The 72,089-nt window shown below is 46.2% G+C and overlaps 2 protein-coding genes across 2 annotated transcripts in view; both read right to left on the bottom strand.

Annotated features, from left to right (window-relative positions):
- Positions 1–5,378, bottom strand: part of Rps6ka2 (ribosomal protein S6 kinase A2) — a 279,066-nt gene extending 273,688 nt beyond the window's left edge. The window contains exons 1-2 of the mRNA XM_036168885.1: positions 4,881–5,378; positions 1,200–1,259 (exon numbers count right to left, since the gene is read on the bottom strand). Of these exons, the coding sequence (XP_036024778.1) occupies positions 1,200–1,259; positions 4,881–4,943 (123 nt within the window). The 5' untranslated portion in view covers positions 4,944–5,378. The remainder of the gene's footprint in view (positions 1–1,199; positions 1,260–4,880) is intronic.
- Positions 5,379–30,446: 25,068 nt separating this feature from the next.
- On the bottom strand, positions 30,447–51,611 carry Rnaset2 (ribonuclease T2). Its single transcript, XM_036169282.1, has 9 exons — positions 51,404–51,611; positions 49,548–49,608; positions 45,241–45,293; positions 44,275–44,332; positions 41,623–41,693; positions 39,987–40,100; positions 35,119–35,164; positions 32,581–32,655; positions 30,447–30,934 (listed from the first exon to the last, which is right to left on the bottom strand). Exons 1-9 carry the CDS (start codon positions 51,502–51,504, stop codon positions 30,734–30,736), a joined length of 780 nt encoding a protein of 259 aa, XP_036025175.1. The 5' UTR covers positions 51,505–51,611; the 3' UTR covers positions 30,447–30,733.
- Between the last annotated feature and the right edge of the window lie 20,478 nt (positions 51,612–72,089).

Here is a 72,089-nt window from a genome sequence, read left to right as displayed (position 1 = left end):
GGTTCACAGCCAAGCTGATATTCCATCCGAACTCAGTCAAATCCCTTCAAAGCTCTGGAGAGAGCTGAGCTCTAAAACCCTGGGTCAGAAGGGAAGGTAGCCAGCCAAAGGTGAGGCAGATTAATGACATTTTCCTAACTGACCAATAGGCTGCTTCACGCGATCCTGGGACCTGGAGGCACCGGGCAGAATTTGCATTGGCATGCATAGGTTAGCATGCATCAAAGGCAATTCTCAGTCTGTGAGCTGGCCGGCAATGCCCACCAATCTAGTTCTCCCACACTATGATAAAGTTGACAGAATTGTGGATGTGACGACATCCTGGTTCTCAGTGGCCCCTGGCAGAAGACACTGACAGTACTCCCTCAGGCCCGCTGGTTTTGTCAACCTTCCACTGCCTGAGACACCTTTGACAGAACTTCCTTTCTAGGTGTAGGATATAAAGTTGCTTATCTAGATTTCTTTGGCTCCAGCTTCAACTCCGCTTTAGAATTTAACCCCTACTGTCTAACATCTTCTGGGCCTCTCTGTCACCAGTGTAGCTGGGACACTGTCACTATGCTGAAGTCTAAGCCAGGTCCCAGCTGTCTGTTTGGATAACAGGCTCCTAGGAAGCACTGAAACCAAAAGACACCTAGCTAGTAGCAGCCTGGGATTTTCCTGATTTCAGTGTTTCCTTTCCACCTCCGGGCACCAGCCTCCAGAGATGCCCTGCTCCTCTCTTCTGCTTCCAGCCTCATTTTCCTGTCCTGTTCCTCACTGGCCTCGTGGTATTGCCCTCTTAACTCCCCTCATTTGGGCCTCACTTCTTCCATGCCTCCCCACAGACGACTCCACCTGCCAGGAGCCTGTAGCTTGCTTGCACACACACAAAGCTTTCAAGAGCTGTGTTACATAATTCCCAGCAGGCAGAGTCATTTCCTATGCTCCTGTGCCTCTGCCTGTTTTTCACACCTGCCTTAACTGTCAACAGCAAGCAGTGCTCTCCTAAGACCCAGACTCCCCTCAACTTGTATTTGTCCTCATTGTGTTAGACTCTTTCTTTTGAGGGACATACTAACCTAATACACAATGCATACGTGTGTATATGTATGTTTGCAGATAGACACACATCTTACTAAAATGACTTCCAGATTTCTCTCTAGTCTACCTTCCAGATTCAATCTCCCCCCAAACAAACAAACAAAAGATATAGTTACTTCTTCTGTGGCATCTTCTGGGGTGGGCTCTGTGTCCAGGCTGAGTTCCTCCTCCGTGGTCTGACAACAGAGACATAGGTTAATATGGTTAACATCTCAAAATTTGTATCAATAGCTTCATAGGTGTAGTCAGCACAGTTGAAACTAGCTTGGTAGGTGGTGGAGTCTGTATCATGGGTCTCCCTTGCACTAAATAGTCCCGGAACTGTGGAATGCTTGGTATTGGAGACAGGTGCTTTACATCCAGGCAGTGAGCATTCATGTCTAAAGTCACAGGCTGCTGAAACAATGATGTGTTTCAGCACAATCTGAAAGAGGAGACCTTTATACAGCCTTCAACCAGGCAGCAGCAGGAGACAAGCTCACATGGAGCTCAAGCATCAACATGGTGAGGGCAGACAGAGCCAGGCAGCAAAAGAGACCGTCATCATTCCTATGTGAATGGAACAAATCAGGCTCATGTTAACTCTGGAAGAATTGGATTTTGTAGTTTTGTTTTTTAGAGAGTGTCTAGTGGAAACTGTATCAGCCTAAAATGTGCTATATGAACATGTCTAGTCTCACAGCAGTCTTCCCACCTCTGCCTCCTAGGTTTTGGGATTACAGGTATGTGCCACCAAGCCCAGCTTGGAAGGATTAATTAAATCACAGACAGTATGTTCTGGGCTCACAGACGCCAAAACAACATCTGTGTAGCTCAGGGTTTAAACAGGAGGGCCAGGGCCACATCTTTGCTTACCATGCAGTAGCACAGACAACTGCTCAGATGACCTGTTTCCTCACCAGAAAGGTGACAGCCCCTACCACCTTAAGATTCAGAAAGAACTCAATGAAACATTCCTCCTACCTATCACTAACTCTCCTGTGCTCTGATGCTCTGGGTTAACTGCTGACATCACTATGATTGCTAAGCCAGCAGCCATGCTGGGTTAGAAATCACACTAACTTGACTCTGAGTCACCAGGCGGATGTGTAGTGTTTGAAAACCAAGATTTTGCTTTCTGTAATGCACTGTGACATCCCAGAAAGCTCACACTTGCTCCTGCAAAAAAAATAAGCTTAAAATGAGTCAGCTAAACCTCACAGATGGCTTCACACACTGGCTCTGTTGCTGCTGCTCACCATATCTCCAGAGCATGTCTGTGGCCACTGAAACCCTGCTGAGCACAGGCACCCTGGAGTCCTGCTTCTGATACATGCCTTTAGCCAGTGAGTACAGCTCACAGAACACCATTGCCCCCCTTCATACTAGAGTGTTCAGGGGCTCTCTAGAACCTCCAATTTTTAATTACCCTCTTTTCTTACCCCATTCATGGGTAAAATTTCATCAAAAATATCCAGAACCAATTCATAGTACCAACAATTAGTCTCCTTAGATGGGCAATGGGTTTCCTCTAGTCTAAGTGCTGGAGCATTGCTGGTTCTCAGAATCCTAGATTTCTTAGGCCTGTGGACACAAGAGCAACTGGGAAGAGGAAACAAGTGTAGCCATGTTAGGCTAGAAGAATCCAGGAGCAACGTGTTCTAAAGACAATCCTATCCATGCAAGGTCAGACTCCAGGTGTGTCCCACCCAGCTCTGCCCACCATCTTGATCTGTGAGTTATTTCAATAGCATAGGATATGAGACACGGGTAAAACAAGACAATAAAGTCAGCTTAGGTATACTGACCCAGGGAAGTCACACTTGAGGACATGGAATGTCCCTCAAGAGCTGGAAACTCCATGCTTTCAGTATTTCAGCTTTGATCCTTCTGTGGAAATGACTCTAGGTTTCCTTAGTTCCAGATTACTAACAATTGAATGCCCCATCCTAACTCTGAATACTCCACAGGTTTCCTGTGGAAAACTCACCAGAAAGCCTGAGGAAACATCTTTCAAGGCTGTTTAGCCCATCTGAATCTCCTCATTGTATCATACAGACTGACCACAGAAACTCACAATCCTCTCCCCTGCTGGACAGCAGGGCAGTGCAGGTGCGATCAACTCTGCTTTAAGATTTTAGATTTGCGAGTTTGCTTGGGTCATGACATATTTTCATAATACTATGAGTCTGCCTGTGACTACTTCAGAAATATTTTCAACACAAGCTGCTCTTAGAAGCCTCTCTCCTGGTGGTAGTGCCAGACTCAGAATTCTAGCAATGCTCAACATTTCCCCCATCCCCGCCTTTCCCCATCAGTCTAGTCCCCCCCCAAAAAGCTCTATGTTCAAGAAGCCAGGCGGAAAGACATCAGACCACAAAACGACGACAGCTACAGGAAATAAGAGAACGTCTGCTCTCATCTTTTGTTCATTCACTAGTTGAATTTTTAGAGGAATCAAGTATCTTTTTAAATATAGACTAGAGTTGTCACCTAGGCAATGAGTGGCTTTGCCTTCAACTGTAAGGCAGCGTCAAGCACCGGCAGAGTAATCAGCAGCAGAGGCAGAGCTGAGTGTACTCCTCGCCCCCCAAGGTAACTCCCTTGCACCAGTACTCAGACTGCTCTGGCTACACCATGCACCACACAGCATCTGTGAGAGGCTCTACTCTCTGTTAATACCAACACCTACTCTAAGCACTTAAAAAATTTACACTCGTTTATTTATTTGGTCTCTGTCTCTCTCTGTCTGCCTCTTTGCCCAGCCCCGTGTGTGTGTGTGTGTGTGTGTGTGTGTGTGTGTGTGTGTAGAAGTCAGAGGGCAACTTTCAGTGATGAGTCCTTCCCTATTATCACATGAGTTTAGGAAATCAGGTCATCAGGCTTGACAGCAAACACCTTCACCCACTAAGCAACCTCGAAAGCCCTATTCCGAGTATTTTTATGGGAGTCTAGCTGCTTAGAAAGTCTTCAAAGTAAAATACCAAATAAGCTGTCTTCTAAAACAAAATCACTCAGTTTAAAGATGTATTTACGTGACTGTCTCCATGTCACTCACTCTGATGTGAAAGCAGTTAGCATGGAATTTATAGCATAGGGTCAGATGAGGCACAAATTAAGCCTGAGGTTGTGGTATTTAGGAACCTATAAAAATGGACCATTTTGGTTGCTCTTGACACAGTACATGTCCATCTAAAGATGCAGTCTTAACAACTTAGGAAAACTTTCAGGAAAATCTCTGGTGATCATGGGGAACCCAAATGGAGCGAATGAAATCCCTGGCAACAGAGGCTTCCACATGCCTAGGCAACCGAGTCATCCGTGTCTTCCCCAGCCCAGACCCATCATATCAGCTTTTTCTCGGCTCTCATTTCTCCCTGAGTCCATGACTGTCAGGACAGCACTGCCTCTGCGTTCTGATCCTCCTAGCATAGCTGGTTGGCCTCTGCAGCAAATGGAGATCTAGACCATGATCTAGACCACTTGTTGAAAGCAGAGACAACGGGTGCCGACTAGTTGACAAAAGGTGTACTTCAGGGCACACAACCACGCTGCAAGAAGCGGCCGAAGGGTGGGTGTCAGCAGCAGTGCCAGCCTTCTGTTTGTTTCATGCATGCACTAACACCACACTCACTGCCATGGGCACGCCAAGATGCATGTCTATGTGGCCACACAAGTGAAACGTGGACCTAGAACGTCCATCTCTGCCATGCTAATAGTCACTTGACAATCGTGGATTTTTCTATTGAGTCAAAGTCCATTTGCTACAGTCCAGCGGGCTCTGTGAGAAAGTGCATGCTTCCCTCTCCCCTACTCACCTCGATCTCCATGGGTTCCACCTCGATCTTCTTCCATAGTTCCAGCAACTGTGCAATCGGCATTTTTTAAACTTTCCTTTTCTTCCAATCAAGTGTTAATAGTAAGAAAGAAAACAAACACAGGCACCAAGCGGCTGGTGGGGAGAATCGGCTGACAGGATGTCAGAGGCGGGAGGCACAGGCCAGGCTGGAGTGGAGAGTGGGGAAGAGCACACCAGAAGGACAGAAGGACGAGCTCCTGGGCCGTGGAGGGTCCTGAGGTCTTTAATGTGGCGGCTCAGCCTCCTCAGCAGGCTGCAGCACAGCTAGGCAGGGAGACTGCAGCTGCTTCTGAGTGACTGTGCCTGTGCGCCTGACAGAGTAAAGCTTTGCCTGCAGCCTCCAAGTGCTTCCCTGCCTCCCCGCTACGTTGCCACTCTGCTCCCTCCCCTCACTATTTTACCTTAATTGGCTCTAAATGAGGGTGAAAGTTGAGTCTGAGGATGCTGCTGCCATAGAAACTGCTTAGCAACGGAGGACCAGTGAGGGAGAAGGAGGGACTGAAGCTCAGGCTCTGCCCTTCCCCTCCTCTGCGACACTGCCTGGGACCCACACCACCACCCCTGTCAGGAGTTCTGCTGAGGCCGGAGGCCAGATGCAGCACAGACACCCCTCCACATCAGGGTTTCAGAAAGCCGCATTGGGGACTGTGCTGATGCCTGCAGTCGCGTGGTGCAGTGATTCCCTGCTGTCCCCAGTGAACAGCTCTGTTCGGGCAGGCAGGCGACATCCAGGAGGAAGGAGTACCCACAGGCTGAAGGGACTGGGCAGGCTGTGCACCTCAGAATCCAGTCTTTGACCACACTTCTGCCCTAAGCAGGAAGACAGGACTGGCTGTAGGAACCTTACAGGAGGCATCCCTGACCTCTCTGCAGGAGAGGGCAGAGACTGAACTGTTTGAACTAAGGCACGGCCTGTGGAAAGCAGGAAAAGTGTGTTTGGGGGCAGGGACAGCTGCTACTCTAAACATTGTGCATCAGGCACATTATCTCATTTGTTTTTTCCACCCAGCATGGGTATTTCAGTCCCATTTTACAGATGAGGAAGTCCCATGGCTCAAAGAGAAGTCAAGTACCCACAGACACACGGGTGAGATCAGGGTCAAGAAGCCCTGGCTTGTCTGCCTGAGGCTGAGAAACTCAGTTTCTCCGAGGAGGGAGTGTGTTTTAGGGTTCCCTGAGGGTGGGCCTTTGGTCTGTTCCATTTCTACCTTGGAATAAGAAACACATGCGGGAAATGATGCATTCATTTCTCCATGCTGAGCCTGGATTGATTTGGTTCCTCTCTTGGGAAATAGTGTTCAAGACGGACAAAGTTTAGCCTTGCTCTGCAAGCAAGCATCTTCATTTCTGTGTGCCCTTGTCTTTGAGAACAGCTAAGGCAATGGCTCCCTAGTACAGAACATTATCATGTCCTTTTCATCTTTATAAAATCACCAAGAAATGCAACTTATTACAGGAAGGAAAGAGGCCCAAATCTGGCATACTTCACATTTTGCAGCAGAATACTTCATCTGACATTAACAGAGGGGGTTGGGTGTGCATTGACAACAGGCACTTCATACTCATCTTTTTACAAAATGAGGCCAGTGGGGACCTTGAAAGTTAATTCTACTCAGGATAAGAAGAACGGCAATGTTGTTCATTTTACATCGGACACCCACTGACTGGCTGACAGAGCAGAGTGGGGCATCCTGTGTACTGACTGTAATAATGAAGTCATTTAAGGCACAATGTAAAAGGTCACAAGCTAACAACAGACAAAATGATGAGGTTTGTCTCTGTAATAAAGCCAGGAAAACCACTCACAAATGACTTCTGAAAAGATGTGAAAAGCATTTCATCTGACCACTTAAGACCTGAAACTCCCACAGGCAATGGAAGGAGACACAGAATGTTCTTGTTGTGTTTTTACAAAACCTCTCATTTCTAGAACATTCTACAGACACCCCAATACAGAAAGAAGGAAAGGAAATATTGGTCCTTCCCTTTGAGGGAGGAATGAGGATAAAGAAGTTTAGATCGGCCTCGGGGTGAGCCATGCTTCCTTAGAGACTGGAGTGATCCCAAGTTTCCAGGAGGCCCTGAGTTAAAGTTCTTGCCAGAACTGCCTGTCAGCAAACACAAAAGAATGATTACTTTCAGGGTGTGTTGGGTGTTGCCACAGATATGGCTCATAATTCAGCATTCCATCTCTTTCCCGTCTCTGCTACATGAGCTGAACCCCATCCCACCATCTTCTAGGTGAGGCCAAGAAGGCCGAAGAAACAGGAGAGAGGATCTGAGTGAGGCATGTGAGCCGGGCTCAGTCCACTGTCCACGGCTGCCTTTGGTTACTCCAAGCAGACAATCTGGGCACTCAGGAGTAGAGCAGACAGAGGCTGCTGTACAGGAGCAGGAGAGGACTGGAAAACAGATCACTTAGGACCTAAGAATGAAAAAAGTGGAGAAGGGAAGTTAGGAGAGAAAATCAAGGATCCAAGAAGATGTTAGCTCCATTTATAAGGCTTTCATTACCCAGACACGACAAATAAAAGGAGGAGTGGATTTTTCTGGGGGAAATAATTACACCTAAACACAAGAGAAAATAAAGATTGCAATAAAGAATGAAATTATTTTGGATGAGTGTTCAACTAAATCCCAAGAAAACTCAAATGACTTGTACAAGAGAGTGACACTTCCAAAATCCCATTGACTCTTGGGTAGACGTCAGTTTGCAGAAGAGAGAGGAACTAGATAGAGTACCCTCGCTGAGACGCTCTTCAGTGGATCCAGCTCTTCAGAGTAAAGGTGATGGGAAGCGCTGCTGGAGCCCCTAGCCACTGGATCATGGGGACATGAGACAGATAAACAGGCATCAAATGCTCCAGCCCCACAAACTCTCAGCACAAACGGGAATAAAAGCACCAATGTGCTCGCACCCCTCAAGTCTGAGAACATGTTTATTTGCTCACGGAAAGGAAGGCAATGAAGGGGAGCCTGCCCACCCCTTGACTTCCAATAACTAAGGAAGTAGGCTCTTCCCTGACATGGAGAGGCATCGGAGCCTGTGGTCGGCCCACTGCTGGCACTTAGAGCTGTCCTAGGTAGTTCAGCTTTCATCATGAAGCGACAGCATGCTGCAGGAGCTGAGGCAAAAAGCCTCCACTGAATCTAAGCCACCTGGTGTTGGAAATAATGAGACACTCTTGGCCTCCATTTTGTCCTTGATAGTCATTCTCAAATGACTCATGTTCTATCCTGTCATATTCCACCTTTCGGTTGAAGATAACAAAGAATTTGGTAAAAATAAGACAAATTGCTCATTTCTAGTGGTGTGGTCTCTTTTGCTAGTTCCATATTCTAGTGTTTCACAGAATTCTTTAAGAAAAAGGAAAAAAAAAAAAACTTAGAACCCAAAAGCAAGCTACTTCCTTGTATTAGCCAATTTCTGTGCCCTCAAGTTTATACATTAAAGTCTTGAAGTCCTGCTCCATCAGTTCATAACATGGAGTTAAAGGGCTGTGCAGAAGCCACAGTGGAATGGGGTCACTAACCCTAATAACTGGAAGCCTTCAAGAAGAATCTTTAAGCAGATGCAAACAGCAGATGGAGAATACCACATGGAGCTGAAGTCTTCCCACCAAAGGTCAAGGAACTACACATTCTCCAAGAAGCTAATGGAGACCTGGGGACCTCCAAAGAATACCACCATCCCGCCACACTTGAATCTTGGACTTCTGACCCCCACACTATGAGAAAGTACACTCCTAAGCTGGTGCTTTGTTACAGGAGCAGAGTGATGCCCCACGGGGGCGACTAGAGCAAACAGAACGATAAAACAGATACTGCAATACCACCACCCTACAGAATTCCATAGAAAGAAACATGAAGACCCTGCACTGCCCTCCCTTGCACAGGAGACATCCTGGCAGCTGGCAGCAGTGAGACCTCAGAGCAGCCTCCAGAGGCTTCCCGACCCACTTCAAGTATTGCCACTCTCTAGTGGCTTCAGGAGGGTGCAAAGGCATTGAATCCAGGCAGCCCTTACAGGATGCTGTCGGAGCCTCATTCCCCAGCACAGTGGCATCATGACATACTTTACAGAACAATCATGTTTATGAAAATTACAAGGAAAAAATTTTAAAGGCTGAGCAGAGTAAACAGCTTCTGTTTATTGTGAAAAGCAAATTATAAGCTCAGGGAAAATTTTAAAGAAGGGACTTGCCATCTTCCCAGCTGATCCTTCTATCTCATCAGTGAGAAGAACTATGGTAACCCAGTTGCCCAAATAGGACCCTTTGGTTTTTCCACCGGCTGGCAAGGCTGCCCTCCTCCAAGTAGCAGCATAGCTCTGGGCCAGCACTTTCAGTGATACCAGTGTGCACACATGGGGGCACAGAAGGACATGGGAATGATGCTGTGCTACCCATCTTTCTGCCTACATAGATTTTCCAGGAATAAGTGCAGGTTCATGACATACATACCACACCACTGACCAGCCTTCTGTTTAGAGTCCAACCTCACTGGTTCTAGAAAGATCAATATCAATGCTATACACTTTCCTGATGCAGTGCAATTGGCAGTGAATACCCATTAAGCAACTCCTAGGGCTTACTCAATTATCTCTAGCTAACATTATTTCAGCCTTCAGGATTCTGATCATCCAGCAATGCAGCTAGGACATGTGAACAGGCCATCATCAGGAAGACTGGGTTTCTGTAGTTCCCTGTGGCAGTGCCAAGAGATGCTACCCCATTCAGATATACATGGCTGTCAAGTTGCAGGAAAGCATGCATGACTTCAACACAAAATGAATAGAGTTGTAGAATTTACAAATGTGTTCTCTATTGGACCAATTCAAGTTTTCTTCAAAATAAAAATATTTATGCATAGATCTATGACCAAATGAGGAAATGCCAAAAAAAATAATTAAAAAAACCTGATAGAAGCTGTAAAGATAAAGTAGCTGAGAAGTGAAAAGTGTCATGAGCCAGGTCTGAACAACAGCACACCATGTTTTATTAATCCTTGCTGCGTTTTCATAATGGATAAGTGTCTTCATACAAAAGAAGCGCTCAGCAGTCACTAAGGACAGAACGGAATCTGGGGATGCAACTCAGCCGTAGAGCACTTAGCTAAAACTCACAGCCCCCCACAAAAAAATGACTGAAGAGGGCAAGAAACAAACACATGGAGTTGACTAAAGAGCATCAGGAGTGAATCGGAGACTGCTCTGTACTCACACAGCTCGTGGTGAATCGGAACAAACCTTCACTGTATTCACTGTAGTTGGTATTTACAATGGAAAATTAGACATGGGCACAAATGAGCCTTGGTAAATTCTCCAAAGCATAGCAGTTACACTCTCAGAACATGTGTAATCGCTGAACGAATGGTATTTATAGGAATCTTCCAAATAATCTGCGGAGTAAGTTATCTGCTCCTGGTAACAGCATCCGAGGACCCTATCAGGTTCGTGGACTACAGAGTAACATCAGGTTCGTGGACTACAGAGTAACACCGCTAGTGGAAGGAATCCTCCCTATGAAAGGAAACAGACGTCTCAAGTGGGGCCTGCTACTTGACTCTACAAGTGAGCAGGCTTGCCGGGCGGTGGTGGCACACACCTTTAATCCCAGCACTCGGGAGGCAGGTGGATCTCTGTGAGTTCAAGGCCAGCCTGGGCTACCAAGTGAGTTCCAGGAAAGGCGCAAAGCTACACAGAGAAACCCTGTCTTTAAAAAAAAAAAAAAAAAAGTGAGCAGGCTTGAGAGAAGTCAAGAACAGGAGACCTTCCAGTAGGAAATGTAAGTTGTGCCTCTGAGCCACACCCAAATGCAGGTCCCAGAAGTCCAACCCTGGCCCTTCTCTTAGCCATGCCTGCTTGTTTCTTTTTGATTTTTGACTAGTACATAAAACCATGGAATTGGTACACATATTATGGCCTTATACAGCTATGCCTTCGGTATTATTTAAACCCATTTAAACATATTTATTCTGAAATATTTACCATTTTTATGGCTAAAACCCGAAACCCTTTCCTTTGGCTTTTGTAGTCCTATAGTGCACTATTGTTTGGACTAGGTTTCTCACACTCTTGACTTTCATTTCTGCTGGTTTTAAAAAACAAAACGCATCAACCCATCATGGTGGTGCTCTAATCCCAGAACTCAGGAGGCAAAGGCAGAAGGATCAGAAATTTCAGGTCATCTTTGACCACATAGCAAGTTCAAGGACAGACTAGAATGCATGAGACCAGGCTTCAAAAAAGGGAAGAGAAAGAAAAACAAAAGATCGGTGCCTGCTTGTCTTGTCGGGAGACTAGGAACAGGGGCAACCTTGACGCAAGGCCTTGCAGGGAAACAGGTTTCTGTACTTGCTCTTTCTCTATGAAGTGTTCTGTGTGGGAAATGCTCAGAGCGGAGAGGTGACAGGAACAGCTGCATATCGGTGAGAAGAGATCACAGAGAGGCGACCACAGAACAATAAATTAGCAAAACCAGAAAACAGCAGCCAGGTAGAGAATGTGCTGTTGCCCAGCAGGACCACTAAGCAGGAATTGTAGTCTTTTTACAGAAAAGGTGCACCGGGATACATGCGGTAGAAGTTGATCACAGAAGCAGTGTGTCCAGGCCGTGGAAGGAACCAGAGAAGGATGGCAAGATCCTCACAAGAGTGTTTGGAAGGAACCGTCGGCCCAGCGTTCACACCAGTCCTGAGCCAAACAACTAGCGTGTCTGTGGTCACTGCACTTCACCTCTGTGAACTGTTTATTGACCTAAGTGTTGATAAAGTACTAGAGGACAAGCCACTCAGTGCTCACTAGAGCACCCAGTGCAGGGCTGAACACTCAGTAAATACTTAAGAATCAATGGAGGGGGCTTGTTCACGTGCGGTGTGGACATGCACACACCAAGGCATGCTGGTAGAAGTGAGACAACCTTCAGGTGTCAGCCCTTGTCTTTCCACCTTGTTTGAGATAGGGCTTGTCATCATAAAGCCAGGCTGGCCTGCAAGCTTCTAGAGGTTCTCTTGGCTCAGCCTCCTCCCATTTCGCTAGAGCAGTGCATTACGATTACAGACGCTTACATTATTACTGTGTCTAGTTTTTGTGTGGATCCTGGTGACCTGAAATCAAATTGTCAAAGTTAGCCATCCAACACTTTTACCCACAGAACCATCTCTCCAGTCCCATGAGAGAGTTCGTATGTGTCTGTGTGTTTGCACACATGTGTGAGGGCATTTCCTTAAAGAAAATAAAGGTTACAAGAATTTTCCAGAGTATAGCTCAGTGGGGGAGAGCACCTAGCTAGCATGTAAGCAGCCTGAGGCTTCATCCCGAGCACTACAAAAACTACAGTAGTCCACAATTCTCTACCCCCTTTGGATGAGTTTATCAATGTCCACACAAAAAAGCAGGTACTCAAGCTGTGCCTCCCTCCCTGTGCTGGGGCAGCTCTGTGTGTTCCTGATGTCTCACCAGGGGCAAGCGGACTCTGGGTTCAGTATCTGGACACATCTGCTAAACAAGGGAGGCTTGGAAGGGGGTGCTGGAGAGAAGGCATAGGGACGATGGTTAGGGCCTGGCAGAGACTCTCCCAGTGTGAATTCATCAATTTTTTATTTTCTCTAAGTGTCATAGGGGGAAAAAGTGGTTTATAAAAAATGCTGAGGGATTAATATTGAGCATAGTATTGACAATACTGGAAAAGGAATTATTGTAGCAGATTCTCTAATTCCCTGGAATATGACTACCTTATTACTTCAGGATAGTTTGATGTAACTTGGAATTTTTAGGATCATTTAGAGACTGAAATTAGATAGATTTCTTTAAGGAAAAAGAACTTTTCCTTTCTTTCAGAGAGTTAACAGGTGGCACTGAGGAAATCTTGGTAAAAACCACTTTTGGTTCCTCCCTAAGCCCCCAAAGGACCCTTCTATACAGCACAGTGGGAGGTCTGTGGCCACACACCCCAGACAGGGCAGATGTATCCGCGAGTATCTAAGAAGGCAGTTGTGGGCCAGGCAGCAGTGGTGCACACCTTTAATCCCAGCACTTGGGAGCAGAGCTAGGCGGATCTCTGTGAGGTTAAGGCCAGCCTGGTCTACAGAGTGAGATCCAAAACAGGTACCAAAACTACACAGAGAAACCCTGTCTCAAAAAAAAAAAAAAAAAAGAAAAAGAAAAGAAAAAAAAGGCAGTGTGGGATCCTATAAGGAAGAGTCAACGTTGAGGATGTTCTACATCAGGCATTCACATTTTCTGTCACCTCTTGTGCCAGGTTCCTCTGCCCTGGAGCAGGAGACGGGGTCTGAGAATAACCTATGTGGGCCCCACTGCTCCACATCACATAGGCAGGACACCTTCTAGGGCTTCTCAGGAGTCTGGGACAAGATGGACCCTTGCCCTCCTCTCAATGTGATTTAGAAGAAAATTAATGGAGGAGAAGGAAAATGGGGAAAGGGAGAAGGTGAGAGATGGATGGGGGAAGAAGGAGTACAGTGAGGAGAGAGCAGGAAAAGAGGAAGAAGCTGGACCAGGTGTGGTGTATCCACCTGGACCCCAGAACTTGGGAAGGCGGCAGAGGGAGCATGAGTTCAAGGTCAACCTCAGCCACACTCCCTAGGCAACATGGAGGCCCTGGAAAGATGAGTGACAGGAGGTATAATGATGGCTTCTCGTCACAGTGATAAACCACCATGACCAAAAGTGACTTATGGAAGAAAGAACTTATAATCCCAAAGGAGGAATCCATTGTGGTAGAAGCATGGAAGAAGGTGTAAGAAGCTGAGAGACCACATCTTCAACAACAAACATGAAGTAAAACTCCAACTACAGCAGGGTGAGGCTGTGCACTCTCAAGGCCCGCCCACCCCCCACCCCCACCCCCACGATGCGCTCCCTCCAGCAAGGCTCACCCACCTAAAGCTCCCAAACAGCGCCATCAAATAGAGACCAAGTATTCAAGCACGTGAACCTATGGAGTGGGACATTTCTCATTCAAACCACTGTATGAGGTGAGAGGGGGAGGGAAAATGGCCTACAGGGGTTGAGTTTCCTACCCACAAGGCAGCAAAGTGAGCTAGGTGTCCCTCCCTAGAAGAGAGAGGCCATCCTTGCCCGAAGGAGACTCCATACATAGAACTCCAACCTCATTCCCATGTGAGCAAACCTCAACCAAATTAACATATTCTTGTAACAAATCAGGAGACTCTGCCTATCATAATGGTGGAACTTCAGTCAACTGCAGGATGCCAACTGACCCAACCTTGCCCAACAAAGACAATGCCCAATGGTAGCCAACCAGACTGCTTCTGTCTGTCACTTCTGGTCCATGAAAACAAACAAACAAAAATACCTGTGCTTCTCTCCATGTAGCCCTTCCAAATCCTACTAACCTTGAGAAATGAACATGTGTCAATCATTCTTTGTCCAAATAAGCCATGCTAAAGTTAATTTGTTTCAAGTTTTCCTATTATAGTGAGCGTCTTCAATAACAAAATCACATGTGAAGTTGAGCAAATGTGACCACCCTTGAAAATCATGAAGGAAAAGTGGTTTTTTGTTTGTTTGTTTTTCCATTCTAGCTAGTTCTTCTCTAGCATGTAGTATCTAAACTGTACTTTAAATGGTATCTGCTTAAGTGAACATCTCCCTCTTCCCGGCTGTACTGGAAAATAGATCCACGTGGAACTATGATTGCTAGAGCAAAAGCATTCACACTCTCTGTCAGTGACTTCACTGTGCATCCACAGACCTGGACTTCTTTAACATAAAATACTGAAGACTTAGCTATTTAGAACAAGCCAAATAGCCTTCTGATTTGCTCATTTCATCCAGATCTTGGTTTCCCTTGAAAACAGCATTTTGTCTCTTGTCAATCTGTTTTCCTACCCACAGCTGGCTACCATCCTTTAGATATGCTGTGCCAGCTGAGATCACTTCCTCCTCAGTAAAAATAGATGTCTGCTGGTTGGAGCTAGTGGAAGTTCTCTGTGCCGTCACATGCTGAATGCCTGTCAGCACAAATCTTTTCTTTTTTTAAGGTGTGTGTGTGTGTGTGTGTGTGTGTGTGTGTGTGTGTGTGTGTGTGTGTTGTGATGTCAGAAGACTATTTTCAGAAATTGATTCTCCCCTTTCACCTTGACTTCTGGGAATCTAATTCAGATCATCAGGCTTGCAGAGCAAGTAGTCTTACCTGCTGAGCCATCTCACCAGCCCTTAAATGTTTTCTAACTGAACTTGGAAAAGCCAGAGGAAAGGGAAGTAATGGACATACAGGAATGCATTATTTTGACCTATAGAGTGTCTGTCACTGGTTACCTGGTAAACCATGTCTGAAAGAAATGGCTAGTAAGAGGCACTGAGATGATTGGCCTTCATTGGCCTTTGACTGGATTTACAATTCCTTGGGAGACACACCTCTGGTATGTCTGTGACAGCAACCTGGAGGTTTAACTAAGGATTTAACTGAACATAGGTGGCACCATTCCGGAGACTGGGGTTCCAGGCTGAATGAAAAGGTCAAGGGGGAAAAGGAGAAAGATGAAGGACTCCTGCATTCCCCTTTCTTGGCCTCCTGTTCAAATGAGGTGTCAGCCAAAAAGCCTTCCCCAGCAATGAACTTCATCTCCTCAAACTACAATCCAAAATAAACCCATTTAGCCCTAAGCTGCTTGTCAGTATTTGATCATAATCACGAGGAAAGTATACAGGCACCTGATGGAAGGAGATGACCAGAATTGTATCCACAGAGGCCACACGACACATATGAGCAGGGGGACTCAGTCTACAATGACCTTTCCTCTTTGGTATCATCTTTCCCCTTGCCTCAATAATACAAAGTCTACAAGCCTTGGGCACATGGCTATGAACTCGAACTATACTAGAGAAGAAAACCTGATTTATTTCCCAAATACACAAAGTTAATTAGGAGGGATGATTTAAATCATTATCATAAAATGTGAAGAGAGGAGGTGTTTGCTGTCAAGCCAGATGACCCGAGTTTGATCCCTGGGATCCAGTCCATAGTGAAAGGCAAGAACAAATACCTGCAAACTGTCTTCTGACCTCCATGGACATGCCACAATAGCTTCCTCTGCCCCTCTGTTCATGCACAAATAGAATAAATGTTAAATTTTTACAGTGTGAAACATAACAACAAAGAAGAAAATACAGGTAATTATCTATGTGATTTAAAGAATAACTTCTTCAGCACTCAAAACTAGAATTTCAAAAGACTAAATTAAAAGGTGTATCTACATAAAAAGTATCTTAACTAACAGCAAAGGGCAATAGCAGTTCCCTTCTGGTGTCTTCTATTGTGTTAGATTTGATAGACAGATAGGGCTGGAAAGATGACTTCGCAGTTACAGTGGGTACTGCTTTTGCAGAGGACCCAAGCTCAGGTCTCAATACCCATGTCAGACAGCTAACAACTACATGTGACTCCAGTTCCAGGGGACCTGACACCTCTTCTAGTCTCTACAGGTATTGCACTCATGTGCACAAACACACACACACATACACACATAATTAAAAATGGAAAATAAGCTGACAAATCATTATCATGAACATATGCATGAAATCTTCCTTTAGCAAGCTTAGGATAAATGCTTCTTCTACCTTTCTCCTTATTCAGAATAAATGACTGTTTTACAACATGAGTTCTAAGTACTAGGCATAGATTTTATTATGTGTCTCTAACACTTTTGATGTTTTCCATTATGTTTTAATGAACCATCTGTCTAAAACTTATTTTCGAAAGTTGAACCATTAGTAATTGGGCAAATTATATTCTTGCTAGTGCGAGTATTATGGTTTAGCTGTGGTCATCTAAGCTAACTGCTCTGAGAAACTGGGATGCAATTATGGGCTAAGCAGAGACACAAGATAAGCAGCTCGAGGACCAGGCTTAGTGCAAGTGTGGACATCCAGCCCACGGCTTCTCTCACAAGACAGAAATGCACATGGCTGTGTAGCCTTATGGAAAATCTCTGAGGTGATAAGAAAGAAAATAAGTAAATAAAAGCAGATTCAATTGAGCAAGAGCTGAAGGAAAAGAAAACGCCAAATAAGGTCAGGACTCAGGGAGAGGTGAGAGTCATCTTAGCCCATGACACCACAGGCAGGTTGGGTAAAGCCCAGTTACAGAAGGACCAGGACCCCTGGAGGGAAAGGGACTCCATCATGTTCTGTCATGTGACCAGATGGAATCTTACAGAACCAGGGTGTTCCCTTTACCACCAGCAACAGTAAAGCTTGGGAACGTGTGTGTGTGTGTGTGTGTGTGTGTGTGTGTATGTGTGTGTGTGTGTGTAAGTATTCAAGATTCCCAACCACAGAAGTGGTCAGTGAATTCTCCTAGCGCTCTGGAGCAGACAGTAAAGAACGACCTCCCACTTAAGCCACAGCATGGGAGCCAGTGATTCAAAAACCCAGAGCCAGGAAGGAAGCATTTGCCAAGCTACAAGAGACAAAGCCTCCCAGCAATGGTGTGTGGAGCAGGGCCAGGGAGCACGGGCAGCAGTGGGGAAGAACGGCCCACCAGGTCAAAGAAGCTGTGTTCTCAGGAGCTCCACACACCAGCTACCCTTGTGGGTGGGCATGCCAACAGGGATAGGAAGGAGGGAATTGTTACCTCTCTCGATCTCATCACAACACTGTGGGCGTTCCATAGGTGCTGCAGCTGGGTAGGCTGTTTAGTTGCTTATATAGTATTTTCTGGAACTGTAGAAGCTAGACTGAAGGGAAGAAAGCTTTCAGGTCAGATCCAGCTTGAATCATCCACCTCTCATGTCCGGAAGAGTTCAGTGTATGTAACAACAGGGCCCACCCTCAACCCAAGAGGCAACTTGGAGCTATGTCCATCACTGATACTGTTTCGGGAGTCATTGGACTACCCTGACCAACCAAATGGTTTCTTATGCCTGGTGCTAATGGTTCTCATTATCTGTGGTTCTTGTGGGGTGCATTGCCGGCCAAGTGACTTAACTTCCATATATATAGGGTTTAGGATGGGACTAATCAATATATATATATATATACTTTTATAATTGAGAATATATATTGCAATTTTAGGTAAATATACAGTATGATTCCTTGAGGCTTTAGCAAACAACCTTGGTGCTGTCTCTCATCACTCCTGTATTGACTTACCTACCTACTCCCTCCCCAGCTGGCCACCCCTCCCTGCTTCTCCATTTCACGAGATAATAATAAGAAGCAGCTATCAACTTGAGGAGGGAGACATGGGAGGGGCTCAAGAGGGGTGGTTGGGAGGGGCTGGGGGAAGAAAGGGAGAAGGAGAAAGTAATATAATTATATTTCAACGTGGGAGTCTGTGGGAGACCAGCTCCAACCTGCTCCCACCTTTCGAAGGGCTCTTGGGTGGAAGAGAGAGGAATGAGGAAATATTAGGTAGAAAGATAGAAAGAGACAATAAGAAAGACAGAACACAGGATAGCTTTGGGAGGGCCTGGGTCAATACTCAGTTATGCCAGGCATTTATTAAAAACGGCTTTTTATACAAATACGAAGGGGAGAGGAAAAAGACACACACCCCCCCAGATCAAAGCACACCATACAGCCAAATGTAGACCCTTCAAGACACCTGGTAACCATGTCCATGGTCAAATCATCCCATTATGCAGCCCTGCTGGGTAAAGCAAGCTCAGATTCTCTGACCCTGAGTAAGGTCTCACTAAATAGCCTCTGTGGGCCACCACATTTCAATTAAAAACATGTTTTAAAAATTAGGAAAAAAGGTCTAAGATTTTTGGTCATATTATTGATTCTACAAACACTGATTTTTCTATCCTGTTAGCAAATGATTGGTCATCCTCTCCCCAAAGTCCTTTCTTCTTAAGGCATCCCTGAGTTCTTCCAAGGCCACAGTGGGCTGTTGTCCAGGTATAACACTAGATAGCTCAAGAGTCTGCAATGTTAGGAATCACCAACAATGGCTTGGGTGCAGCCTGCATGGTTATGAACAGCATTCTGCTAACCAGACCTATCCAGGACTCCCAACCCCACATGTTTTGTTAGGCCTTTATAACGATGTCCTCCGTGTGTCACATGACTTCCCACTTGTTCCCTGGGGCTTTGCCTCCACTTGTTCTCTTTCCTCATCAAGAATTTATGTGGAGAGATGAATTCTCAGCATTTTACCCCTAATGTCTACAGAGTGCCTAAAAATTTGCTTATAAGAGTAATAAAAAGGATTATTACATATTGTATCATGAGAGCTACTCTTACTGCAGAATATGAACATCCCCTTTAGGGTGGGACTAATCGCCAAGTTGTTACAGAACTCCACTGACCAAGCAGCTCAGCAGCTGAACAAGATGGTGGGAAGAAGCCGCAGGCGTTACATAAACCAATGGTTCTCAACCTTCCTAACACTGTGATCCTTGAATACAGTTCCTGTTGTGACACCCAACCATAAAATCATTTTTGTTGCTACTTCATAACTATAATTTTGATTGTTATAAATTATAACATAAACATCTGTATTTTCCAATGGTCTTAGGCAACTCCTATGAAAGGGTCATTCGACTCCAAAGGGGTCATGACCCACAGGTTGAAAACTGCTGACCTAGATGGAGTTCAACTTTTAAACACCTAGAGTGATCAGGGACTTGCTTGAAATCTCAGCACTAGGTAGCCAGTCCAATCTGAGCTGCACTGCAAGATCCTGGAGGTAGGTGTGTGTAGATAACAGCACAGACCAGAAGGGTGAGAAGGTATTTGTATGGATTTGAATGGAAAATATCCCCCAAGGCTCAAGTAGCTGAACACTTGGTCCCCAGGTGGAGGCACTGTTTGGGTAAGTGGTCCATCCTTGCTGGAGGAAGTATATCACTGTTGTCCCGGCCATGATACAAATGAGTACATGAGTCAAAGTGAAGTTGATGCACAATTAGGATATGCATCTTGCTGAATGTCAATCTTAAATTTTATTATAGTTTTTATTTATTTGTGTACACATGTGGATGTTTTGTGTACGTGTGGAGAGTTCAGAGGACAACTTGCACAAGTCAGCTCTTTCCTTCCACTATAAGGGGTCCCGGGCTTGAACTCAGATGCTCAGGCTTGTCGACAGACTCCTTTATCCACTAAGCCATCACACCAGCCTTGTTGGATGTAAATTTGACATTAGGAGGAAAAGGCCAAACAAAGATTGAAATCCAGTCAATGACATAGATGGTATACTTTGTAAAAGTGTAGAAGGGTAGCTGGAGGGATGAATAAGGACAGATGTGTAACGAAAACAAGTATTATAAGCTGTTTGTGGTGGAGCAGAAGTAGAAATCACAGAGTCTCTTCCTGAGCATCCCTTCCCACTTTGCTTGGGTTTTGGTGGGTAGTTGTTGGCTTTTAATTTTATGGTTAATCTTTTTTGTTTCATTTAAGTTTCTTTGAGACACAGAGTCTCACTCACACTCACAGCAATCCTCCTCCTGTGACCTCCTGAATGCTAGAACAGCAGGGGTGAGCCACCATTCTGGCTCTGCTATCTGCTGAAGAAAGGAACTTTTAAAGTAACAGATTGGATCTGGATAAAGAATGTCAACAAAACACGGACCAAAGACTTGAACACTGGTTAGAGCCTAGGAGAGTTCTGAAACTTTCTTGTGCTGAGACTTCCAAGGACTAGGTGAAGCCTCTAACAGGAATGAGCGTTTTAAAACCAATCCAGGAAACAATTGAAATCGAAAATCACAAGGAGGCGGCAAGTTTGTACCACAGAACCATAGCTAAGTTTTAGCTCTTTCCTCATACCTATTTGCAATTTCCAAGTTTCCTTCAGTAATTATGTTAGTCTATAATAATGAAAGATTTATTTGTAAAATCTCAAGGCTGATGTCTGCTGGATCTAGTGCATACAATATTAGGATTATGCTTAAAGCCACAGCCAGGACAGCCAAGAGTTAATACAAAAGTTCTTGGGACTTGGGAATGTTGTCCCATCAAATCCTCATCAATCACAATCTTATCTTTTCTAATGTTATAGACACACAGTCAAATAAAGCTAAATTCCCACACATAGTCTGGCTACCATCATTTAGAGTCTAACTAATGCCCTACATAGACATCTGAAGCCCAGTGTCTAATGCCCTTCCACAAATAGTTCCCAGAAAAATAACTTGTCCTGCAACATTCACTACTTAGGCAAGTAGCCAGTAGTCCACCTCTCAGATACAAGTCCCCACTGAGGCTCACACTAGAAAAAAAAAAGGGGGGGGGATTTAGCTCAGTGGTAGAGCGCTTGTCTAGCAAGCACAAGGCCCTGGGTTCAATCCTCAGCTCCACACACACAAAAAAAAAAAAAAAAAGTAACCTATCCCTTAACCGCTATACAAGAAACCTGACCCCTTCTCTGGGAACTTCCTGCTGCCTTCTTGGAGTATAATTCAACAGGTTCTTGTCGTTCATGCCTCTGGTGAATTCTTTTACGGCCTGTGTGGCTGCCTCCCATGTCACTCTGGAATTCAAAGGTCCAGCACCAGAGAGACTGCATGGAGGTGAGTGAGCAGGGAGAAGAGTCACCAAAAACAAGGAGAAACCCAGAAAGAGTGGAAAGGGCACCACCGAGGCTGAAGCGCACAGATGGAGTTCGGTCTATGAGCATGTCCGGGGGCGGTGGGGGGCTGGGGGATTCTTGATTATTAATGGATCTAGGAAGGCCTACTATAGGGCACCATTCCCTGGGAAGGTGTCTGAACTATACAGGAAAGCTGGTTAAGCTTGAGTCTGTGGGTGAGCCAGCTGCAGCTTTCTGCTTCAAGTTCATGCCCGAGTCCCTTCTTGTCTTCCATCGGTGACAGACTGCAAGCTGAAACAAACCTATTCTTCTCCTAAACGGCTTTTGTTTGCAGTGTTTTATCACAACACAGAAGAAACTACAATATGCCCATGTGTGTGTCTCCACTGTTTATGAGGTAGATGTGGCTCCATGCAGACGGATGGACATTTCCTCTGTGGGGTGTACATTCATTTCCTAGGGCGTCTGGGACATTGGTAATTTCCACCTGGAATCTGAATTTCAACATGTCTTCAGCTCATGAGGCTCTGCTGTCCAGACATAGCCATCATTCCCAGCAGACGACCCTGCAGGCAGTGCCGGATGAGTTCAGGCATTATCCACACCAGCTCTGAACTTCAGACTTCCTGTGCACCTACATGGTCAGGCCCAGGTCTCTTCTGTCACTGTCCTTCCTCTGGTCCTCTCTCTCCACCAAATGTCCACCACTAAGCCATCACTGCATGCCCCAGCCTGTCTGACTCCATTTCTCTTTGGAAAACCAGGCTTTAATACTGGTACGCCTCCAGCAGCTGGACAGGTCCTTGAAACCCCTTACTCTCTTGGGGCTAAGCCAGGCTTGCTACTGTTGTTCACATCCTCTGTATTCCCCTCATACTGGCCTCACTCATCCTGCCTGCTCACTGGTCATTTAGCTCCCACCTCCAGAGCCCTCCAAGGCCAGCTCAAGCCCTGGCAGGTGCCTCTTTACTTCTGGAATGGTGAGTAGTCTGTAAAACATTAATAATAAAGTAACAGGATTTATGCAAAAGAGATGAGCAGAAACTGATGGCAGTGTAGTTACAAAACCAAAAGCACAGAAATCTGTGTTTATAAGAAACAGAGATGGAGATGAAGGGTAGCTGTTGGTATAGGAACCTGGAGGGTACTGTGTTCAAAGAATGCCCTACATAATAGCAGAGTAAGAGGAACCATGAGATAAGAGAGGGGACAGGGTGACAGTGTTAGGACCTTTCTAGTTAGCATCTCCAACTAGAAAGGAGATAGTCACTGGCTTGATGAAAGTGCCCAATTCTGAAAACAAAGGACAAGGCTGCAACCTCTGCTCTAGTGAAATAATGGCACCCACATGTGTTTGCATGGTTGGAAGGGAGCCACACACAAACTCCCTCTGAACAATGCTGGTGCCCCAAGCCCCACACAGACTAGAGGCTGCCTCTCCTGATGCTGACATGCACATAGAGTGGGGTCGTACAGATGCCTTCTGAAGCCTTGCATATGAGGCAGCAAATAGCTGTCGGTAGGTAGGAAGGGAAAGGGTCTCCTGGTGAGAACTGGAAGTTGTTCATGTGTGTTACAGTGAGAACAGAGGCTACAGTTGGAGGAGGATTAAGGGCTAACACAGCAGTCTGGAGCAACAAGGCAGAGGACCAATAAGAGGTGTGAGATAACCAAGCTGAACAGAGAAGAGGAAGGACAGAGTTCTGCGTCAGTGAGAGCAGGCTGGCCACTCCCCCAACCCTCTCAGCACATAAAAAGGGATACAGGTCATGTTCATCCTATACACATCCTTGCTTCTAATTCAGCCCATTGCAACAGACTAAATTTTAAGATGACTGTTAATAAACTTACACCTAGTTGACCACCTATAAACAAGGTGCTAACTATGAAGTAACAAAAAACAACAACAAAAAAAAATTATTGACTCAGCCATGGTAGAGTTAACTCTCTGGCATGGTAAAGCTACAAGCTGGTCATGCAAAGTTGAGAACAGAGAGAGCTCAGTATAACTAACAGCAAGGTCAGAGGGTAGTAACACTGGCCAAGTGACAGACAGCTAAGACAGTCAAGGTCAAAGCCAGAGTCAGCCATGGGCAGAGAAAAGCTCCAAACTACACCTGAGTGGCTGGGAAGCACATGAACATCACATCACCACCACCCTGGTGGAGCCAGGAGAACGTGCATAGAACGTGTGGGCTTCCATTGGCACCCTCCACGATGGCTCAGAAAGTTTACCAGTCTCAATGGGGATTGCCTCAGCATTTGTCCAGTTTCTACCACTGCCCTTATAAAACTCCTAGACAAAGGAAATTCAAGGGCTTCTTTCCTTTCTGGAAACCCCTCCCACTCTTGGGAGTTGCTCTTACTTTTCCTCAGTTTCCCACTTTGCTGTAATAATTCTCAATAAAGCTTGCTCTCACTTTGCATCTGCCACTATCATCCGAGTCTTTAGTCTTCTTTGGTGTGAGATGAAGAACTTGGAGTCACCGCTCACGGTCTATCTTTGATGACTCTCACTGTCCAGCATTTCAGGTCCTCAGGTGGTGCACTACCAGGCCACAAAAGGGCCTGTCACTCAAAAGCCCTGCATCACACGGATGGAAGCCTTCCTGTTGCTGTGTTCCGGCGTTGTTGAGAGGAAGTACAGCGTGATCGTTTTATGAGAATGTCTAAATTGATCCTTCTACATCCTCTGGGTGCTGTTCCCGCTTCTCATGAGCACTCTCAGCATCAAGCGTCATCAAGCGTCCTTCAGGCCAGAATCAGGGACATTTTTCTAAAGCTACAATGTAACTCCTAGGCCAACAGGATGGCACAGGGAATAAAAACTCGCGCTAAGCCTGACAACCTGAGTTCAATACCTAATTATCTACATGATGAAAGGAGAGCACTGAATCCCCAAATCTGTTTTCCGACCTCCACATGCATGCCATGCCATGTGTGTTCACACACATACATGAATACCTACACAGCAGATTTGAGACTTTCTGCATGCATTTTCTAAATGCCCTCTCCCCTGTGGTCTTTGTGCAGCCCCCAGCCACATTCTCTGCTTTCCACTCATAAATGGTAACTTAGTATTACTAACTTTAAAATGGCCCTTACAGACTCCTATTATTGGTGGCATTATTAGTTGTCATGGGTTTTCTTGACACGGGAACATCCAGATGCATTTGTTTAGGATTTCCTGAACTTCTGTTTCTGTCCACTGATTAACCGTCCCAATAAGAAGCACATGCAACTTTAAAAGGATAAAACCATGTCTCGGAACCAGACAGAAAATGGGGAGTGGACTGTGGCTGGAGACTAGCTTTGGCATCTGCCCTCGATCCACCAAACAGCTTACAGAAGACACAGCACAGCTGGTAGGCTGAGGTCAGATTGGTGATGACTTGGCAGTACCTTGGCAAAGTCTTGCCCGGGTCCTGGTACATGACATAGTTGCACCAGAGACCTACACAGGAATCATGTTTCTTTTACTGGTGTCTCATTTGGGGTGAAGCCAGTAAGGCATGGCACACATGCACCCAAACTGACATACACTGACCATGTAGTAACTGTCCATCGTTCTCAAATTCGGCTTCCTCCATCTGCTCCTCAGAATTCTGTAGCAAGTCAAAGAGGAGGGGGTCTTAGAACATGTGGGAGGCTGCAGAGGTTTCCCAGTGAGATCTGAGCTTGCTTTACCAGCAGGATTGCATAAAAGGATGATCGGACCACGTGCCTGGGTACTAGGTATTTGGAAGGGTCTACACTTGGCTGTTATCTAGCAAAGGGGAGGTCTTTTGTCTCGCCTCATGGCATTCTTAGAAAAAGCCCTTCTGAATAAAGTTCTGAGCCATTGGGTATTGACCCAGACCCTCCCAAAGCTATCCAGTGTTTCTTTCTTCTCATTGACTAGGCCTATCATTCTAACCAATATTTCTTAAACCTCTCCCCTCAAGAGTACCCTGGAAAAAGTGGGGGAAGGTCCCCCACAAAGGTAACCACCACCTACCATAAGGGAGGTCTAAGAGGAAGGGTCACCATAGAGCCATACTGGAGAAGGGTATGCCGAATGGAAGATTCAAATGTCACCCACATGTGAGGAGGCCCCAGAGCTTGGACATGGGTAGTGTGGCTCTACTGTGCTGTGCTAGGAGACTCCAAGTATAGATGTCATGACAGCAGCATCTCTCCAGCAGCTCAAGGCTGAGCTAGGAGACTCCAAGTATAGATGTCATGAGCAGCAGCATCTCTCCAGCAGCTCAAGGCTGAGCTAGGAGACTCCATATAGATGTCATGAGCAGCAGCATCTCTCCAGCAGCTCAAGGCTGAGCTAGGAGACTCCGGATAAATGTCATGACAGCAGCAGCATCTCTCCAGCAGCTCAAGGCCATTTCTCTCCTGGCAGCTCTTGACAAGGGAACATCGCCTGTTTGCTCAGCCTTCCCTCAACCCCTCCCTGTTCCACTGACAAGCTCTGTTGTGCTCTGCTGCCAGAGGCTGCCTGGGGAGCTGCTGCCATCTTTCCACGGGGTTAAGGAGGTACAGACAGCCCGGGGGGGAGGCGGGGCAGGAGACATTAAGAACAGCACGCAGAAGGTAGGAACAAGTTATGTAAAAGATGGTACTGAAGCATGGTAAAAACACAAGGTAAAGAAACAGGTCATGTTCCTTCAGCTCTGCAGAGGGGGCAACAGCCCCAGTCCTCAGCCTCCAGGGCTTTTTGTTGTGAACTCCACCCTAGAGTCCATCTACTTGGGGGGCCAAGAAATGTCCAATGCAATCTTCCTGCACTTGGCCCCCTGCAGAACCTTACAGCAGAGTGTCGGGACAAATGTTCAGCTGAGTGTGCGCTCTTAGAGCATATCTAGTATTAATACACAGGTTCCTTGCTCTCTGATGCTACTGCTGGCATTTTACATCTGCAAGAATGTTAGTGAGTGAGGACGCACGTGATAAACTCTACACGTTGTGACAACGAAGCATTGAAAGTTGGCTAAGTTGTTCTTCCTTCCTTTTCCTCCCCTTTTCTGGGATATCAGAGACTCAGGATGGTGGCAAATGAAAGCAGCTCAGTGTGGAGAGTCAGAGCATCCTCATCCACATGGTGCGGCAGAGGAGGCAAGCACTCACCTCTACGCAGCGGATCCATCAAATAAGCAAAGACACCGTAGGGACTAAGAGCCAGGTTTACTAATAGAGAAACAGGGCTGAGATGGAAAGGGAAATGATCGTAATAATCCTCCTGGTAATAGATTAGAATTGGAACTGGCATGAACTTGTGGTTTGCTGCATATGCAGGTCAATTCAGACATAAATGTGTGTAAAGAACAGTGCTTGTCTCCCTGGAAAGGCAGGATCTGGGAACACATGAGAAGCAGACACGGACACCAGCTGGGGACTCCCACTGCAACCATCATGAAAATAATGGATCTTAACTCACAGAACGAAAAAGGACGCCTGAGTCCACTGACTTCCTAGGAAATGAATACAGACTATGATAAGGAATGTGGTATTTACATAACTTCAGAGCAAATGCAAAGGTTGAAAGAAATCTTCTAAAATGATTACCCATTCATGGACTCCAAGGGGAAAATTCTTTCCATCTGCTGGACCTCATCCCAAGTCTCAATTGGTCAGGGTTTTAAAGCCACAGTGAGAATTTTCCCATTTACTGGAGCAAGTGTGTCCCAGGCCATCCATAGCAGGAAGGTGCTTTCAGGTATAAATAACCCTTGGTGAGCATCAGTGGGGTCAGTGGAAAGCAGTGAACTGTAGGCTGAGCAGCATTCACAATATGAACACGGTTAAGCTGTAGAACAGTCCAGGTAAGAAACTGTGAGGCTCTGAACTAAGCTGGTAAATGGGAAGCAAAACGCAGTATGATGCTTTGCATGATTAAGGTGAAACTGTTTGCTTTGAAGTCCTTTCAAAAAGAGCGGTGTGATGTCCAACTGACAGGTGGGGAAAGCCATCAAATGCCAGCTCTGAGGAGGACATAAGGCTAGTGATGATCACTCATCCCACATCATGCAGTTACTTGAATGGTGTGGCACTGCTCCAGGGCTGGGCAAAGCATCCTGGGTAGGATACACACACACACCAAGGCAAGAGGTGACAGCAGCATAACTGTGGGTGGAAGCAAGTTTTGGGGATGGTCTCCATGTGTCTGTCCCCTTCAGTGTCTACTTTCTTACCTTTAACTTAGGCCATCCTCCAGTTCCAGCTTCAGGGTTTTCCTTTCCCCAATGCTCCAGGAAAAAGGACCGTCCTTCACTGAGCAAACTGCCCCCCCTGAATGGCTGCCTTCATTCCACACCCCATAGGATGGACTGGTCCCAAGCTCACACACTACATGTGCAATTCACCCCTAATGTAGGTTCCCACCCACCTGCAGGCCTGTCCTAAACATCCCTGTCAAGTTTACAGGGAGAATAAGGCGGCTTTTGAGCTCATGTTTGCTGACTTCAAATACCAGTTATTTAGAACTGGTCATGTCTCCCCTGGCTCATCAAATCCCACACACTTACCTGACTTGGCCAAGGCTATTGAAAACTTAACTACCTGCTGCTGTGCAGGACCAGAACACAAACAGGAACAGGAAATCAGAGCCCTGACCTAGGGACAGTGCTGAGACCTGCTGTGCTATCAGCAGGATTCCATTGTGCTTAGCCTGCATGAGGACCACAGGATCGCAGCACACGCATTTCACATGACCCATTTCATCTCACAGCCCACGCCCTCCCACCATGCCAGCCTATCTGAATTCAGGCCACTCTGAAGAAATACGCCGACTGGAATTACAGCTATGCCCCCTTTTGAAGAAGGATGGCTTGTTTCAAACAGAAGCAGACTAAGGGAAAGTGTGAGGGACGCTACAAGCCCTGACTCTCTGGCTCCTCCCTGAACACAAAAACAAACAGTTGTAAAGAGGAGAGACAATACAGCCTCCTGGAAACCTTCTAAACAAGCCCAAGGTACACAATTTCCCCGCGAAAGGACACCAAAGGAGCCAGTCAGTCCAGAGACAAGCCCCTTACTTACCTATGTTTCCGACTGGGCTCTCCCCACAGCTCAACACCAACCATGAGTTCCAGAGAGCAGCACACCCTCTGAACCACAAGTGAAGGGCACTGGAAACAGATATGCACTTGGGAGGGGCAAAGGAACAGGTCAAGAGGGACTGTGGTAATGTGGGGCACAGCTCCCAAGGCCATATCCCTATCCCAGCAAATAAGCGAGGCCAGCCCCTTCCTCTAACACACCGAAGGACTGCTTCTGATCAAATCCTTGCTAATGTCTGGTCACAGAGCAACTGTCTAAATGCACATCCTGTGCGGGGAGAGCTGGGTCCTTTCACTCCACCACGATGACAGCTGTTTTACTGACCCATGCACCAGGTAAATCCTGTTAAACTCACTGCATTTCAGATGTGTCTCTTATAGACATCAAGTCAGGTTTTGCTTCTGAGCCAATCTGAAGGCCTTTAATTGGTAGAGACAGTCACATCAATCAACACAGACATTTTTAATGATACTGTTTTTGAAAACAGTTGTTCTGAGGATAAGCAAATTTAAAATGTTTTAATATTATACCTGCACCTACAGTCGAACTGTTAAACAAGCAGGATGGATGGGGCCAGGGCAACGGCTCCATGGGAAAAGTGCTTGCTGCAAAAGTCTGAGTAACAGCTGATGTAGAAAAGACTTACCATTACACTTGCTTAGGAAACATTGTGTTACAAAAAGTAGAATTTACTAAAGGAGTGCTGCCTCTAACATAATCAAAGGTAAGTGGTGTACTAGCCATACCTGTCAGAAACTGTAGGAAAACTGCATCTCTAACACAACTGAACTTTAGGTTCACTGAGAATATGTTTCTGCTAAGATTTGTTCCCTTAGCTTGCCACCTCCCATTAGTCCCTATTCCCAAAAACAAAAAGGACAACCTTGGCACATATCAAGTCATCAGGCCCTATTTGCTATCAAAAGAACATCTTTACCATTTAGTTCAAAGGGGTATGGCACTGGAAAACAGATGCATATAAAGTCCTGGCCCTCTTACCAAGAAGAACATAATTCTGCCAGACAGGCAGATGACCCTGGGTAGCAATTACTGGGTAGAGCAACATTAATCTATTTCAAAAATAATTGTGACAGTATCCTTGCTCTGTAAATCTACTATCCCACCAAAATGGCAAAACCTGCAGTGTCTGTCTCTATAAAACATGTTTAATTGCTCAAAGTTAACTCACTCACACAGGAATTTAAGGGAGATTTACAGATGGCAATGTATGTGCCATGTTATATAAACTGTCAAATATTTCTGCCCATGGTCAGTTTCTGTGCACTAGCCAGGCTGCCAGACCAGACACACACTTTACTAAAGAGTGTCCTTATAAAGAGTGTCCTTTGTCCTCATTCCCTGAAAGGGTAAGGTGACTGTTCACTGGGGAGTGTTATTTCACTGCGACATGATGACCTGTGTTTGATCCCCAAAACCTATGCTGGAGAAAATGATTCCCAAAAATTGTCCTCTTGTAATAGGACAGGCCCATACGGTCGAGAAAACTGGTTCAGACCAGTAACCAAGGCATGTGCATAATATACTTCCTTATGAGCAACCTGGAGTCTGCCTGAGGACCTAGCTAGCAACAAGCACTGTCAGAGTTCCTGAATGTGTCCAGCCAATGAGGGATGACCACGCAATGCCACCAGACTGGGACACAGACTGGGTGCTGGGAGGAGGGTATATAAAGCCTTCTTGTTATTAAATAAATGAGTTTGTTGTATGCCTTCAACTGACTCCTGGTATCTGTGTCACTGACACCGCACTTTCTCACCCCCACCCCTGAGGGAGCCGTGAGGATCAAGCAACAATCCTCTGACCTCTACATGGGTTCCATGGTATGTGCACACACCCATACACACGTCATAAATCATACACACACACACACACACACACACACACACACACAAATAAACTTTTTTAAATTTTAAAAAAAGGAACAATAATTTAAGCTTGACCGAAATAAAAAATTGCTGTGACAAGACTTCCAAGTTCTTGTGAATTACCAGTGTGAATCTAGCTACTTTGGGACAGGAAATAGACACCAGCTGCTGGCAGCTGACAGGAAGAGCATGGAAGCACCTACTAATTAGACTGCACAAAAATCAACTCATTAACACACAAGAAAAAAGCCAAACACATTTTAAGAAACTTTTGGGTGGATCTTTAGAAAGCAATAATCTGTGACTTGTTCTTATTTTGTGGAACATACAGTAGTTCCTAAACGTGAACATCAGTGTTGGGTCTTTGCAGGTGGAGGATAGAAGATTGGACCATCTTCACAGACCATCATCCCGTGTGTGGAAGCGCCTATGGCCAGCAAGGCTTCTTGGTTGGAGGACAGCTGCTCACCTGGCTCAGTACAGTTTCGCAAATGGAAGTCCTCCTTGGTGAAGCATAACTCTATCTGACCAACGGTTTGCACCTTCTCTCCCTAAAACGGAAAATGGCGGACACTTCAGAAACCATGGCTTATCTGGGGTCACAGCACTTCAGCACTTGGAAACAACAAAAGCAGCAGTTCCAGAGCAGAGACAGAGGAGGCTGGTGTTCAGGGGGGACCCTGGGTGGAGGCCTGTTCCTCACCGTCACCATGGCTCACGTCTGCTGGCCTGCAAGCCTGCGGTGAGGAGGTGTTTTCAGCTTGGAAGACAAAATACAAAAACCTACCAAGTGACTCTAAAGATGCACACTGACCCAAATGAGCCCAAAGCACACATGGGAACCCTGGCCAAGTCAATGTCAAGATGCAGTTCCTGGCAGTCAGAAGAATCTCAATTTTATTTATAAGCTGGAAAAAAAATTTACAATTTTGTCTGGAAACTAGGCAGTGAGCTACAATTAAAGTGATTAAGAGTGGCAGCATAAAAGCTTAGACACTGCCAGGTGTGGCGGCACACAGAGAAGCAGGAGATCTCTGTACGGTGGAGGCCAGCCTGGTCTATACAGCCAGTTCCAGGTCAGTCAGTTCCAGAATAGAGAAACCCTGTCTCAAAAACAAAACCTAACAAATAAGTGAACAAACAAAGCAAAACAAAAAAAATTTGGAAACTTACGAACACTTGACTTAGAACTGTACCTCTCCTCCCTCTCCCTCTCCCCTCCTGCTTCCTTCTCCCTGTCCTCTCCTCTCCCCTCCCCTCCCTCTCCCCTCCCCTCCCTCTCCCCTCCCCTCCTTCTCCCCTCCCTTTTCTCTCCCCCCCCTCCCTCTCCCCTCCCCTCCCTCTCCCCTCTCCTCCCTTTCCCCTCCCCTCCCCTCTCCTCCCCTCCTTCTCCCCTCCCTTTCCTCTCCCCTCCCTCCCCTCCTTCTCCCCTCCCTTTTCTCTCCCCTCCCTCCCCTCTTTCTTCCCTCCCTCTCCCCTCCCCCTCCTCCCCTCTCCTCCTCCCCGCCTCTCCTCTTCCAACAGGATACTCTCATTAGAGTGAAGCGACATAAAATCGAAGCCTATAGCACTACACAAAACCAGTCCTTGAGCCAAACAACTGCCATCTTGGTGAGTTCAGCTGTGCTGCTTGCAAAAGATCATCCCATCTGGGCTCAACTGTTTACATGCCTTCACAGCAGGGTGGAGGGTCATGTGACCCTCACCTGCATATCCAGTTGCTTCCCATCTGCTCCTGTAGAATCTCTACACTAACTTCACGTGGTCTCCGGGAGGGACTTGAATACACTGGCAGAAGACTAGAGGAGCTCCATCTATGTGGCCATGGAAACGCCATCCCTGCTGGGCAGACATTCTGGGTGGCCTTCTGGGAGAGTAGCACCCACGCCCCTGTGGGTAACCCCTCACCTATGCTCTGTAAGTTCAATAAACTCATGGGTTTCCCCAGGTGAACCCTGGTGGAATCGTGCCTCAGTATGTTGTTGAGACCTTAAGAGGGGAAGCAGGTGTTGTTTATGTCTCCCCCAAGTAAGGAATTTTAGAGACACGAGATACTTGAAGACACCTATGTGCTTTCCCATACATTTGCCTGTACACATATACACATGGAAATGCCCAAATGTAACTCTGACCCAGAAACTCCACAGTGGAGACAAAAGTTCCAGAGACAGACAGGTGACAAAGCGAAAAGGCTGACCTGTTCTGGCAGAAGGCACTGGATTTTAGGCACCACGCCATAGATTCTGGTAAGTGCATCTTTGAAATCTGCAAGCTGATATTAAATAAAAGTATTAGCAATGAACTTCAACAGGAGAATTCTCACACACTCACTGATTGTTTATTTCTAAAGAACACCCCCACACACATAAAGGACCTGGAGTAAACCTTGAAGATGTCCTGGATCCATCACTGAAGGACAAGTCACTACCAACTTACCAGGCTCTACCAGGGAGGTCTGAACACCCCCAACTGTTTCCTCTCTGCTCCATCTTCCTCTCCACTGAGTAGCTTGATTCTTCCCTGTCTCCAGCAGCCCAGCCCAGCTTCTCTCTTCTACACTACCTTGCCTAAAGTCACCCTTGCCAACCGACTGTCGGGATTTCCCAAAGCTTTACACCTCGGGGCCTACCCACCCCTCGAACCTTCACCACAGCAGCTCCCCTCTTCTCTGCAGGGGCACAGCCTCCACCCACCACGGAAAAAAGCGGTCCTCAGAGCACCCACCTTCTATCAGTGAACTACGAAATTAGACCATGTGTGCTGCAAACTCCTCCACCATAGGGTCAAACACCCTCCCCCAGCACGCTCCACTCCGGAGCACGCTCCACTCCGGAGCACGCTCCACTCCGGAGCACGCTCCACTCCGGAGCACGCTCCACTCCGGAGCACGCTCCACTCCGGAGCACGCTCCACTCCGGAGCACGCTCCACTCCGGAGCACGCTCCACGGTCCGGAGCACGCTCCACTCCGGAGCACGCTCCACTCCGGAGCACGCTCCACTCCGGAGCACGCTCCACTCCGGAGCACGCTCCACTCCGGAGCACGCTCCACTCCGGAGCACGCTCCACTCCGGAGCACGCTCCACTCCGGAGCACGCTCCACTCCGGAGCCCACGGCTCCACTCCGGAGCACGCTCCACTCCGGAGGCACGCTCCACTCCGGAGCACGCTCCACTCCGGAGCACGCTCCACTCCGGAGCACCCTCCTCTTCCTCTCCTCTCCTCCCTGGAGGACGTCTGCAGCACTCAGTCCCTGTGCTACGGCTCCTCTGACAGATGCTTCTCTAGCCGTCCTCTCTGCTGTGGACTTTGACTTGTTTCGCAGGGCACCTCCATCCCCTTCTGCTGCCTCATTTGACCCTCAACTTCACACTGCAGTTGCATCTATCACCCTTCCCCTTACTGAGTCCCACAGAGGTCAGGGCCTGTCCTGCAAAGCCAAGTCCAGCAGCGACCACATGGCTCAGACTTGGCCCTCCCTAGAGGCCATCTCTTCCTTGGTCCTTGGTCCTTGGTCTCTAGCACCAGGCAACCAGAACACTGTTCAAGACACAGGTTCATTAGGAACTTCTCTGCGCTGCCTAAATCTCACAGCAGGACACGGCTCTTACCACCCTGGTTCTCATGCCATACAGGTCTCCAGAGACCTGCTCTCACCTTCCAGCTACTCCTGTGTTCCCTACCACCCGAGAACCTCAGGACCCATGCTAGCTATGAATTGCACTCTAAGCCACCAACTTCTGGAAAATGCCTGGTCACCAGTTCCTCCCAGGGCTCCAGCAGCACCAATGCACCATAGAGCACCTGAGCAGACACAGGCTTGGATGTTGAATGCAAAGTTGAAAGCCTGCTGATACATCAATATGCTTTTGGATCAGGAGTTTTCCAAGTCACTGTCTGGTATTCCTGCCACCTTACCAAGTGTATGAGGCAGCTCAGCAGCAGGCTGTCATTCCCATCACCATGGATACCATCTCTGAACATCAAGCTAGGTGAAACTGTAAAAACCCCCACCCCACCTCCCACTGCCCATTAGCTTAAGCAGGAGTCCAGGTGAGCCTGGGGAAGCCCTATGAACCCTCATGTTGTGGCTGCCCAGAAAGGTAACTTAATTGGCAGCCAAAGTTCCAACTCCCTACTGTCCACAGAGGGAGAGCTACACATTACCCAGGAAAGGAGCACAAAGTCCTACAAACACTTCACACACTGTCAATAGGCAGAGTGACTGCAGTGTCCATCCCTGTCCCAAATGGCTCCTCACACAAAACCACTTCAGAGAATCGCTCTAAAGCAACAGTCTTCGAACTCTCCTGTGAGCCTAGGTATATTTCAGGCTTTTGAGTCACATCTCTCTGTGGAAAACATAAAAACAGACAACCCAGAATTGAAAGCATCTACATGTCCTTTTTAATCAATAAGATGTGACATTATTTCCTGTGTCATGTAGTTTACATGAAAAACAAAAAGCGAGTTTGTTTCCCCTCAAACACCATGACATTGAATGTACCCCGTGCTGAGGCCTGGAGGACTTGGCAGAACCATGGATCTGTGTCTCCAAGTCAGTGGCCTAAGCAGCCTTTAGCGTACGTTCACATGCAAACACAAACAATTCAAGGAAAATCCATTTCAAGTAGATTGCATCACTTTAGAACCCAAGTGCAGCTCACAAGATGAATGGATCCTGTCCATAGGGACAAACACTAGATACTAGACAGAAGGCTAACGGTAAGCCTTACCTGGTAGTAATTGATAGACGGCTTGATCCCAAATTTTATCAGTACACTGAAATAAAAATTTAAAATTAGCTGCATTATGACAGTACATTGCACTTTGTTCTTTTCATTGGATTTCACAGTGAAAATTAAGAGGCTTTTAAAGGAGAGTCTTTTCTGACTTCCAGCAATAAATCCACTAACAAGACGAGCCAAGAGGCAGCTCCCAGCCCCTTCTTTTCCGGCCCTGGACACACACCACCGACACAGGCATGGTCCAGAATCTGAAGCTGCACCGTAGTAAACTCCACACCACCCTATCCACAGCAACATACCCTGTGCAAGCTACTGTCCACATAGGCTCTGCACTATAGCTTATCCTGTCTCATGCGACTCCAGGCTTATCCTGAAGAACTGTGCAGCCATATCTTCAAAGAATTTCAATACTTATAGCCTAGAATTCTATCAGTTTCTCATCACAAACTTAAATACTGGAGGCACAACGTAAAAGTCCCTAGACCACTCACTGCAAAGGAATTCTCTGTGGTCCCACAACTTCCTGGATGGTTCAGGATTGTGACACAAGCGGGTAGGTCTGAGGCTTCAACTCTTTCTCTCTACTTATCATCAGTCTGTGGCAGCAAGGGAAAGCAGGAAAGGTCCCTGAAACCCCAGAAATGCCCCCACATTCATGTAAGTGTGCCACTGCGTGCCCTGGCTGCCAGTATACGATCAACACAGAGTTCTAACAAAGTATAAAATATTCCCCTTCAAAACAACATTTATTATGTTACAATTTAGTGTTTTGGATAAACTGAGCTTAACATGTTATTACAATTTTTGACTAGATTTTTTACTGCTGTTTTTAATGGCGTTACTGGAAAATGTTGCTCAGCGCCTGTGGTCACATACTGTTCCACCTGATGCAGGTGGCCAGGAAATAAAGCAAAGAGAAAGATGGGCCACATTGTGTCATGTCCTCTTCTGAGTGAAGACAGCCCAGTGCTAACCCATGTCTACACTTGCAGATGCTCTGAGAACTGCCCCACGCCTCTGCAGCTTCTCGGACTGGCTGCCTTTACATTATGAAATGCGTAGCATGATTTACAGTTTAGGATGCCTTGTTTATACCTTATGAAACAGACAGAGATTCTCCATTTGTCCTGGAGGAACTGGGGAGGGTAATCAATCTTCTACAACTGTTCATTTTAAGCAAGCACTACCCACCTGGGAGTGCCTTCCAGTTAGCAGGCCTCTGGGCTCACTTGCTGACAGCCAGTGAGTAGCTGCGTCTAGACAGCAATGTTTCAAGGGTAAAAGCTCTGTATGTGTCTCTAACAAGAAGAAACTACTAGGCTTCGAAGGCTGCAAATAGGAGCTACTTAGTTACTTGGGCCAAATCCAGCTCATGACTATCATTCTTCTTCGTTTCCTATTTGGTTAGATGAGTTAGCCTCAACTCATACCCAGTGGGTGGCTCCCAGGCTGGGGCCACTCTCGGCAGCAGCAGCTCTCTGTGGGTCTGTCTGTCCGCCTTTCTGGAAGGGCAGCTTCTTTTTACCAGCCACCTTTCTGTGCTCCAGAAGTACATGATGGACCTTCCTGCAGGGATTCCTCATAGTGGCTTCTAAGTGCCCAGTAGGTTTCTGAAAAACCTACACTTTGGGGGTCAGGGTTTCCAAAAGTTTTATCCTTACTGCAAGAGATACTGTATTCTCAGAACCCCACAAGTTAAATAAACTATACACACAATTCTCGATGCTGAGGGTCTGTTGCTGTCACTGGTATGTAACTCCTAGGATATGTACTTAATAATGCAGATATTTGGATGTTTTGTTTTGAGACAGGGTCTCACTGTGTAGCCCTGGTCGGCCTGAACTTGCTATACAGAGCAAGCTGGCCTCACCCTTACGGAGATCCACCTACCTCTGCCTCCAAAGTGCTAGGATTAAAGGCATATGCCACCATACCCAGCCTAATAGTGAAAACAAATTTTTTTTTTTTTTACAGGGTTTCTCTGTGTAGCCTTGGCTGCCCTGGATCTCATTCTGTAGACCAAGCTTGAACTCAGATCTGCCTGCCTCTGCCTCGAGTGCTGGGATTAAAGGTGCACACCACTGTCCAGCTTCTCCCCCCCCCCACTAACAAGAGTTTTTATTAAGATAGGAAAGAGACAGATGTGAACAGGCCTGTGGTCAAGAGAGGAAGTTAAAGCACATTTCATTTCATTCATTCATTCATTCATTTTTGCCAGAGCTGAGGACCGAACCCAGGGCCTTGCGCTTGCTAGGCAAGCACTCTGCCACTGAGCTAAATCCCCAGCCCCCAGCTTTTTTTTAATAACACAAATTTTACAAGACAAAAGGAACTTTGAAATCTGAGCACTGACCAACCATGCTTTTTGTATCATGGGGATAACATCTAAAGAGGTCCTATAACCAAACTGCACAACTTATGTCAGAAAGGATTACAAGGCCTCTCAACCCTTTGCTTTGCTGGCTGGTGGCTTCAAGGCCTCCCGGGGCATTCTTTGGTTATTCCATCTTTGTGGGGCGTTTACCCACCAATCCCACAGCTCCCCAGAGTTTTCTTGAGTGTGAGCAGCAGGAAATATTAGATAGAAGGATTTATAGTGCGAAGATAAACAGATAGAAAATACAGGACAGCCTCGAGAGGGCCTGGAACCTTTTCCAACGGGCCCCGACGGTCTGTGCCCCAGGGTATTTATAGAGACGCCAAGGAGATGGAGCAAAAGACCTCTTCCCCTAGCACAGCCAAGTGCAGAGCATTTCAGACACCTGCACTCAGGCCCATGGCCCTAATCATCCTCTATTGGACCTGCTGGGTAAAGCCACAAGGAACCCGAAAACAGGCTCCCACACATCTCTCCAAAGGCACCTGCCCTCCTCCTCTACTGCCAGATTAATTGATTCAAATCCCACCAGATTCTGATCAAAACGACACAGGAAACTGTGTGAGACGGCGACACGCTGTCGTGAGTCTTTGTGTGTTAGAGGCAAAGCACGGTTGCAGAGAACCAAGAGAGATTTATTCATCTTGTAAGCAGATTTAATTCATGAACCTTAAATACGATTGATGAGCAACGGATCTTGGGATTATTCTCATCTGAAGGAGAATTGCTCCGTCTGGAACAAGCTGTACAAATGAAAGCGGTGTGCAGACACTGTAAAATCCTTCATTTTCAGCAGACACTTATTCCTCACATGTCTAGAAGCTGGGGAATCTGAAGATCAAAGTTCTGCCCTCTGGTGAACTCTCGTTCCTCACAGCCTACATTTCTGTGTCCTTGCACGGGGGTGCGGGGCCGCCAAGCTCTCCAGCTATCCAGGGTCTGCGGTAGGAGAACTAATCACACTCATGAGCGCCCCACACTCAGGGACCACCTGCCTAAGGATGAAGATTCCAGTCTACACATTTTGGAGGCTATTGACACTCAGCCCAGTGCAGACTGAGCTCCCACGCTGATGCCCTCCTCACCCTCTCAAAGTTCACTGGCTTATGATGCTCAGTCACAATAAGAAACACTTAAGAGCCAGGAAGACGGCGCAGCAGGTAAAAGCACTTGCCACACGGGTTCAATCCCCAGAACCCACCGTGTGAAGGAGGGCAAAGAGAAGCATCTCCACAAAGTAGTCCTCTCATCTCCATGCATGCACACGCACACAAGTAACTAGTAAACAAGTAACAAGTTCAAACAATAAATAAATAAGAAGCATTCAATACACTTGGCACAACAGAAATGTCTAGATGAAAAGGGTCAGGCCAGACCACTAGCCTTGCAGACCATGCTGGTCTTACATATTCACTACCTTGGTACGGTGACAATATATTCCAGAACTGAGATCAGGGCAGGGCAGGGCAGCTTGTAAAAATCTACATGGATTTGGCTCATTCTAGGGCTTAAAGGAGCCTTTCCCTCCACCTCACACTTGTTCAAGGAGCACTACAAGCGATATAAAGGTCTACTGATGCTCGGTGCCTCTACGGAAATGATCTTCAGGCAGCAACTTTTGCAGAGGTTACAGCATGCCTGTCAGCCTTCACTTCCTAGGGGCTGACCCATTAACGACAAGTCAGCACCAGGAGGCAGCCTAAGTCTGTGCATGTGGTGGTATTGTGTTCCCCAAAATATTGTGTGTTCCCCGAAATAAACATATCTGGGGTCAGAGAACAGACAGCCACTAGGACAAAGCCAAAAATGGTGGCTAGAAAATGGGAAGAGTAAGCCATAACTGAAGTTGGGCGGTGGTGGTACACGCCTTCAATCCCAGCACTTGGGAGGCAGAGCTAGCCGGATCTCTGAGTTCAAGGCCACTTTACAAACAGCTAAGCATGGTGACCCACACCTTTAATCCCAGAAACCCAACCTTTAATCCCAGGGAGTGGGGGCAGAAAGAGAAAGATATATAAGGCGTGAGGACCAGGAACTAAGTGAGTAAAGCATGTAGTTAGTTAAGCATTTGGTTGGTTAAGTGTTCAGGCTTTGGAGCAACACAGTTCAGCTGAGATTCATGTGGAGGAGGACTCAGAAGCTTCCAGGCTGAGGAAACAGGATCACTTGAGGAACTAGCAAGGTGAGGAAGCTGTGGCTTGTTCTGTGTCTCTGATCTTCCAGCAATCACCCCAATAACTGGCCTCGGGTTTGATTTTATTAATAAGACTCTTTAAGATTCCTACTACATGTGCACTCTATGGTCTTAATCCAGAATGGGCAAACATTTCAGGGGCTCAATTACTGCCCGGGAATGAGCCCACACCACCACTTTCAGGGACCATAACACACAGGTTATTCGCAGGAGTGTTGCACACTCATCCCCAGTGGCCTGGCCTCAGGTCAATGACAGAAAGCCTGCAGTGAGATGTGTACACACCTGTTGAGGTCAAGCTGCTTGTACAGATCCAGGCTCTTCCCAAAGTACTTCTTCTCAGAATTGAGGGCATCCAGCTGTGCAGCACAAGTGCCATGCTTATCCCATTCATGTTTCCTGTGAGATTCACCGTAAGAATGCTCAGATGAGTCCTCCAGAACAGAGTGGTCACATGCACTGAGCCTGTCACAGCCTTCACAGAAGACCCGGGCCCCAGCAACATTCAACCATCTCCAGAGAGCACTGCTCACTCCTGTCATGTTTTCCAACACAAACACTTCCAGGGCATCTTTACAATCACAACATACTCCAGGTGTGGGGGCGCACACCTTTAATCCCAGCAGCACTCAGGAGGCAGAGGCATGAGGACCTCTATGAGTTCTAGGACAGCTAGGATTGTTATATAGAGAAACTGAGCCTTGGAAAAAACCCAAAAACCAAAACCAAACAAACAAAAACCCCAACACACTCCAGTGACGACCAATTAACCGAGCAAGAAGGAAATGTCACCACTGACGCCTGTCACACTGCACAGCGGTGTGTGGTCCTCTGCAGAGCCAATGTGTGAGCCAGGGAGTTCCAGAGAGGGGCACAACCCATGCATGACTCTACCTAAGGACCAAAGAGGAAGCAGGGTGGCTTGTCACCACGACCACCTGAACCCATTCCCTGTCAGCCTCTAATAAGGGATTCTCCTCAAGTTTGAAGTACAGACTCTCCACTCAATTCAATTAAAAAAAAACTCAGTTGAAAGTTCAAGGCTTGCCTGGGCTGCAAAGTGAGTTCAAGGCTACCCTGAGCAACTTAGAGAGCAGCTTTCCCAAAATTAACAACAATACTGGGAGTCTAGTTCAGTGGGACAGCCGAGATTCAATCTAGTAAGTGATTTCATCACCCAAGCTTTCACTGAGTGCTGTTTACCTACACATTAAGGTTCATGAATCCTAAAATAGCACGCACTCAAGAAAAAGTCATACTCAACAGGATGATCCAGGAGGAGGGGGTATCATTTACATTCTGCTGCTTTAAAGCATTTTACCAAACTTAAGCTTTTTATTCCCCTAAAAATTCTACACAGAAATATTTCTAGGCTAAATTAAGATATCTGGAAAGGTATTATTAGCTGTAATATGAATAATTTTCACATTGGAAGATGTAGAAAAAATTACCTTCAGTTGAATCAATTTTATCGTCTTTAAAAAAAAAAAACAAAAAACAATGCTTTTCAAACAACTGAGTTAATTCCAGGATCATGACCTGGAAGAAGATTGTCCCTGTGAGAGAGACTCTCACCTTGTCTCTGACCAGGTCACCATGAGATCACTACCTTTAATCACTACCTTTAAGGCATTTCTCTCTCTCTGTCTGTCGTGTCCCCGTCCCCCGTCCCCCGTTGTCGTGTCCCCCCCCCCCTCTCAATGTCCTAACACAAATTCCACCTGACCTCATTTTTAACCCACTGCAGAAAGGCATTCAAAGCTACATACCAGAGTCATTTCTTGACAAAAACAGTGCTCAGCCTCTAGAGACAGGGTCTCACCTGTTCTCTGTGCCTCCCACAAGCTGCCATCCAGAACACCCTTAGAAATCTTCACACCTGTGTTAAAAATGCACCTGGCCGACAGAAACTCAGACTTACCAGAATCGGCTGCGATTGGAAGACGGGTGAATCACATCGGGCCAGTAGATCTTCATGTCTAGCAAAAGGTCCTACATGTGATGTAAACAAAAAGTTTACCCAAGACCTAACAAACTCATATACTAAACAAAAGCACTCGAGCTCTGGCCAATGATTCTGTGCTTGTTCTGCATGATAAAGAGCTGCAAGTGAGAACCTAAGGCCGGGCGGCGGTGGTGCATGGCTTTAATCCCAGCACTGAGAGGCAGAGGCAGGCGGATCTCTGTGAGTTCGAGGACAGCCAGGGCTTCACAGAGAAACCCTGTCTTGGGGGATAAAAAAAAACAATAAAGAGAATGACGACATGATGAAGAAATGGCCTCTGAACCCCAGAAACACGTGAGGAACTTTAACTGTACTAGCATGTGTGAAAGCAGCAGTCTGGAACGGAGCCGTGTACTGCACAATGCCAACCACAGGACAGCGTTCTGGAAAATGGCAGACCTTGAGACACAAGGAGACCCATGGTCACCTTGGGTATCAGGAATGACAAGAGAAGGTGGGGACAAGCGAACACGGGACTTTAGGCAGTGACCTCTCCACAGGACACCTGCCCTGACTTGTCAAGACCCATAAAACTACAAAATAAGATATGCACTCTAATGTAGGCTGTGTACTTTGGTTAACAATATGGTATCAATGTTAGGCTCCTGCTCTCATTCTTCTAGGTCTAATTTGGTCACGCAATCTCTGCCTCAAAAAGCCACACACAGACCCTCACATTCTCTCTCTACACTCCTCTTTCTGTTTCCTCTGCTCTGCTCCCGCCATCTTTCTGCCTCCGCCAAGCCTGGCTCTCTCTCCACACCCCCTTTCCCTCCAATAAAGCTCTAAAAACTAACATTGGGTTCTGCTGTGGCCCGTGACTCTTCCGCTGACCGACCAACGCTGTTCATCATTCTTTCCATCAATACAAGCTCAGTCGTGAAAATCAGTGTGGATGGTCAGTGACGGGGGTACTCAGTGTGAACTTTGCACTCAGCCTTCCTCTAAAACAAAGGACTGTGAGACAAACAAATGGAAGAGCCTGACTTCCAGAGGGGCTTTTGAGTAAGGCAGCCCATACGCTCTTAACCTGGCAGGTAGTAACACCAGGCCCAAAGGGCTCGAGCTCATTTTTTTTCAGGGTCTACACAACCATCAGACAAAAGAACTCAGTGTAAAGGATGCAGATGAAGGAACACAGAAAAGATAACTTGGCTTTCCCATTACCCACATGTCAAGATTCTGTCAGCCAGCCTCCCTGCCCCACGTAAGCACAGCCCTGCCTCGTCTGTATGTTGTCCCTTTCCTGTGCCCTTCACCTGCCACTTCCCTCAGCCTGGCTTCAGACACACACTCACTGAGAGTACTCTAACCTCCCCTTCTCCTGGCCTCATTGTCACTGGTCTCTTTCCCATCGCCTTTCCAAGGCTGGGTTCAAGCGTTATGCAGCAACGGTATCACCTCCAATGCGGCGTACCCAGGGTCCAACTGTTGCTAACTGAAAACTTTCCCTAGCACTTCAATGTCATAACTTGCAATACAGTCACGACAACTTGTTACAAGCTCTATAGAAACTGAGTAAATTTGGTTTTAAGAAAATTGAACTTTTTAAAAACTATATGAAATTCATTTTTATTTTATGTCCATCAGTCAGCCTCATTAGCTACTTCCACCTCAACATGCTTCCTGGAGGACCTGGCCTGACAGACAGACGTGGCATCTGGATTCTTGAAAAACAAGGGAAGCCTGAAGTTGTCTGTGCAGTTCTCCTATGTCACTGGCAAACCTCCGTCACTCACCCCAAATCGTCGCAAGGGCTGACAGCACACTCAGTGATGACTCAGTGACAGCTAGAGTGTGTGCATGTTCAGACGCTCAGGAAAGGACAGTCATTTCTAACCCCAACAACAACATGTGCGGCTCTCTGAATTCACCTGTCAGGACTGCCGTGTCCTCCATGCCACCCTGGGTACCGTGACATGTGACCCAACACAGGAACTGTTGATGCCCCTTATGGAAAGTGGAGCATGTATGTAGGGGTAGGTTCAATATGCCATGAGGATCTCAGGAGCACGGTCTGTTAAAATCTCATGAGCTCACAACTTGGTCCTGACCGAGAATCCCAGGAGCCGCTCTGTAACAGGAACTTTGACACTGAAGAGGCCTACCTACCATTTCCCCGTTGCTCAGAGTTCCTACTCAGAAACTCATACCATCTGTGGCCAGAATGACCAGCCTTGGGTACCACGTGCCTACTCTCCAAGTCACAGCTGTCTCTCGCCACTTTCACCCACTGACCCAGAGGCCCAGGGCGAAGGACTAGCTAAGGCTGCAGGGAAGCACAGGGTCTGTGCAGCCGGGACAGGCCCTGCTGCCCCTGAGCTTGCTTCTAACAGCCACTCAGACCTAGGACAAGGAGGAAAAAGCGTTTGTTTTTTGTGTTTCCTTTTTGACTCTATGGGGTCATGGTAGATAGCAGCAATTACTAAACAGACCCAGGGTCAGTCCTAGGGAATCCATTCCTGACCCCGTAATTTTAAACATGACTTTGAAGGTACACTTTTGAAGAAAAAGTTCATTTAGTCCAACATTCTATTTGCAACAGAAGTACAATAAAAAGATCGATACCTGAATCTCATTTAAGTTAAAGTGCCAGGACTGGTTACAATCTTCCGCTTTGTCAGGCCTTGAAATCCAGATTTAAGAAAAAGAGGAAAGATTAGCCTTGGTTAGGAAGCCTTATGTATGACACTAGAAAGAACTTTCCTTAAAATCTGCATATAAAAGAGAAATTCTCCCCAGGAACTCCTCTCTCCACACGAGCCCATCAACAAAGAATGGTTCTGAGCAAACGGTCGATTTGACTTTGTTCAGAAAAAAGGAGCAAATGGAGTCAGACCTGTCCAGCTTGAAATAAACAGGCTGGACTGTCAGTGGAGGAAATGGAGGAGACAGCTCTGGACCAAGTCCACTCTCAGCTCTTTGCTAGCAGAGGACTCTGAGGTGTATGGGCCACGTCCACTCTGAAGGTGGCAAGCTAATACGCACAGTTCACTACCACAAGTGTATGACATAGATAAAGAACTACTAAAGAGGATGCACACAAACATGGTGGAGAAGTTGGTGCTCGTAAAGTGTGAAAAACAAGTATTTGTCTATTTTTCTATGGACCTAACATTTTAGTTTTAAACATGTATTTGTAATAGGTCCCAAGAACAAAGTAAGAAAGGGCCTAACATCCTTATCTACCTTTGATAAGGGGGGCTGGAGAGATGCTCAGTACTTAATAGCACTGGTTACTCTTCCAGAGAACCTGTGTTCAATTCCCAGCACCTACATGGTGGTACACAACTGCTGCAATTCCAATCCCAGGGACAATGCCCACTTTTGGCCTCTGCAAGCACCGGGTACACACATGGCGCATGGATATACATGCAGATAAAACATTCATACACACACAAAAGTATGAAAATACATGTATGAATCTGGTCAACTGAATAAACTTCTAACAAGGGTGACGTCTAATCATGGTGACTGGACTCAAGCTAGCTTTCCCCAACTACTTCTTAAGATTTTACTGCATTAGATGCTTGCCATAGTCCATGAATTGTCCAATAATCCAGAGTGTCTCGGCAGCTGTCAACTTCCTAGAGAAAAAACAGATAAGGAAGGTGACTGGTTATTTAAATATTTATCAACTCCATTTTCTTTTAACGTACATCAACCAGACATAGGTATATTACTACTAGAAGGTAAGTCCAGTATTAGCATTGTGTAAGTCTGTTCTAAGCATCACACTCACGAGGAAATTTCAGGGCTGGGCATTCTAGGTCAGTCCTCAGGCAACTTAGCTGACAGAGAATCAGGCAGCTAGTTTTGCTCTTTTTGTACATTCACAGATATGGATATGCACTTTTACCTATAAACAACCTACTTACCAGAAGCAAATGTGTAAGACAACCCGATTCTCTGAGACTCTCAAGCCCACTCTAGAACCAGACCCAAACACACCAGGAAAGTAGTAAGTACTGAACACTTGAAGCCAAGTGTGATGGAGTGAATATAAGAGTGTACCCTTGACTTCAACCATGGCAATAAAATCAGAGACAAAAATCTCAGTAAGATAAAAACCTTTTTAGGGCCCTCCAAGTGGGCTAAGATGAAATTTTTCCACAATAAATAATAATCAAAAGAAATGTACTTGGGCTATAAGACTGGATAAAACAGAACAGAATTGGGACACACACACACAGAGTAAACAGGGAAATAGAACACTTGGGACTCATTTACTACAGACAGACATCATGCCCCTCTTCTCCAGACACCCCTCCCCCACTGTGCAGCCTCTTTCTATGGACGGTCTAAAGAGTCCAGTTCCTTCAGGTGACTGGTCACTAGTGAGAGCTATCTGCCACTCAATGACTAGAGTCTGGGGCAACAGGCCATATACTGTGCCTCAGCCAATACCCCAATTCCATCCTTAAGGAAAGCTCATTTCCTACAGGTACACAGTGACTGAGGAGCAAATCCAGTGCTGAAAGGTCTCTGCAGAGCTCCAGTCAGGCCTCTACCTGCTTTTAGGAAGGTAACTCAAAAGAAGCAGCTTTTTTCTGCAGTCAGCAAGCGCAGGTCTCACGGTGCCTCTTGAGTTCATGACAAGTGTGGCTCAGCATAATTCATGTCTGTCTACGCACTGGGGAAACGGGGAGACCAGAGGCAGCACTTGCTGCTAGAGAAGGGCACACCCAGGCAAGAGCTTTCTCATCACAGTGGGCCACGGTTTGAAACACACTGCTCAACAATGACAACTTATAGTGACCAATTTTCTCTTTTGAACTGAATTCCTAAAGCTAAGACAGGAAGGCACTTCCACCTATATTCACAGCCCTGCCAAGGGACAGCACACCCGTATGTCCTCAGACAGGCCAGACCAGTCTTGTGTCTCCTTGAGGGCAACTCCTCTAGTGCTGGCCTGAAGCAGAGCTTTCTTTTCACATGGGTCCTGCAATAGGAGCCACGGTGTCTAGCCATCCCCTGCTCTGAGAAGAGTCAATGAGGTCCTTGCCACCTAAAACCCTCCTGTCCCACAGCTCCCTTTCACACTTTCCCACTCCAACCCCCACACCAGAGCCAGGGAACCACACTGGTGTGGTGTGGTAAGCGCGCTGCTCTAAGCTTCCAGGTCAGGAGTGTGACTTGGCAAGGACAACTGGGATGTCACCTCATTTGTCAACAGGAAACTAAGACAGGAAATGAAGAAGAAAACCCTTGAGTACTACTCCGTGCTTATGGAGAAACAAAAAGCAAGAACGCTCTCACCCTGGCCAGAGATGATCAAGCTACATCAAAGCCGCTGGATACGTGTGTACGCCGCAGAATTAAGAGGCCCCAAATTTTAAACTCAAACAGGTTTTCAGAAAAACTATCAACAAGACTGATGCCCAGTCAGCAATATGACAAAACACTCCGGATCTCACACACAACTCCAGGATCAGCTTTATAAGCCACCCACAAGGATGAGCCAGCGCAAGGCCCCCAGCGGGTGGCACTCCAACAGAAGAGCCTCAGCACTGACTGATGGCCTGGAAAGACACAAGGCACGAAACAACACACAGATATGGACAGAGGTGCCAACCTCAAGGGGAAGGGTATCACGGCGACCGAGCAGAACAGCATTGGCAGCAGGCCACGCCTTCAACCATATTCTGCTCATGGGAGGCATCTGAATAAATCTCAGTAGCACATAGGGAAGAAATCAGTGCAGGCCTATGAAGGCAGAACCATGTCCCCCAAAGATATAACTCTGTCCAAAACTTCCCACTTGTGAACATAACCTCATTTGGAAATAGGGTCTTTAAGGATATAATCAAAGTAAGATTGTGGGAGCTCCAATTACTTAGGGTCAGAGAATCTGAGCTAGCTTTACCCAGCAGGGCTACATAAGGAGATGATTTTGCCAAGGGCATGTTTACCACGTGTTTGTAAGAGTCTGCATGTGGAAGCCCACAAAGGTTTCCCAGTGAGAATCTGAGCTTGCTTTACCAGCAGAGCTGCATAAGAGGATGATTGGACCATGGGCCCGGGTACCAAGTGTTTAGAAGGGTCTATGCTTGGTTGTATCTAGCAAGAGAGAGGTCTTTTCCCTCACCCTGTTGCATTGTTATAAAGAGCCCTTTTGAATAAAGTTCTGGGCCAGTGGATTAGGATCCAGGTCCTCCCAAAGCTATCCTGTGTTTGTCTTTCTCTCTCCCCTCTATATTTCTATCTATTCTCTTATCCCTCACACCTCAAGAGTACTCTGGGGGTAAAAGGTGGGGGCAGGTCCCCCACAGCTACACTTGGCTGTAAGGTGTGCTTTGGTCTTTCAAAGGGGAGGTCTTTTGCCTCTCCCCTGGGCATATTATACAAAGTCCTTTTGAATAAAGCTCTGGGCTATTGGGTATTGACCCAGGCCCCTGCGAAGTTATCCTGTGTCTCTGTCTTTCTCCTCGTTGTCTAGGTCTATCTTTCTACCTAATATTTTCTCATTCCTCTCTCTTCCACCTAAGAACCCTTTGAAAGGTAGGAACAGGTCAGAGCTGGACTCTTACAGACTCCCACTAAGATGAGGCACTACTAGGTCAGGATGGCCCTAAATCGAATTACTGTTCTCCTGAGAGATGGGGGTGCTATGTGTAATAGTTTGAATGAGGTTAGTTCCCATAGGCTCATAGTCCCATAGCCCCCAACTGGTGGACTCTTTGGGAAGGATTAGGTATGGCTTTACTGAAGGAGGTTTATTGCTGGAGGTGAGCTTTGAAATTTCAAAGGCCCATGCCATTCCCGGTATCTCTCTCTCTCTCTCTCTGCCTCCTGTTTGAATCTCAAGGCGTGAGCACTCAGCTACTGCTCCTGCACTATGCCTGCCGGCCACCTGGCCACCATGCTCCCCTCCATGATGGTCATGGACTCCAACCCTCCTAAACTAAGTTCCAACAAAAGACCTCTTGCTTCTACAAGTTCCCTTGGTCATGGTATCTCACCATGGTAACAAGAAAAGTAACTCAATACACTGTGGTGGTATGTGTTCCCCAAAATATTGTGCATGCTAATAAACTTATCTGGGGTCACAGGACAGGACAGCCTCAATATTAAACATAGAGGATAGGCAGTGGTAGCACACGCCTTTAATCCTAGCATTCCAGAGACAGACATTTGTCTGGATCTCTGTGAGTTCAAGGCCACAAGGATACAGCCAAGCATGGTGACTCACGACTTTAATTCCAGGGAGTGATGGCAGAAAGCAGAAAGATATATAAGGCGTGAAGACTAGAAACTAGAAGCTTTTGGCTGGTTTAGCATTTAGGCTTTGGAGCAGCACAGTTCAGCTGAGATCCATTCGGATGAGGACTCAGAGGCTTCCAGCCTGAAGAAATAGGATCAGCTGAGGAACTGGCGAGGTGAGGTAGCTGTGGCTTGTTCTGCTTCTCTGATCTTCCAGCATTCACCCCAATACCTGAGTTTGTTTTTATTAATAAGATCTGTTAAGATTCATGCTACATTACACCACATGAAGAAGGCAGGCATTGGAGTAGTGTATGGTTAAGTCTAGGACACCAAGGACTGTCTCCTCTAGTAGGAGCTGGGCAAGAGGATGGAACAAAGGCTCCCAAGAAGAACTAGACCTACTGCCTTCGTTTCCGGCTTCCAGCTCCAGTACTGAGAGGGAGGGAATGTACTCCCAATGTTCTAAGCCACCCTCCGAATCCAACGCATGCAAGTCACCCATCAGGAGGTCCAGTGATACTACAGCCACCGCACAGATTTAATAATACACCTGACATACAAGGCAGACGCTTGTGCATACAAAGCAACTCATACAGGTTTACTGGATCAAAAGAGCCAGTCAAAACAGCGCTCACCTTGCAAACCGTTGGGGGCCAGTGCTGGGTCAGAATTAGTTTTTTCCACTCGTGGCTGCCACTGTTAAAAAACAGACGTGTTTTTCAAGGATGTTTTCAAATGACATTAGCTCACCCGCCCCATCAACCACTCCTTCAACATGGAGTCTACTACTGGACTAGACATGCTACCAGGAACAGTCCCCTACCTCCTGAGGACACACCACAGAGGAAGGCAGAGAACACTCTCAGAACATGTATTCCGTGGCACCTCTGAGTAAGGGAGACTATAAACACAATGGAAGAGGACAGGTGGGCCAGGGGTATAGACAGGAAGGCCTGCTGATGGAAAGTAACTGAGTAATAAGCTGTCCTTTTCAGGATGCTCAGGCAGTTTATATGAATCCCCCTTAGCTGTCTCTGTGAACTCCCGAGGCTCTAAAAGTTTACTCCCCCCACCCCACCCCCGCAATTCATGTGGCAAAACAGGACCTGAAATGGCACAAAAGTACTGTCAGTATCACATCCGACATGTAGCTCACTCACCACCCTGCTCACACAGTGCTACCTCACAGGCCACTATAGATATGAACGTTACCTAGAGCCTGGCCTATGCGTTAGCCACAGCCTAACCCAGATAAGCAGCCTTGTTACAGGTTATCTAGGGCATGGTATGTGCTCTATTACCTGGACCACAGTATGCACACTAAACGGCTTATATCACAAGCCTATGAATGGAGGCTCTCCCAAGCCAGAGACTTCCCAGAGGGATTGTGGAGCTGTAGTGTGGTTGTCCCCAATGGTCCACGTGTTGGAGACAGAGTTTAAGCAACAATGAGGGAGTTGTCAAGATATGGGACCGACTGGGACGCATTAGGTCACTAGTGGTATGCCCTTGGACAGAATTACAGTAGTTCTCCTGGGATCCTGACAACTGCCATAAAAGCCTAAAGGGATGATGAAAGCCTTCTCTACAGAAGAGACGGAACACATTGAAAGTTAAAGCTCTGGTCATCCCCAGTACAGAAACTTTGTTTGCAAAGGGTCACACTGAGCTGGGGAGGTAAGACAGCAGGCTTAGAATAAAACTCAACCAAACTACCTCTATTTGTAATTCAGACAAAAAGCAGGTACGTCTGTTTAATAAGAGTTCGCAGTACTCCAATACTCCAGGAGAAGGTCACTGGGAAGCTAAAGGGAGACTCACCCAAAACAAGAATTCACCTGGCCTTGGGGCTTACCTTTGCCTAACCATTCTATCAGCTGCATACCTTAGGCTGGTTAAAGGAGCGCTCAGCACTACAGCCTAAGATCCTTAGCTAACCCTCACTGCCCCAAGTACTTTCTACTTTCTAGATCTCAGCTGCTCACAGGTACCAACTGTGCTGTGCGGGGCACGTGTGCGAGCAGGAGGGCTCCAAGATCCCACTCTTAGATGGGGACTAACTTTCGCTTGCACACACACACACACCCCAAGCACGCCCCGCACCGATGAACGGGCCCTACTTTAGATAAATATAAAAGCAAACACACGCAACTAGTTTTCAGCAACTCTCTGGGAACACAGTACTTCGTGCGAGCAACTAAGCCCTACCTTTTCCGCTCTAGTGGTGTACACACAAAAAGCTTCTACTCATCGACTGTTAACGCGGAGGCGGGGGAGAAAGTCAAAATGTGTGCGGGGGATCGACCTGGCAGAACGGAAGTAAGGAGGCAGATCACCAAGAGCTCGCCTGTGCGCCCAGAGAGAACGAAGAGGCGCGTGAGAGCGCGCGGGGGCGGGGGGGAGCCCCCAGCTGGAAGACTTCAAAAAGGGGAAGAAGGGCACCGTTCCTTCGTCTAGAAACCAGCCTCCAGCCCTGCCGGCCGGCGCTCACCTCCACAGCGGGCCCGCCCCGCACAGGCACCACAGCGCCAGGCCCCAAGCCAGCACGGAGAGCCGGCCCCGGAGCGCGCCGCCAGCCGCCGCCGGTGCCATCGCGCTGCCCAGCGCTCCGCAGCCTCCCAGCGGCCTCCGCGCGCGCGTCGGCTCGACAGCCGGACTGACCGCGGCAGCCGCTCCACCCGGGCTTCCGCCCCGTAACCTCCAAAGCCACGCCCCGCAGCCCCAGGCGGACACGCCCCCCCAGGGCCCAGCCCGGAAAGTCCCCGCGCTGCAGCTCCCGACGCCTCCGGACTGACACGACCCCCAAGCCGTATGCCCAACCCCACCAAGGAGAACAGGCCTCAGCCGGTTCGGCCCTGACAGTGCGTGTCGCCCCCACGCTCCTGCTCCGGACGCCCAGAGTTCCCACCTGACCCACTCGCTCCCCAGCTGCAAGCGTGACCTCCCCGGCTTTGGAGGGACACGCCCCCCACGCCCCAGGCCACCTTCCGACTTTACATCCCCCCCCCTCCCCCTGTCACGCTGCACCCCACCTGGCAAGTGAGTGCAAGCCTCCAGCCCCAGGCACGCCGGCCCACGAAGGGGGGAACGCGGGAGGTGCCCTGGATGAGCTGGATACGTGGACCTGTAATGCTCTCCTCCAGGCCTGACCTTGTGGGACTAGCACCACTGTTTAAAGTAAGATAGATATCTGATGATCCAGGTTACTGTCTGCCATTCCCTCCAGACCGAAGCGAGACCCCTGCCTTCTTGTCCCCCATTGCTACTAGGAGTGCAGGAAAGCCCTGCTGCGTCTGGATTGGGGAGGGCCAACCAACCATACCCCTTCTGTTCCTCCTCTCCGCCTTGTTTAATTCTTTGCCAGGCATGTCCAGTTCCGCACCCATGGGCAGCACACTACCAAGGATAGGCACAATGTGGCTCAACACAAAATCAGAAGCTGACTTCAAACATGAGAGGTTGGGGGGGGGGGGTTTCTATTTTTGCAATTTTTTAAAAAACAATTTCAGGATTCCCCAGGATAAAGCGTTGTGGATAATAAATACATTGTGTCACACTGTCAAAAGGTCGGACACCCAAGTCTAGATAATGCAGGCACACCCACGGTTCTGTTTTCTCTCTCATGGATAAAAATAACTATTTAAAAAACAAACAAACAAAACCAATTGCCAAAATCCTACTTCAACCTCAGCCCTGACTGTTTAAAGATCTCAGAGAAGCCTGCTTTGGCACTTCCTAAGGCCAGGCGTTATTAGGGAGGGTTGTGGCAGGGGATCGACTCCCCGCAATCATGGGAGGGGTGATGTAATCGTTTATGAGTCTCCTGGCTCAGCACAAAGTGTCAGAGTGTGGCTCTAGCACCACCGTACCAGGGACCAGGCTCTTCTTAGAGAGGATGAGCCAACCTCCTCCGCCTGGGGAGTGGAGAGCTTAGCCGTGGCTTGGGTAGTGGGGGTTTTGTTCCTTTGGACTTGGTGAGGAGCAGGAATTCACAGGCACACTATCTGGCCTTGGCCTGCCTTTTATTTAGGTCACTCTTGGGAAGAGGCAGTACTTGCAGTCAGCCATTGGAGGAGCCACCCACCTCCTTCGGTCATTGTCAGCACAGGTCTCTCACCCCTGAGAATTACACACCACCTACAATTCTCACTTCCCTGAGCAAGTGACCTGACCAGAGCCCGGGGCTCCTGCTTCCCCTCCCCTCTCACTCGCATGGAGCCTTCAAGTCCCTGTACTTCATTTTGTGATTATAGTTTTGTTTCCCTAGGTGGGCGGGTTGTTTTTGAGACACGGTCTCAGTGTGTAGCTATGGCTGACCTGGAATCTACTGTGCAGACCAGACTGGTCTCAAGCTCACAGAGATCTGCCTGCCTCTGCTGGAATAAATGTTAGGCCCCAGCTCATTCATTCTGGCTTTTTAAAAAGGAGCCTCCAAGGTGTGTAAGTTCTCAACCTCCCAAGGGCTGGATGTGTGTGAACCTGGAATAAGGGTCCCGCGGGATCCTAAGCAGCCCCGTGCAGCTGATGACCAGAGAAATGTTTGTAATAGGAAAGGGAGGAGAAAGGTTAAAGCCAGGCATCCGGTGGGTGGAGAATCTGGGAGCGATCTTATTGGCTCCCATAACACAGTGTGAGGGGGGACAAATGGTGAGGTTTAAGGGGTGGCGTTTGGGTGTGTAGCAGCCGGTCCTTGGAAGAAGTGGGTCGCAGGCAGTGATAGTCATGTCCATGAGCAGATGTCCTTAAATCTATTTAGACCCCAGAAACCAACATGCTTTCATGGCATAACCTTTTAGTGACCTCCCAGTTTTAACACCTAGATTTGGATTCCCATGGCAATTTTTGTTAGATTATATTGCAGTAATGAACTTTCCAGATGCATCTGTAGCTCACAGATTGTTGTTGTTGTTGTTGTTGTTGTTGTTGTTGTTTTGATGTTTTGTTTATTTTGCTCTGGACCCAGGCTGGGGAAAAAATACAAAAACAAACAAACAAACAAAAAGGCTCCAAATTGATGGCCCAAACACACTGTTCTGATGCTTCATCATCCAGTGGAATTCTTTTGGTCAGAACAGTCCAAAGAGAGACTGGAAGTACAGGACTAGCCTGGACCTGATTTACAAATGGCTAGAGTGGGCAGCATCCATGAGAACAAAATGTGTCAGTTGTCAGCAACTAGATGAGCACTGTACAGCAATCTAAGGTGCCAAGTGTCAGAAAGCAAACTTTTAAAACACCACATACCCTGATACTTGGGTGTTCTCAGGAAATCAGACTCTGGGAATGGGGGGTGGGGAGAGCCGACAGCCAGAACAAAGAGGGAGCCTGCCAGCTACGTTCAAAGCGTACACTGCTGGATGATTTCCAATGGAAAGGCTGGGCAAGGGTCAAGTGTGTAAGATTAGGCCCCTTCAAACAAGAAGGGCAAACACCAGAGCTCTTGGTCTGAGGCCTGAGCACCTGGACTGCATGAGGAGAGACAGGCTTTAGAGCTGAGGGCATGCCCTAGTTAATAGGAAGAACCTGGGCTTCCGTTCAGATTTTCCCAGGGACGAGCACTGTGACCCAGGCAAGTTAACTGGCTTCTTTTCAGCCTACTTTCCACATTTGAGAACAGGAAAGCCACAGTCTCAGTACCTGCCATGTGGTTTAGACAGAAAGTGTCAGTAATGGTGTCAGGAGTCATTACACCCAATCCTCCGGAAGCTTCCATGGTTGTTTTCATTTCCTAGGACAGAGGCTGGGGAGCTCGTAGTTGGGACAGGCAAATCAAGGCTTCCTGGTGGAAAATGCCTTGGACATGATTGTAGACTTGTGTAAGTTCCTTCTTATCCCATCAGTTGTGGATTTGGAAGAGCTTGCCATACTGTGGGGAATCTTATTTTAAAACTCCTTTGCAGTCTGCGTCTTGAGAAAGGCCAGCTCTGGTTTGTTCTGCCTTTCCTCTTCTTGAGGTACCTTGCTGCGTCAGGCTTGCTATTGAGGGACGTATTTTATAGAATTGTTGTGTTCTGAGTTATGGCTATGGCAAAATGGGGACAGGAGAGAATGGAAGGGTCTTCTCAGGTGTTTCTTGAAATGCCATTTTTTCTTGTAGATGTTTCAGAAATAATTAGAGTCACGAGAAAGAAGCAAAATAAACCAAATTTTCTGATGATCTGTCATGTAAAGTGTGTTATCTCTATCCTTTAAGATTCCACAGTCAAGTTTTGTACCTCTGACCAAGACATCATCTACAAAATTTTAACCCTAAAAACCTATTATCTGTATACTTCTGACTCGTTTTACAAAAGATATTTACTCTGAAAAAAAAAAAAGAAAAGAAAACTGAGCTTACTCACACACAGTCACGTGTACAGACACCCACGTGCACCTATAAACACTCCTACGAGGGTATTATGAAAGGCTGTTTACTTGAGCGCTTTAAAGCCTCATCTTGAGGGAAATAAGCCAGCCACAGCAGACTCAACATGAATGTGGGGGATGGGGTGAGCACCCAAAAGCCATGCCCCGCACCTCCAGAGGTACTGCAGCCTCTACTCAGTTTCCTCTGTCTTAGGACCCTTACTGAAAAATAAAAGCTGAGCATGTATAGGTGACCTTTATCAAGATCCCTACTAAAGTCTGACCTACATAAAGGAATCCCCTCTGTTCCAGCACCCAGCTCCTGATACTCCCAGCTGTGAATTTGAATGTTTGCCCCTCAGACACTTGTTGAAATTTGACCTCCACTGTGAGGTGTTCACAGGCTATAGAGATTGAATCAACCCTGGATTGTAGGGGTGGGCTTATGGGGGTCAATTAAGATTGAATAAGGTCACAGGCAGAACCCTCCCAATTGTATCTGTGGCTTTAGAAAGAGAGAGAAAAATTAGAGGATACAACACAAGACAGTCCCTGTCTCCAAGTTGTTACTGCACCTCCTTGGGATGCTACCACCCAGGAAACTGTCAATCACCAGAGCTAGTAACAGTGTGTGGGCTTTCGGCCTCCAAATGAGACAAATAAACTTCGCCCCTTCTTAACTTCCTTAGTATGTGTTTTCAACAACACCCAGACATCAGGAAGCAGTTAAGTCGCCCAGATGTTACATTTCTATCACTATAATAAATTACCTGAAATAATTAAAAGTAGGAAATGTTTATTTGGGGTCAAGGTTTAAGATGTATCAGGCCAGGGTCACTTTGTTCTGCTGTTCCGTGGTGATGCAGAACATTATGTTGGAAGAGCATGGTGATAAAAACGGGGTGTGAGGGTGGGCTTCAGATCTAGGCCCCAAGAGGACACACCCAGCTACCTAAAACAGAGTTGCCATCACCTTCCAATCAGTTAGAAAGCCACCAATGAATGAATAAGCCATTGATGAGCTCAGAGCTCCCAGGATCCAATCAGAAATACCATTGGCTGGCAACCAAGATCTTTTCGATGCATTTTAGGTACATACTATAACATTCCTGTATATTGTTAGTAGTGGCCAGTGTCTGGACCAGGTGTCTCCCGGCTCTTGGCATCTTATTCAAAGAAACAAAAGCTCAGGCCGGGCAGTGGTGGCGCTTGCCTGTAATCCCAGCACTCAGGAGGCAGAGGCAGGTGGATCTCTGTGAGTTCGAGGCCAGCCTGGGCTACCAAGTGAGTTCTGAAACTTTAGCCTAAGCAAAGTAATAGTACAGGTTGAAGAAACACTGTCAAGATTGTCAGCAGGCCACGTGAGTGAAAGTCCTCAAGGGCCCCAATTGGGGTTCAGAAGAACGGGCATAGTAAGGGTGGTTGTCTGTTTTGATTGACAGGCTTTTAAGTTATACAACCTTTACCATGCATGTCCCTTCCTATGATGCATCTGATTTTAAACATACATGTTATCCAATTTGCACAGGCATGAGATGGTAATAGGGGATTCTCCCTACACATTCACTCTAAAGACAAGTTCCCAAAGCTAGAGGTCAGATCAGCCCTCACACCTTCAGACCTGGACATAACTGGAATATGATAGAATAGAGTCTAAGTTTGAGGGTTGTCATGAGAAGAAGTCCATTGTTTCTTCTGTTCATTATCTCCACTGTTCAAAGAGGCATGTGCATGCAGCTCAATGTAAATAGGGGACCTAGGTCACCACAGGTTGTTAGCTGCCTTGTTCAGAGAGAGGCTTGTGTGTCTAGAACATGCAGGTCAGGATTTCAGGCTGCAGAGACAAAGCCAAGAAGAATCCCGTGTTGTTGAGCCGTCCCCTGTTCTTGCCTGCAGTGAATTCTTGTCTAACTTGGCACCCCACAGAATGTATGAACATACTCAATGCCTGTGCATGCCACTAAGCTTTGGGGGTAACTTTTTGTATCACCATGGCAACTGGAAGAAAAGATTGTCAATGGAGGAACAGACAAATGAGATAAGATGGAAGACACATTTCTTAGAGTTTAATTGTTTTGTAGAATTGATCTTGGCACGGTACATATAGTCTTTGTAATTATGAAGCAAAATTTGATTCTTAAAATGGCAACCCCTAATAACAACAACAAAAAAGTAGAAGGGCCTCGTGGAATTAAGATGTGGGAGGGTTGCTACATGTCATAGTGGGTGGGGTATTTCACCAGGAAAACCAAAACTAAAACAACAACAAAAAAATGTAAAAGCAATCTTAGACTGTTTCTGGTTTCCTTTTCGTTAATGATTACCTAGTATTGTTATTGGGAATCTAAATACAGAGAGCAAATAACTAATGGCAGTAATGGTGGGATGGCTGATGTATAAAAGAACGACAAGAATAAAAACTGGAGAAGTGAGATGGCTCAGCTGGAAAGGTGCCAGCTGCCAAGCCTGACAAACTCGAGTTTGAGAACTGACTCCCTGGAGCTGACCTCCGACCCTCACGTGCAGGCTGTGGCACATGTGCGCCCACACGTACATGCACACACATACACATAAAAATAAATGAATAAATCTACAAAAAAGGTTTAAAAAATAACAACAAGGTAAACTAATAAAGGAATTTTAACTTAACTAAAAACTCCAGGGATAATGAGCAACTCAGGGCCATAAACACCCTTAAGACAAGAGCATCTGAGTGCACATCTTCACTAAAAGGAGCCAGGACCTCTTAGAGAAGCCTCGTCTTTGTGGGCAGCAGGGGGAACAGCATAGGAGTGAGACAGGATGTCACCTGAGAGCTGGAGGCCCAAAACACCACGGGCCAAGGCAGAACCTGGGAAGCTAATTTCAAATGGTGCTTACAGCCAGAAAGGACTGTTTTGATCAGCACAAAAAGAATAGCTATGTCAGGTCATGGTGGTGCCTTTAATCACAGCACTCAAGAGGCAGAGGCAGGTGGATCTATCTTTGTGAGTTCAAGGCCAGTCTGGTCTACAGAGTGAGTTCCAGGACAGCTAGGGCTACACAGAGAAACACTGTGCTGTGGAATGTTTTGTATGCTGTGAATATGTATAGCTCTGATTGGATGATAAATAAAACGCTGATTGGCCAGTAGCCAGGCAGGAAGTATAGGTGGGACAAAGAGACGGGGAGAATTCTGGGAACAGGAAGGCTGAGTCAGTAGATGCCAGCCCGCTGTCCAGGGAGCAGCATGTAATGGCATACAGGTAAAGCCACAGAACACGTGGCGACATGTAGATTAATAGAAATGGGCTGTGTTTAGTGTAAGAGCTAGTCAGTGGTAGGCCTGAGCTAATGGCTGAGCAGTTTTAATTAATATAAGCTTCTGTGTGTTTACTTGGGTCTGAGCGGCTGCAGACCAGGCAAGACACAGAAAAACCTTCAGTTACAGAAACACTGTCTCAATAAAACAAAGCAAAACAACAACAAAAGAATAACTGTGACAGGGGCTGGAGAGATGGCTCAGAGGTTAAGACCACCGATTGCTCTTCCAGAGGTCCTGAGTTCAATTCCCAGCACCCACATGATGGCTCACAACCATCTGTAATGAGATCTGGCACCCTCTTCTGTATACATAATGAATAAATAAATCTTTAAAAAAATAACTGTGACAGATAGATCCATATATGTAAAAATATGTGAACATACAATAGAAAGAAAGGAAGGAAGGAAGGAGGGAGGGAGGGAGGAAGGAACAAAGGAAGATAGATCCTCATTGATCACCTTGGAGCATGCATGGGAATAGTTCTGAATTCCAAAAGTGTGTGAGCAGAGGGTGGTCTTCAATTCATCTCCTGCTCTGTGTCAGCTGCACCTCAGGTTAGCCAAGTAACCTGAAGTCCCCATCAGCATTACACCAGAAGAAGAAGCCAGGCCTGGAGACACACACACACACACACACACACACACACACACACACACACACACACACACTTCCGCCCCGTGGGATACAGTGGACACATAGCACACCTCATGCAGCTGTGAAGTCTGGCGCTGCTCTGCCTTTCCTGCTGTTGTTTGGGGCTGTATCGTCGGGTTTTGTGACACTTACTTTTTGGTCATTTGCATGAGCCTTTTAGCCTCCAGTTCCACAGCCACAGCTATGCGTGTTGTTATTCCAACCAAGCTCCTTCTGTCAAGGGATGCTGTGCTTTGGAATTCTGTGTGTAGCAACCACAACCAGCCTCAAGGTGGACTTCTTGCCACTAGGCTCATCCTTTCGAACCCTGATTGGGAGACAGAGGTGGGAGATGGCCCTGTTGGTTTCTGTGTTAAGGAAAACCCACCATGAGTTCACAGTGATGAGATTTGGAAATCACACTTTGAACGGGAACCTCATCTCTCTCTCATCTCGGTTCTCTGTTGCTATGTCCCATTTCCCTTTAATGTCTTACAAGCATTTGGCTTCAGATTAACAAGGGGATTCTGTTTTGTCTAAATGGCACCCTGCTCCATCTTCAAAGTATAACTAGTCATTAAAGTAATTTTCCCTGGTCCCTGGAGCAGACTCTGTTTTAGAATGCAGGTTAAACCACAGAAAAGCCTCCCTGGACCCAATTGAGGTGGCGACACTCAGCTGGTCTCTGCTAATTTAAAGCCAACATGATCCCATAATAATCTACTTTCATCAGTGCTTAGAAGCCTGGCGGAGGCGGAGGCCACTCAGTGCATTGTTAATATTAACCTTCTCATATGTCTGTCAAGACAGACTTCAAAAAGATGTGTAGGGGGTGCAGAGAGTGTGAAAGTGGTTGCTGGAGGAAGAGAAAGAAGGCTATGCTACCTCACCAGCCACAGAACACACTGTGAAAACACTTCAAGATGCAGCCAGCTGTGCATGGAAGCTGTAACACTGGAAACCTGCTTTCCTGGGGACCGGGGGTTGTCTCTATTATAACACCAAACATTATCTGATGGTAACACTGTCGTCCCACCTGTTTCTTCCTGTCTGCTTCCAGGAACACCTTGTGTGGTTCCTGCTCTCCAGACTCGGTCTCTCCAAACCCCTGCAGTGCCTTGCTGACACGGGACAGAGCTTTCTCGTGACCTTGCATGCTATCACTGTCCCGTGACTTGGAGAGGTATGTGGTGACATATGTGGGCTTACTCATTTATTGTTTCATTCTTCCTCCACCCACTCAATCCAAAACACTCTGTCCACAGATGTCCAACAATAATGCTAAGAAAAAGCAAGATAGCAATTGCTGGGGCAGCACATACTTGACTTCCATGATCTTGTTCTGTGTTCTAAGATAGCTGTGTCTAGAAAATCAAGTGTCTGTGTCCCCTCACTGAAGCAGCCTTTATACCCCCAAACCCTTATGCTCCCAGCTTTTGTATTTAAGGACATCTATGTTAATGGTGGTCAGGGTATGGGGCACCTGTCTCCAGGTTCTTGATGTCTTATGCAAGACTGAAGTAAAGCTTCAAGCAAATTCAAGATTGCAAAGTGGCAAGAACACTTTACTCCAAGCAAAAAGTGCAGATAAGAAAGAAATACCCCGTCAGAGTGACAGCCGGCAGGCTGGTGCAGTTGGCTCAGCAGCTAAGAGCAGAGGATGTTCTTCCTAGAGGACCTGGGTTCAATTCCCGGCACCCACATGGCAGCTCACAACTGCAACTCCAGTTCCAGGGGATCTGGCACCCTCACACAGACATACATACATGCAGGCAAGACACTAATGCATATACAGATCAATAATTTTTTTTTTTAAGTTGCAACAGGCCACATGAGTGAGGGTACTCATGGACTCCAGTTAATTTGAGGGTTTTTATAGGGTTCAAGAGAGGGAGTTTGATTGCTAAGGAGCATATCATAGACAGTTCTCTAATTTATTGACAAAGCATCTGATTTTAATCATATACATGTCAAAGTATACATATGTGTAAGATGGTAAGTAGAGAATTCTCCCTAGAAACTCACTTAGAGACCACAGTTTGCTTTACTGCACATGCACTCAAACCAATTCATACTAGATCAGCTCCCCACCCTGCCTACCCTTGTACCCGACATAACTGGAGAATGGTTGTATAAACTCCATGGCCATTAAGAGGAGGAGAAACTAATCCCATTGTTTGGAACAGGGTTCATGCAGCTTGAGGCCAGTGGGGGTCCTGGGTTGCTAATAGGTTGCTAGGTGTATTATTAGGAAAAGGGCATTGCATTGCCCAGGCCAATGAGTCCCAGTTTGCTAAGCTATTCCATATTTGTCCACATCTACATTATTGCAAATTAAAAACTGAGAACATTTTAAAAACACTAATTAGTTGGGGATTTAGCTCAGTGGTAGAGCGCTTGCCTACCAAGCGCAAGGCCCTGAGTTCGATCTTCAGCTTCAAAAAACAAAACAAAACAAAAACAAAAACAAACAAAAAAAACCCACTAATTAAAAATAGCTGCGAGTGCCTGGGTTATAGTCAGAGAGGCAACTGTGCCTGGGTCCCACCGCTGGACACAGGCCACTCTGGGAGGACCTGACCAACTTGGACCCAGTTTCCTGCCAATCGGGAGGGGGGGGCTGCGGGAAGGCTCCCCTTTTCCAAGACTGCAGGCAGACACTGCAGTCTCCACACCCTGCCCCCACACCCATCTGCTGGAGACCCCAGCCACTTCCTGAGTATCAGAGACCAGCCCCAAGCTTCCATTCTGCCCTGGAACTCCCATCTGGACCAGAGACCAGAGGAACTCCCATCTGGACAAGAGGAGCTCCGATCTGGACAAAATAAGGAGACCCCAGGGACTTCCTGAGACTCAGAGTCCAGCCCCCCAGTTCCTATCCGGCCAGCACTCTCATCTGGCACAGAACTTCCATCTGGACCAGAGAGAGGCTCCCTAAATCTGTCAACTTTCTCTGGACCAAGTACACTGATAAGACCAAGAATGAGCTCAAGAGGAGATGGGCAGACGTCAAGGCAGAAGTACATACAACAAAATAAAGAGCAATACAGCATCACCAGAACCTAGTCCTTCTCCAACAGCTAGACCTGAACATCACAGAATGGAAGAAGAAGAAAACAACCTTATAAGTAACATCATGAAGAGGCTAGAGCCTTATACAGAAGAAATCAAAAATAAAGTAGAGGTACAGACAAACAAAAAATGGGAAGAACGCTATAAAAAACTAGAGGATAGGACAATTAAAGCAGAAGAAAACAATAAGTCCTTGAATGAAAATCATGAGAAAGCAAGGGAGACAATCCAAGACCTGAAGAGGGAAATAGAAAAAATGAAGAAGACACTAGCAGAAGGAAGGTTGGAAATAGAAAATCTGAGTAAACAAACAGGAACTTCAAAGGCAATTATAACCAACAGAATGTAAGAGATGGAAGAGAGGATCTCTGGTGTTGAAGATATGGTAGAAGAAATAGATTCATCAGTCAAAGAATACACTAAAACCAACAAAGTCATGACCCAAAATGTCCAAGAAATTTGGGACACCATGAAAAGACCAAACCTACGAATAATAGGGATAGAGGAAGGAGAAGAATACCAACTCAAAGGCACAGAAAATATATTTAACAAGATCATAGAAGAAAACTTTCCCAACTTAAAGAAGGAAATGCCTATGAAGATACAAGAACACCAAACAGACTAGATCCCCCCAAAAAAGTCCCCTTGCCACATAATAATTAAACAACTAAACATACAGAATAAAGAAAGAATATTAAGGGCAGCAAAGGAAAAAGGCCAAGTGACTTATAAAGGCAAACCCATCAGAATAACACCCGATTTCTCGATGGAGACTTTGAAAGCCAGAAGGACCTGGACAGATATAATGCAGACACTAAGAGACCATGGATGCCAGCCTAGACTAATATACCCAGCAAAACCATAGATGGAGTGAACAAGACCTTCCAAGACAAAACCAGATTTAAACAAGACTTATCCACAAACCCAGCCCTACAGAAAGCACTAGAAGGAAAATTCCAACCTAAGGAAGGCAGATACACCCATGAAAACACAGGCAATAGATAACACCACAGTAGTAAACCCCAAAGAAGAGAAGTACACACACACTACCACCAAAAAATAAAAATAACAACAGGAACGAACAATCACTGGTCATTAATATCCCTTAATATCAATGGACTTAATTCACCTATAAAAAGACACAGCCTAACAGAATGGATACAAAAACAGGACCCATCTTTCTGCTGCATACAAGAAACACACCTCAAATTCAAAGACAGATACCTCCTAAGAATAAAAGGATGGGAAAAGACTTTCCAATCAAATGGTCTTAAGAAGCAAGCTGGTGTAGCCATCCTAATATCCAGCAAAATAGACTTCAAACTAAAATCAATCAAAAGAGATGATGAAGGACATTACATACTCATCGCAGGAAAGATCCACCAAGATGAAGTCTCAATTCTGAACATTTATGCCCCAAACACAAGGGCACCCACATATGTAAAAGAAACATTACTAAAGCTTAAATCACATATAAAACCCCACACATTAATAGTGGGAGACTTCAGCACCCCACTTTCACCTCTGGACAGATCAGCCAAATTGAAACTTAACAGAGGCATAATGGACTTAACTGATGTTACAGCTCAAATGGACTTAATCGATATCTACAGAACATTCCACCCAAACTTATGGGATACTATGAAAGCAGTGCTAAGAGGGAAATTCATAGCACTGAATGCCCACATAAAGAAGCTGGAGAAATCTCACGCTAGTGACTTGACAGCACACCTGAAAGCCCTTGAACAGGAAGAAGCAAAGTCTCCCAGTAGGAACAGATCCCAGGAAATTATCAAATTGAGAGCTGAAATCAATAAAATAGAAATAAAGAGAACAATACAAAGGATTAATGAAACAAAGAGTTGGTTCTTTGAGAAGATCAACAAGATAGACAAGCCCTTATCCAAACTAACCAAAAGACAGAGAGAGAGCATCCAAATTAACAAAATCAGAAATGAAAAGGGGGACATAACAACAGACATGAGGAAATCCAGAGAATCATCAAGTCATACTTCAAAAACCTCTACTCCACAAAACTGGAAAATCTAAAAGAAATGGATAATTTTCTGGATAGGTACCACATACCTAAGTTAAATCAAGACCAGATAAACCATTTAAATAGTCCAATAACCCCTAAGGAAATAGAATCAGTCATTAAAAGTCTCCCAACCAAAAAAAAGCCCTGCACCTGATGGTTTCACTGCAGAATTCTACCAGATCTTAAAGAAGACTTAATACCAATACTCTTTAAATTGTTCCACACAATAGAAGCAGAAGGTATATTACCAAACTCCTTCTATGAGGCTACAATTACCCTGATTCCTAAACCAAACAAAGATGCAACAAAGAAAGAGAACTACAGACCGATCTCCCATATAAATATTGATGCAAAAATACTCAATAAAATTCTGGCAAACAGACTCCAAGAACACATCAAAACACTTATCCACCATGATCAAGTAGGCTTCATCCCAGGGATGCAAGGGTGGTTCAACATATGAGAGTGTGTCATTGTAATACAGCATATTAACAAACTCAAAGAAAAAAAAAAACAGATGATCATCTCACTAGACGCAGAAAAGGCATTTGACAAAATCCAACATCCCTTCATGGTAAAGGTCTTGGAGACATCAGGAATACAAGGAACTTACCTAAACATAATAAAAGCAATCTACAGCAAGCCAACAGCCAACATCAAATTAAATGGAGAGAAATTCAAAGCAATACCACTAAAATCAGGAACAAGGCAAGGCTGTCCCCTCCCCACTACTTATTCAATATAGTACTTGAAGTTCTAGCCAGAGGTATAAGACAACATAAAGAGATTAAGGGGATACAAATTGGAAAGGAAGAAGTCAAGCTCTCCCTATTTGCAGATGACATGTTAGTATGCATGAGTGACCCAAAAAATTCAACCAAGGAACTGATACAGCTAATAAAAACCTTCAGCAACATTGCAGGATACAAGATCAACTCAAAAAAATCAGTAGCCCTTCTATATACAGTAGACAAACAGGCTGAGAAGGAAATCAGAGATACATCACCGTTTACAATAGCCACAAATGATATAAAATACCTTGGGGTTACGCTAACTAAGCATGTGAAGGACCTATATGACAAGAACTTTAAGTCCCTGAAAAAGGAAATTGAAGAAGATGTCAGAAAATGGAAAGATCTCCCATGCTCATGGATAGGCAGGATTAACATAGTAAAAATGGCGATTTTACCAAAAGCAATCTACAGATTCAACGCAATTCCCATCAAATTACCAACACAATTCTTCACAGATCTGGAAAGAATAATACTCAACTTCATATGGAAAAACAAAACACCCAGGATAGCCAAAAGAATCCTGTACAATAAAACAACCTCTGGAGGCATCACAATCCCCGACCTCAAGCTCTACTATAGAGCTACTGTAATAAAAACAGCTTGGTACTGGCATAAAAACCGACATGTGGACCAATGGAATCGAATTGAAGACCCTGACATTAACCCGCACACCTATGAACATATAATTTTTGACAAAGAACCAAAACTATACAATGGAAAAAAGAAAGCATCTTCAACAAATGGTGCTGGCATAACTGGATGTCAATGTGTAGAAGGCTGCAAATAGATCCATATCTGTCACCGTGCACAAAACTTAAATCCAAGTGGATCAAAGACCTCAACATAAATCCAGCTACTCTGAACCTGATAGTAGAGAAAGTAGGAAGTACTCTTGAATGCATTGGCACCAGAGATCACTTTCTAAATATAACACCAGTAGCACAGACACTGAGAGAAACAATCAATCAATGGGACCTGTTGAAACTGAGAAGCTTTTGTAGAGCAAAGGATAAGGTCAACAAGACAAAGTGACAGCCTACAGAATGGGAAAAGGTCTTCACCAACCCATCTGACAGAGGGCTGATATCCAGAATATATAAAGAACTCAAGAAATTAGACATCAAAATGCCCAACAGTCCAATTAAGAAATGGACTATAGAACTAAACAGAGAATTCTCCACAGAGGAAGTTCATATAGCTGAAAGACATTTAAGGAATTGCTCAACATCCCTAATTATCCGGGAAATGCAAATCAAAACGGCTCTGAGATACCAGCTTACACCTGTCAGAATGGCTAAGATCAAAAGCATAGAAGACAGCTTATGCTGGAGAGGATGTAGAGCAAGGGGAACTCTCCTCCACTGCTGGTGGGAATGCAAGCTTGTACAGCCACTTTGGAAATCAATATGGTGCTTCCTTAGAAAATTGGGAATCCATCTCCCCCAAGACCCATCTATAGCACTCTTGGGCATATACCCAAGGAATGCTCAATCATACCACAAGGGCATTTGCTCAGCTATGTTCGTATCAGCTTTGTTTGTAATAGCCAGAACCTGGAAACAACCTAGATGCCCTTCAACTGAAGAATGGATAAAGAAAATATGGTACATGTACACAATGGAGTACTATTCAGCAGAGAAAAACAATGACATCTCGGGGTTTGCAGGCAAATGGATGGATCTAGAAAACATCATCCTGAGTGAGGTAACCCAGACTCAGAAGGACAAACACAATATGTACTCATTCATAGGAGGATACTAGATGTAAAACAAAGATGACTAGACTGCTACACAACTCCAGGGAGGCTACCTAGAAAACGGGACCCTAGGAAAGACCCAAGGATCACCCAATGACAGAGAAATGGATGAGATCTACTTGAACAACCTGGATGACAGTGGGAGTAATGAAGGGCAAGATTTGAGGGAAAGAGAGCTTAGGGGAGCAGGAGATCCCAGCTGGATCAAGAACAGAAAGGGAGAACGAGGAATAACAGACCATGATAAATGAAGACCACATGAGAACAGGAAGAGGCAGAGTGCTCGAGAGGTCCCCAGAAATCCACAATGATACATCCTCTGTAGACTGCTGGCAATGGTCGAGAGAAAGCCTGATCTGACCTAGTCTAGTGATCAGATGACTAAACACCCTAACAGTCGTCTTGGATCTCTCATCCAATAACTGATGGAAGTGGATGCAGAGATCCTCAGCCAGGCCCTAGATGGAGCTCCAGGTGTCCAACTGTCAAGAAAGAGGAGGGACTGTAAGAGCATGAATTGTTGAATCCAAGATTGCAAAAAGCACAGGGACAAATAGCCAAACGAATGGAAGCACATGAATTATGAACCAAAGGCTGTAGAGCCCCCAGCTGGATCAGGCTCTCTGGATAAGTGAGACAATTGAATAGCTTGATCTGTTTGGGAGGCACCAGGCTGTGGGACCTGGACCTGTCCTTAGTGCATGAGCTGGCTGTTTGAAACCTTGGGCTTATACAGGGACACTTTGCTCAGTCTGGAAGGAGGGGACTGGACCTGCCTGTACTGAATCCACCAGGTTTAAATGAATCCCCAGGGGAGTCTTGATCCTGGAGGACATGGGAATGGAGGGGAGGGGCTGGCGGAAGGTAGGGGTGGGGGCGGGAGAGGGGAGGACAGGGGAACCCATGGCTGATGTATAAAATTTAAAACACATAATAATAATAATAATAATAATAATAATAATAAGAAGAAGAAGAAGAAGAAAAAATTAAACAAACAAAAAATAGCTACAATAAACCATTAAATGACTCCAAGGAGTCAGTTCACTCTGCCCACCATGCAGGTTCTAGGGGTCAAATTCAAGTTGTCTGCCTTGGTGGCAAATGCCGCTACTCACTGAGCCATCCCACCAGTCCTCTGACTCTTTTTCTATGTGTACTGGCAGAGGTACAGTATGGGGGCGGCTATCCACACCGTGGCAGACAGGGAAACAGGAAGTAGTAGGAAGCAGCAGCTGACGGTGACCTTCATAGCCCCTGCCTCAGTGGACCTGCTTCAGCCAAGCACGCCTCACTTCATGAAAGTTACTCAGCACCCCTAAGCTGGAAACAAGCCTGTAGGGGAACTTTTCAGATCTAAACCATAATGTATGTCTGTATACCATGTGCATGCCTGGAAGAGAGCGTTAGATATCCTGGGACTAGCGTTATGAATGGCTGTGAGCCACCATGTAGGTCCTGGGAATCGAACTTCCGTCCTCTGCAAGAGCAGCAAGTATTCTCAGCTGCTGAGTCAGCGCCCCAGCCTATTTCCTTTATCCACAAATATATGAAAGTTACAGGAGTGGCTATATTTGAAATTCATTGCTGGGGGCTGGAGAGGGTGGCTCAATGGTTAAGGACACTGGCTGCTCTCGCAGAGCTTCCGGGTTTGGTTCCCAGTACCCAGTTCTTGACCATCTGTGACACCAGTTCCAGGGATCTGGCGCCCTCTTCTGGCCCCTGCCAGCACTGCACATAGACTGGTAGTTCACATGCATACCTGAAGGCAAGCCCTCATACACATAAAATAAAAATAAATCTTAAAAGACATAAAATTCATTTAATAAAAAAATGACCTTTTAGTCCCACAGACAACTTTATTTCCATTCTGGGGAGCCTTCTAAGTGTTTCATGATAACTTCCTATTCAAGGTCAAGGTTTCTCCTGGTCTCTCTAGAAAATCCTGCTCCTGAGATTTGATTCTTGATTGAATCAGGGGTTCTCAACCTTCCTAAACCTGCACCCCTTTAATACAGTTTCTCATGTTGTGGTAACCTCCCAACCATAAAATTATTTTTGTAGCTGTAATTTTGCTACTGTTATGGATCATAATGTAATGATCTGTGTTTTCCAATGGTCTTAGGTGACCCCTGTGAAAGAGTTGTTTGACCCCCAGGGGTGGAGTCCCACTGGCTGAGAACTACTGCCCTAAATTTTAATCATAATTGTGTTTGTTACCTCTGCATCTGTTCTTCCTCCAGCTTGAAATGTATCCACCTTTATAGTCCATCAGTCCACTGGAACAGTTACCGTCTGTGTCTGTGTGTAATATAGACATTTGACTGAGGTACACATTTCAGTCCCACCCATGTGTGTCATTTTTACATCTTATTTATTATTATTGGTGTGGGGATTGTGGGGGGGCAGATACAAGAGGAGGTCTGGGCAGTCAGTTCTCTTGTTCCTTTATGTGGTTTCAGGGATTGAATTCAGGTCACTCACTTGCACAGCAAGTAACCTGACCAGCCATCTCACTTTAACATTTGCCAGATGTTTACATCCAGGGAATCCTGCCCCTATCAAGATACAGAACATCTCCTCTCAGCCCCAAGAGTGCCCCCTGTCCTCAGTTAACTCCTGCCCCATCTCACAGAGCACCAACACTCTGACTTCCAACAAATGAGTTTTGTTCCTTATTGAAAATCACGAGAATAAAACCAAGTGTGTACGTTTGTGTGTGGCATCTCTTGCTCAGCACTGTCTGTGAAATCCACCTGTGTCTTACCTGTCTGTTGCTCCTTCCTTTTTATCAATGACTACTATTCCATTGTAAAAATATCACAGTGGTTTATTTCTTCTCTGCATTTGGATAGTTTCCAGGGTTGACTATACTAAATAAAGTCTCTATACACATCCATGTATGATTATTTTTAAAGTCTCTGTTTCTTTCCATTAAGTATTCAGAAGCATGATAAGGACACAGAAAAAGCATTGCCCAGTAGGATTGTCACAGTGTGGCTGAAACTACAGTGTCAGATCCAGATGTTCCCCACCTGTGGGGACTGGTTCTGTGTGGACTGGCCTAGACTCTGTCACCTCTACATTTCTACATGATGCCTAGAAGGTATTTCCTTAGATGGGCTTATGACATAAACAAGTAGAATTTGAGGTGTTTTAAGCCCCTAATGTATATGGAATTTTGCTGTGGCTGAGGACACTAGGAGACAGGCCTCCACTGCAGATGTGCTGGCTCTGAAACGCTGTATGCCATCTCTCCAGCCCCCCTTTTCTGATTGCTTTATACTGAACTACTTTTCCAGCTAATGGTGCATTGTCAAGAGAGAATGCGGTTTGCTTTAAGAGTACTGAAGGCCAGTGCCTGCCCCCTTCCCAGAGTTCATCATCTGCAAACTTGACTCCAACCGCAGAGCTGTGGCCATAAAGTCAAAAGCAGCTGTGGTCTTCTGAGCCCTGTCCTGTGACTCTGGCAGCTCAAGTTTATTTTCTCCACTGTGCAGGTTCACTTCTTGGTTTTTGGTTACACTTCCCTGTAGCTTTGTTTGGAAAGTATGTTGTCATTCTCTCGAGGCCACAGCACGGTGGTCTGTCTCATGTCGAATAGAGTGGCTGTCCATGCTGTGTCCTGTTCTGCTATGATTCATTTTTTTATTCACCTTCAGTGTGAGGTGCTAGACCCTTGACAGCTCTCCTAGATCTTTACAGATACGTGCCCCGTACAATCCTCACGTCCCTCTACAGCTAGTACCTATAGGGGGAAAAAACTGTCCTGACTTGTATGTCAGCTGTTTATCTCTTTGTAGTTTTATTATCAAATTGGCATCCTTAAACACTATAATCTCACTGTTTTTTAGTGTCTTTTAAGCCTGTTTTAAATTGCAGCTTCCCAAACTGCCACGCCCATGACGGTGTCGCCTGCGTGACAAATGCCTTGGATAAGGTAGTTACGTGGGAAAGGGGGGCTCGCGGCCCTCGGGTCTATGCCCCCGGCGACCCCTCATCAATTTGCCCGAATCAAGGTGCCAGGCTACACGGAACCACGCAGATCTGCTTGCAGAGGCTGGCTGGCACTCTGCCTTCTTCTCTTTGCAGCTGTAATTATTGTTGTTTCCTTGTGTATTAATTCCAAGAAGTTAACTCTTAATGTTCCTGATGTGCCCCATAAAGAGAGTAATGATTCCTCAAAAGTGGCTTCAATACCCCCACCTATGATTCAAGCTTTTAGGCCAACAGTTCAAGAGGGTCTCTAAAGTTTGGAGGAATTCATGAATGATTTAGAGCAGAAAGAACTTATGATTCAGAAGGACAAAGACTCTAGCGAAGAGAGAATGAAAGTAAAGGTACAGGCACTCATAGGCAATTCACACGCGCAGCCGACAGCAGCTGCGAGGAACCAGTTACAGGAATTAGCCATTCCTACAAGAATTATTCAGGGACAAATAGAGTTTCTCATCAAGGGTCGATGGTGGCAACCCCCTAACTTTAATCTTAGATACAATAATTATTTAGAGCCATTACCTTTTACGGGAGCTTATGACGTACATGGGAACTGATGTGTGAATCATAATGGTATGAAAACAGAATGGCATAAGTTACAGTTCATGGAAAGATTAGCTAGGTACCGACCCCCCTGGTGCCTTCTCACCCACAGGTAAAGGTTAAAATATTTTCACACAAATGAAACCATGGTTAGAACAATGATGAAAAGGGTTTAATTTTGATGCAGAACAAAGGTGTAGAAGGAGAACTACAGCTAGGGCCGTAATGTTCTCTGTCCGGATGAGGAACCACAAAAGAAAAAGTAAAGGCTATACTCATGAGATCTGTTAATCATTCTGAGAAAAATGTGTAACTACATTGTTGATTCTATGTTTGTCACCCTACTGGCTGATTGCTGTGTTTCCCCAAGTAACTGTATAAAATTCACTGCTTGGTCTGAGTAAAATTGCAGCAGCTTCACAACATACTCTCGTGTCTGTGGCTGTCTGTCATTCGCCGAATCCCACTTATCCTGAGTACCTTCACCCCGTTCTCCCTCGGTCTGGTGGTCTAGCTGAGATCCAGTCCGCGGCACCAAACCTCTTCTCCATACCTTGAGACTTCCTAAAGAGTTTTCTATAGTCAAGGCTTCCTTCCTTTTCCCCAGTGGAGATTACAATGTGATTCTTCTGCATTTCATACACATTTGTAGCCAGGAGAAGGCTTGAGGTGCAGGGTTTTGAGGTGCAGGGTTTTGTG

Source organism: Onychomys torridus, chromosome 19, assembly GCF_903995425.1.
Source record: "Onychomys torridus chromosome 19, mOncTor1.1, whole genome shotgun sequence".
NCBI lineage: Eukaryota > Metazoa > Chordata > Mammalia > Rodentia > Cricetidae > Onychomys > Onychomys torridus.
The sequence above is the reverse complement of the archived record's forward strand: the minus strand, read 5'-3'. Positions and strand labels throughout refer to the sequence as shown.

Excerpts from the sequence above, each read along its gene's own strand:
- Rnaset2 (XM_036169282.1), bottom strand. The coding sequence starts at position 51,504 with ATGGCACCGGCGGCGGCTGGCGGCGCGCTCCGGGGCCGGCTCTCCGTG. Across the intron at positions 49,609-51,403 it reads GGGGCGGGCCCGCTGTGGAG|TGGCAGCCACGAGTGGAAAA; the intron begins GTGAGCGCCGGC and ends GTTTTTTAACAG. Across the intron at positions 44,333-45,240 it reads TGGACAATTCATGGACTATG|GCCTGACAAAGCGGAAGATT; the intron begins GCAAGCATCTAA and ends CTGGATTTCAAG.